Source organism: Saccopteryx leptura, chromosome 1 (genome assembly GCF_036850995.1).
Source record: "Saccopteryx leptura isolate mSacLep1 chromosome 1, mSacLep1_pri_phased_curated, whole genome shotgun sequence".
NCBI classification, from domain to species: Eukaryota; Metazoa; Chordata; class Mammalia; order Chiroptera; family Emballonuridae; genus Saccopteryx; species Saccopteryx leptura.
The window spans coordinates 55777818-55849906 of record NC_089503.1 but is presented as its reverse complement, the minus strand read 5'-3'; the positions used below and the strand labels follow the sequence as shown (position 1 = coordinate 55849906).

Below are 72089 nucleotides of genomic sequence, written 5' to 3'. Positions count from 1 at the left end.
TTTTCTTTAATATTTCACTTAATTATTATGCCATATTTCTCAGAAATTTGAATATAGTGGAAAGGTGGAAAAGCAGATGGGTGCTTCTCCTGCCTACAGTTATTTGTAGGATTTTAAATGTGCCTTGACTTCAAAAAGTTTGAGAACCACAGATGTAGTCTGTGAAAGGCTGTAGTGCTTACCCTCAGGTTGGCAGATTGCAAATTCTGGATTACTTTTCTGCTTGGGAGCAGCCATTCTATCGCTCATGTTTTCTGGAGAAGGGATGTTTTCCCCAGCCTGGGTTTTGCAGGAAAAGAAGGAGGGCAGATGTGTAACTGTAGCTGAGGGACTTTGGGAGCTCCGCTGAGGCTGATGGGGGCCTTTGATTCCAGGAAAAACCAGAGAAGATTTTCTGGGTTATGAAACTGAAGAATATGTCAGGGCTTTGGGAGCTCTGAATGAGAGGCAAGTGGTCTTCCCTGCCTCTTTGTTTGTTGGCTGGTGCGAGACTTTAATAAATGAAATGGAGTATGGTCAGTAGCCACCTCCGTTGTGGCCACTTACATGCAGGTTCCCATTAGATTCGGACAGACGGTAAAGAAACAGTGGAGCCAAAAACTGGTGGGCCATTCCTTTTTTCTAACCTCACAACCCGCCAGCGAGTAAACACACAGTGGAAAAACACTTCCTTTTCCATTCAGGGCTCCCAAAGCCACTGACTAATCTGGTTTTTCCTAGAATCAAAGGCCCCCCACCAGTCTGACACCTCTGGTTCCCCATCTGCACATTGTCTCCCTTCTCCTCTCTGCACAAACTGGCTTCTCGTTCAACATCCTGCCATCTTGGCTTCCTTCTTCTTCTTTTCCTTCTCCTCCTTCTAAAAAAATACCTGGGCCCACAAAGACCCCTCCTCCAGCACACACTAGCATAACAATGTCCCTTCTCAAGCAGGAAGGTAATTAGCAGTTTCACGTGGGCTGTGCCATTTTTTTTTTTTTGTATTTTTCCAAAGCTGGAAATGGGAAGGCAGTCAGACAGACTCTCGCATGCGCCCGACCGGGATCCACCCTGCATGCCCACCAGGGGGTGATGCTCTGCCCATCTGGGGCGTTGCTCTGCTGCAACCAGAGCCATTCTAGCGCCTGAGGCAGAGGCCACAGAGCCATCCTCAGTGCCTGGGCCAACTTTGCTCCAATGGAGCCTAGGCTGCAGGAGGGGAAGAGAGAGACAGAGAAGAAGGAGAGGGAGAGGGGTGGAGAAGCAGATGGGCGCTTCTCCTGTGTGCCCTGGCCAGGAATCGAACCTGGGACTCCCGCATGCTAGGCCGATGCTCTACCACTGAGCCAAGCGGCCAGGGCCAGCTATGCCATTTTTTTTTTTTTTTTGCACCAAAAGGTTTTATATAATTTTATTTTTTTAATGGGGTGACATCAATAAATCAGGATACATATATTCAAAGATAACAAGTCCAGGTTATCTTGTCGTTCAATTATGTTGCATACCCACCACCCAAAGTCAGATTGTCCTCTGTCACCTTCTATCTTGTTTTCTTTGTGCCCCTCCCCACCCCCTATCCCTCTCCCATTCCCCCCTCCCCCCCCGTAACCACCACACTCTTATAAATGTCTCTTAGTTTCACTATTATGTCCCACCTACGTATGGAATAATACAGTTCCTGGTTTTTTCCGATTCACTTATTTCGCTTCGTATCATGTTATCAAGATCCCACCATTTTGCTGTAAATGTTCCGATGTCATCATTTCTTATGGCTGAGTAGTATTCCATAGTGTATATGTGCCACATCTTCTTTATCCAGTCATGTATTGATGGGCTTTTTGGTTGTTTCCATGTCCTGGCCACTGTGAACAATGCTGCAATAAACATGGGGCTGCATGTGTCTTTACGTATCAATGTTTCTGAGTTTTTGGGATATATACCCAGTAGAGGGATTGCTGGGTCATAAGGTAGTTCTATTTTCAGTTTTTTGAGGAACCACCATACTTTCTTCCATAATGGTTGTACTACTTTACATTCCCACCAACAGTGGATGAGGGTTCCTTTTTCTCCACAGCCTCTCCAACATTTGCTGTTACCTGACTTGCTAATAACAGCTAATCGAACAGGTGTGAGGTGGTATCTCATTGCCGTTTTGATTTGCATTTCTCTAATAGCTAAAGAAGATGAGCATCTTTTCATATATCTGTTGGCCATTTGTATTTCTTCCTGGGAGAAGTGTCTATTCATATCCTCTTCCCATTTTTTTATTGGATTGTTTGTTTGTTTGTTGTTGAGTTTTATGAGTTCTTTGTATATTTTGGATATTAGGCCCTTATCTGAGCTGTCGTTTGAAAAAATCATTTCCCATTTAGTTGGCTTTCTGTTTATTTTGTTATCAGTTTCTCTTGCTGAGCAAAAACTTCTTAGTCTGATGTAGTCCCATTCATTAATTTTTGCCTTCACTTCTCTTGCCATTGGAGTCAAATTCATAAAATGCTCTTTAAAACCCAGGTCCCTGAGTTGAGTACCTATGTCTTCTTCTATGTACTTAATTGTTTCAGGTCTTATGTTTAGATCTTTGATCCATTTTGAGTTAATTTTTGTACAGGGGGAGAGACTGTAGTCCAGTTTCATTCTTTTGCATGTGGCTTTCCAGTTTTCCCAGCACCATTTATTGAAGAGGCTTTCTTTTCTCCATTGTGTGTTGTTGGCCCCTTTATCAAAAATTATTTGACTATATATATGTGGTTTTATTTCTGGACTTTCTATTCTGTTCCATTGGTCTGAGTGTCTATTTTTCTGCCAATACCATGCTGTTTTGATTGTCGTGGCCCTATAATAGAGTTTGAAGTCAGGTATTTTAATGCCCCCAGCTTCATTCTTTTTCTTTAGGATTGCTTTGGCTATTTGGGGTTTTTTATAGTTCCATATAAATCTGATGATTTTTTGCTCTATTTCTTTAAAAAATGTCATTGGAAGTTTGATGGGAATTGCATTAAATTTGTATATTGCTTTGGGTAATATAGCCATCTTGATTATATTTATTCTTCCTAGCCAAGAACAAGGTATATTCTTCCATCTCATTATATCTTTTTCGATTTCCCTTAACAATGGTTTATAGTTTTCATTATATAAGTCCTTTACATTCTTTGTTATGTTTATTCCTCAGTATTTTATTTTTTTTGTTGCAATCGTGAAGGGGATTGTTCTTTTGAGTTCCTTCTCAGTTGTTTCATTGTTGGCATATAGAAAGGCTATTGACTTCTGTATGTTAATTTTGTATCCTGCGACCTTACTGTATTGGCTTATTGTTTCTAGTAGTCTTTTTGTGGATTCTTTGGGGTTTTCGATGTATAGTATCATATCATCTGCAAAAAGTGATACCTTTACTTCTTCTTTTCCGATATGGATGCCTTTTATTTCTTTGTCTTGTCTGATTGCTCTGGCTAGAACTTCTAGTACCACATTAAACAAGAGTGGAGAGAGTGGACAACCCTGTCTTGTTCCTGATTTAAGGGGGAAAGCCTTCAGTTTAGTGCCATTTAATATGATGTTAGCTGATGGTTTATCATATATGGCCTTTATCATGTTGAGATATTTTCCTTCTATACCCATTTTGTTGAGAGTCTTAAACATAAAATTGTGTTGTATTTTATCGAAAGCCTTTTCTGCATCTATTGATAAGATCATGTGGTTTTTGTTCTTTGTTTTGTTGATATGGTGTATTACATTAACCGTTTTACGTATGTTGAACCATCCTTGAGATTCTGGGATGAATCCCACTTGATCATGATGTATTATTTTTTTAATATGTTGTATTCGATTTGCTAGTATTTTGTTTAGTATTTTAGCATCTGTATTCATTAGAGATATTGGTCTGTAGTTTTCTTTTTTTGTGCCATCCTTGCCTGGTTTTGGTATGAGGGTTATGTTGGCTTCGTAAAATGTGTTTGGAAGTATTGCTTCTTCTTCAATTTTTTGGAAGACTTTGAGTAGAATAGGAACCAAGTCTTCTTTGAATGTTTGATAAAATTCGCTGGTATAGCCGTCAGGGCCTGGACTTTTATTTTTGGGGAGGTTTTTAATGGTTTTTTCTATTTCTTCTCTACTAATAGGTCTGTTTAGGCTTTCTGCTTCTTCTTGACTCAGTCTAGGAAGGTTGTATTTTTCTAGGAATTTATCCATTTCTTCTAGGTTGTTGAATTTAGTGGCATAAAGTTTTTCATAGTATTCTACAATAATTCTTTGTATATCTATGGTGTCCGTGGTGATTTCTCCTCTTTCATTTTGGATTTTGTTTATATGAGTTCTTTCTCTTTTTTCCTTGGTAAGTCTTGCCAAGGGTTTGTCAATTTTGTTGATCTTTTCAAAGAACCAGCTCCTTGTTCTATTAATTTTTTCTATAGTTTTTCTGTTCTCTAATTCATTTATTTCTGCTCTGATTTTTATTATCTCCTTTCTTCGGCTGGTTTTGGGTTGTCTTTGTTCTTCTTTTTCTAGTTCCTTAAGGTGGGAAGTTAAGTGGTTCACTTGGGCTCTCTCTTGTTTGTTCATATATGCCTGAAGTGATATGAACTTCCCTCTTATCACTGCTTTTGCTGCATCCCATAGATTCTGATATGTCGTATTGTCATTTTCATTAGTCTGTATATATCTTTTGATCTCTGCACTTATTTCTTCTTTGACCCATTCATTTTTTAAAAGTATGTTGTTTAGTTTCCACATTTTTGTGGGATTTTTTTCCTCTTTTTTGCAGTTGAATTCTAGTTTCAAGGCTTTATGATCAGAAAATATGCTTGGTACAACTTCAATTTTTCTGAATTTGCTGATGTTGTTTTTGTGGCCCAACATATGGTCAATTCTTGAGAATGATCCATGTACACTGGAGAAAAATGTATACTCAGTCACTTTGGGATGAAATGTCCTGTAGATGTCTATCATATCCAGGTGCTCTAGTGTTTTGTTTAAGGCCACTATGTCTTTGTTGATTCTCTGTTTGGATGACCGATCTAGAGCCGTCAGCGGTGTATTGAGGTCTCCAAGTATGATTGTGTTTTTGTCAGTTTTTGTTTTAAGATCAATAAGTAGCTGTCTTATATATTTTGGTGTTCCTTGGTTTGGTGCATATATATTAAGAATTGTTATGTCTTCTTGATTCAGTGTCCCCTTAGCCATTATGAAATGGCCATTTTTGTCTCTGAGTACTTTTCCTGTCTTGTAGTCAGCATTATCCGATATGAGTATTGCTACACCTGCTTTTTTTTGGATGTTATTTGCTTGGAGTATTGTTTTCCAGCCTTTCACTTTGAATTTGTTTTTATCCTTGTTACTTAGATGAGTTTCCTGTAGGCAGCATACAGTTGGATTTTCTTTTTTAATCCATTCTGCTACTCTGTGCCTTTTTATTGGTGAGTTTAATCCGTTTACATTTAGTGTAATTATTGATACTTGTGGGTTCCCTATTGCCATTTTATATCTTGCTTTCTGTTAGTTTTGTGTCTTGTTTGATCCTTCTCTTTTGTTTTTCTATCTTTTGTTTTTATTTGGTTGTATTCCATACATCTTTCCACTGTTGCTATCTTTTTTATCTCATGTGCTTCTGTGGTGGTTTTTTCAATGGTGGTTACCTTTGAATAATGAAAAGGGTCCCTACCCTGTTCATTGTAGCGAACTATTTTGTGAGTACTTTTGCACTCCATTGTCCTTTGCTACTGTTAATCTCCACCTTCTCCCCCTCTTTCTTTTTGTTGTTGTCACAGTTTAAATTTGGTTTTATTGTGTTCTTCTTGGAGCTTTTACTTGTGGCTCTGTTTTTTTTTTGTTCTTTTATCTGATTGGAGAACCCCCTTTAGTAATTCCTGGAGTGGGGGTTTTCTGATGATAAATTCCCTCATCTTTTCTGTATCTGTGAATGTTTTTATTTCTCCTTCATATTTGAAGGATAGCTTTGATGGGTATAGTATTCGTGGCTGAAAGTTCCTCTCTTTCAGGACTTTAAATATTGGGGTCCATTCTCTTCTAGCTTGTAGAGTTTCTGCTGAGAAATCTGATGATAATCTAATGGGCCTTCCTTTATATGTTGTATTCTTCTTTTCCATGGCTGCCTTGAGAATTTTTTCTTTGCTGTTGGTTTGTGTCAATTTCATTATGATATGCCTTGGAGTAGGTTTGTTGGGGTTAAGAAAACTTGGAGTTCTGTTTGCTTCTTGAACTTGAGGCTTTAGTTCTTTCCACAGGCTTGGGAAGTTCTCATCTATTATTTGTTTGAGTATGTTCTCCATTCCATTTTCTCTCTCTTCTCCCTCTGATATACCTATTATTCTTATGTTATTCTTTTTGATGGAGTCAGATAATTCTTGTAGGGCTATCTCATTTTTTTTAATTTTTGAGTCTCTTTCTTCTTCTCTCTGTTGTGCCTCAAGTTGCTTGTCTTCTATTTCACTAATCCTCTCTTCTATCTGACCTGTTCTATTAGCTAAGCTTGTTACTTCGTTTTTCAGCTCGTGAATTGAGTTTTCATCTCTGTTTGATTTGTTTTTATAGTTTCAATTTCCTTGGACATATATTCTTTGTGTTCATTGAGTTGTTTTCTGAGCTCCCTAAATTGCCTTTCTGTGTTTTCTTGTATATCTCGGAGGATTTTTAGGATTTCTATCTTGAATTCTCTGTCATTTAGCTCCAAGGTTTCCAATATATTAAATTTTTTCTCCATAGATTTTTCCTCATCTAGCTGTGTTACCTCTCTTTCTTTTGTATCCATGATGTTCGATTTTCTCTTCCTTAATGGCATCTGAGGGTGGTTTTGTTGATAGTATTAATGAGATTTAATAAAGAATAAAAAGTTTAAAAAAATAATAAAAAAAAAATCGAAAAAAGTTGTTTTTTTTTTTTAAATTAATAATGTAATAAAGAAAAATAAAATAAAATAAAAATTTAAAAAAAAAAAAAAAAAAAAAAAAGGAAATTATTCCCCCCCTCCTTTTTTCCTCTCCTCTCCTCTCCCCTCTTTCTTGATAAAATCTTGTGGTGGACTGTGAATTATAACAAACAATGCCTGTGATGGAGGGCCTGAATTGGGGCAAAGTAATAAAGGGGCAAAAAAAAAAAAAAAAAAAAAAAAAAAAGAAAAAAGAAGAAAAAAAAAAAGAGCGTATGGACCCACAAAAAGCAAATAAGGAAAAAATTTGGGTCAAGAATAAAATGATTTGCTTTTAGGTGTTGGTTGTCTAAGAGTTATGATGAGAGGATTAAGAGGAAAACGGGGGGACAAATTAAAAAATTACTATTGTATTTAGTAGAACAAGAACTAGATAATATGGAGAGCCAGGGATGGGAGCACTGCTAGTGAGTTAAAAAGGTGAAGTAAAAACCCCCCAGAATGCCACAAACATAAGTTTGAGTCCCAGATAAGATAATTTGTTTGTTATTGAGGTTTGAGTGAGAGGAGATGTAAAGGAGAAAGGAAGAAACTAATATAGAGGGAGAAAAGAAAGAGAGAGAGAGAGAGAAAAAAGAGGGAACCACTAAAAGAAGAAAAAAGAAAGGAGAGAGAGAGAGAGAGTTAAGGGTTTTGGAGTGCAACCCTCATAGAGAGAAAGGAAGAGAAGAGAAAAGATAATGGGAGATGTAACACTTATGGGTAGTGTAGTTCAAGGAGAGGAGAGAGTAAGACCGGTAGAGAGTTAATCGGCCAAATTGGAGGAGGAAAAAAAAAGTATCAAGAATGAAGATAAGAGAAACAAACAAACAAATATAATAAAATGGGATAGGTTATAAAGTCTGCAGATTATTCTTGATTTTGAGAGGTTATCTTCTTGCTTTTTCTTTTCTCTTCCTCTTCCTGGTCGGTGACTCTGTACCCCGGGTTTTGCCCCTTTGCCACGCTCAGGTGGAGGTTTGCAGTTGATAAGTCTCTATGGCAATGTCATGTATTGTGCTTTAGTCTTGTTGGCAGTCTAGGCTATTAGCATTTATAGGCTCCAACAGTGAGAGAGTCCGTGTTTCTAGAGCCTTTCCCCTAGTCTTTCCTTCCTCAATTAGTAGCCTGATAATCCAGCTATGGGGTTGCTGCTGCCTCTGCCTGGATAGTAAGAGGCTCAAAGAGCTGGCAACTCCCCACTCTATTTCCACTCAGCACAGGGCTCTGGGTAAGGCTCAGTCAGTCAGAGCTGCTAGCATAATCAGGTAGGCTTTCTGGCCATTCAAAGACCTCTGGCTCTGCCACTCTGTCCGGTAACACAAGCGCGTGTCCACTTCCGGGGCGCTTGGAGGAAACGCTCACTCACTGGCTGCGCGCGCAGACCAGGATATCCAGCCAGCAGTCTCACGCTCTGAGTGAAACCCCCAACCGCAGGGAAAAGTTGCAGCGTTGGAATTGAGTCTCGCTCCGTCCCCGTGCGCGGCTTTTGCAAGGCGCTGGGGCGGCCCGAGATTCCGCTTTGGCCCACACAAAGGCCCCTGACTCTGCTCCTCTGTGCGATAACACGGGTGCGCACTGCCGAGGCACTCGGAGGAATCGCTCACTCCTTATCTGCGCGCGCAAACCCGGATATGAGGCCGGCCGCTTTCCCTCTGAGTGAAACACCCTCGGCACGGAAAATCTCCACCGTTGGAATTAGTTCTCACTCCCTCCCGTGCGTGGCTTTCCCAGGGCGCTGGGGCTGCCCAGAGACTCTGCCCTCGGCCCACAGAAAGGCCTCTGACCCTGCCTCTCCGTGAGGCAACACGGGCACTGACTCCCGGGGCCTAGGAAGAAATCTCTCGCCCACTAACTGCGCACCAGCCAGGAGACCAGGTAAAATGGCCGCGCCGCTTGTCTTTCTTTGTTTGGGTTTGGCGCGAGTGTTAGCTTGTATTGCCCGGGTTGCCACAGGATCAGATTTTCCTCGGCTTGGATCTCCGTGCCACAGCCTGGTTCGGCCGTTTGTTTCGCGGCCTGGATGTATTCACCCCCTTTGCCCGCCTCAGTTTCTATATTCACAGTTACCAGAGAAAGCCGCCCTGTTTAGGTTAGTGAGGGAGGCGGAGCATTTCTTACTCCCTAATTCCTTCGGGGTTTGGTTATATATTTAGCCAATTTTTCACTCAATCATACCTTTGGGTGTATTGCGAAGCATCTGGAAGCTCCAAGTATAGGTTTTTCTGTTCCTGGTTGAAGATCTTGTTGAGTTTTGGGGGAGATTTATCGGTATCGCTTCCTACCCCGCCATTACTCTGATGTCATCCTCTACCACCAGCTATGCCATTTTTAACAATAAAAGTGAGCAAACTCAAATAACACAAATTTTACAAACTCATTTGCCCAACAAATGGTCCACCATTTTTTGGCTCCACTCTTTATCATCTGCCTGAATCCAATGAAAACCTGTATGGCCATGATGGCTGCTGCATCTGGCCCTACAACTTGATTTTCACTGACTCCTTAAAGTTGAGAAACTTTTCCTTAATTGTCCTTGTTTTTCATGAAATTGTCTTATTTGCACAGGTACAATAAGAACCTCTCTTCTTATTTATTTATTTATTTATTTATTTATTTAATTTTTTTTTCTGAAGTGAGAAATGGGGAGGCAGAGACAGACTCCCACATGTTTCCTACAAAGATCCACCCGGCATGCCCACCAGGGGGCAATGCTTTGCTTATTTGGGCCTTTGCTCTGTTGCAACCAGAGCCATTCTAGCACCTGAGGTGGACGCCATGGAGCTATTCTCAGCACCCGGGCAACTTTTCTCCAATGGAGCCTTGGCTGCAGGAAAAGGAGAGAGACAGAGAGGAAGGAGAGGGGGAGGGGTGGAGAAGCAGATGGGTGCTTCTCCTGTGTGCCTTGGCTGGGAATCAAACCCAAGACTTCCACATGCTGGACTGATGCTCTACTGCTGCACCAACCAGCCAGGGCCTGAACCTCTCCTTTTTTTAACCAGGATATAATTTTAAAAATTAGTTATGCAAATGGGGCCTTTCCTGGAATGTCATACTTGTGAACATTGCTCATAAAATCAGGTGTAACTGGTCACTTCTAGAGAACAAAGGTTGACTTTATAGACTGCGTTGACAAAGCCCTCCCAGATAAACTAGCCTGTGAAGAGATTGAGAAACAATCTCCCCAGAATGTACCACTTTGACATGTGGACACTCTTGAACTATAGACTAACAAGGTCCCCAAAGATTCTGGAAGAGCTTATAACATCCTCTTTAGCTGCCTCAAATAATTTAGATAAAGTGACAAGCCCTGGGGCAGGAGAAGTGGAAGAGCATATGGGGAAATAAATGTCGATGGACAAGATCTTGACATGGTGGGTTGGGGATGGTGAGCACACAATATGGTGTACAGAGATGTGTTATAGAATTGGGCATCTGAAACCTGTATAATTATGTTAACCAGTGTCACCCCAATAAAATCAATTAATAAATTGAAAAATAAAGGGCCTTGTCCAGGAAGAAAATTATCACCAGAGATAATTGCAAAGGAAATGGACTAAGTGTGGTGGGCTGGGGGAAGCTAGGCAGGGTGTGAGATCAAAATTCTCTCTGTGTCCTGTTGCATGGTTCAGCAAACATTTGTTTACCAAACAATTGCTCTTCCCATCATCCTGTAAATTGTCTTCCTTTCTTTTAAAGCTAGACCTCTACCATCCTTTCTCCTTTAATTCAGGATTGCATACAAGCCTTGTCATTCTGCTCATGTTTATCTTAACTCAAGTACTGAGGTTCCTGAACCAAGGGTCCAGTCTGACTCCACTGGTATTATACCTGGTGCCATTTTTATTTTGCTGCTACCAACAGAACCAGCAGAATACTAGCTCAATCCAACATAGAGATGAATGTCACTTACATTGACCTCGAGCCTCATTATATGCTCATTATAATATATTAACTTTCTATTTTTTTTTAAATAATTTTATTTTTTTAATGGGGTGACATCAATAAATCAGGATACATATATTCAAAGATAACAAGTCCAGGTTATCTTGTCGTTCAATTATGTTGCATACCCACCACCCAAAGTCAGATTGTCCTCTGTCACCTTCTATCTTGTTTTCTTTGTGCCCCTCCCCCTCCCCCTTTCCCTCTCCCATTCCCCCCTCCCCCCCGTAACCACCACACTCTTATCAATGTCTCTTAGTTTCACTATTATGTCCCACCTACCTATGGAATAATACAGTTCCTGGTTTTTTCTGATTTACTTATTTCGCTTCGTATCATGTTATCAAGATCCCACCATTTTGCTGTAAATGTTCCGATGTCATCATTTCTTATGGCTGAGTAGTATTCCATAGTGTATATGTGCCACATCTTCTTTATCCAGTCATCTATTGATGGGCTTTTTGGTTGTTTCCATGTCCTGGCCACTGTGAACAATGCTGCAATAAACATGGGGCTGCATGTGTCTTTACGTATCAATGTTTCTGAGTTTTTGGGATATATACCCAGTAGAGGGATTGCTGGGTCATAAGGTAGTTCTATTTTCAGTTTTTTGAGGAACCACCATACTTTCTTCCATAATGGTTGTACTACTTTACATTCCCACCAACAGTGTATGAGGGTTCCTTTTTCTCCACAGCTTCTCCAACATTTGCAATTACCTGTCTTGCTAATAACAGCTAATCGAACAGATGTGAGGTGGTATCTCATTGCCGTTTTGATTTGCATTTCTCTAATAGCTAAAGAAGATGAGCATCTTTTCATATATCTGTTGGCCATTTGTATTTCTTCCTGGGAGAAGTGTCTGTTCATATCCTCTTCCCATTTTTTTATTGGATTGTTTGTTTGTTTGTTGTTGAGTTTTATGAGTTCTTTGTATATTTTGGATATTAGGCCCTTATCTGAGCTGTTGTTTGAAAATATCATTTCCCATTTAGTTGGCTTTCTGTTTATTTTGTTATCAGTTTCTCTTGCTGAGCAAAAACTTCTTAGTCTGATGTAGTCCCATTCATTAATTTTTGCCTTCACTTCTCTTGCCTGTGGAGTCAAATTCATAAAATGCTCTTTAAAACCCAGGTCCCTGAGTTGAGTACCTATGTCTTCTTCTATGTACTTAATTGTTTCAGGTCTTATGTTTAAATCTTTGATCCATTTTGAGTTAATTTTTGTACAGGGGGAGAGACTGTAGTCCAGTTTCATTCTTTTGCATGTGGCTTTCTAGTTTTCCCAGCACCATTTATTGAAGAGGCTTTCTTTTCTCCATTGTGTGTTGTTGGCCCCTTTATCAAAAATTATTTGACTATATATATGTGGTTTTATTTCTGGACTTTCTATTCTGTTCCATTGGTCTGAGTGTCTATTTTTCTGCCAATACCATGCTGTTTTGATTGTCGTGGCCCTATAATATAGTTTGAAGTCAGGTATTGAAATGCCCCCAGCTTCATTCTTTTTCTTTAGGATTGCTTTGGCTATTCAGGGTTTTTTATAGTTCCATATAAATCTGATGATTTTTTGCTCTATTTCTTTAAAAAACATCATTGGAAGTTTGATGGGAATTGCATTAAATTTGTATATTGCTTTGGGTAATATAGCCATCTTGATTATATTTATTCTTCCTAGCCAAGAACAAGGTATATTCTTCCATCTCATTATATCTTTTTCGATTTCCCTTAACAATGGTTTATAGTTTTCATTATATAAGTCCTTTACATTCTTTGTTATGTTTATTCCTCAGTATTTTATTTTTTTTGTTGCAATCGTGAAGGAGATTATTCTTTTGAGTTCCTTCTCAGTTGTTTCATTGTTGGCATATAGAAAGGCTATTGACTTCTGTATGTTAATTTTGTATCCTGCGACCTTACTGTATTGGCTTATTGTTTCTAGTAGTCTTTTTGTGGATTCTTTGGGGTTTTCGATGTATAGGAACATATCATCTGCAAAAAGTGATACCTTTACTTCTTCTTTTCCGATATGGATGCCTTTTATTTCTTTGTCTTGTCTGATTGCTCTGGCTAGAACCTCTAGTACCACATTAAATAAGAGTGGAGAGAGTGGACAACCCTGTCTTGTTCCTGATTTAAGGGGGAAAGCCTTCAGTTTAGTGCCATTTAATATGGTGTTAGCTGATGGTTTATCATATATGGCCTTTATCATGTTGAGATATTTTCCTTCTATACCCATTTTGTTGAGAGTCTTAAACATAAAATTGTGTTGTATTTTATCGAAAGCCTTTTCTGCGTCTATTGATAAGATCATGTGGTTTTTGTTCTTTGTTTTGTTGATATGGTGTATGACGTTAACCATTTTACGTATGTTGAACCATCCTTGAGATTCTGGGATGAATCCCACTTGATCATGATGTATTATTTTTTTAATATGTTGTTGTATTCGATTTGCTAGTATTTTGTTTAGTATTTTAGCATCTGTATTCATTAGAGATATTGGTCTGTAGTTTTCTTTTTTTGTGCCATCCTTGCCTGGTTTTGGTATGAGGGTTATGTTGGCCTCATAAAATGTGTTTGGAAGTATTGCTTCATCTTCAATTTTTTGGAAGACTTTGAGTAGAATAGGAACCAAGTCTTCTTTGAATGTTTGATAAAATTCGCTGGTATAGCCGTCAGGGCCTGGACTTTTATTTTTGGGGAGGTTTTTAATGGTTTTTCCTATTTCTTCTCTACTGATAGGTCTGTTTAGGCTTTCTGCTTCTTCTTGACTCAGTCTAGGAAGGTTGTATTTTTCTAGGAATTTATCCATTTCTTCTAGGTTGTTGAATTTAGTGGCATAAAGTTTTTCATAGTATTCTACAATAACTCTTTGTATATCTACAGTGTCCGTGGTGATTTCTCCTCTTTCATTTTGGATTTTGTTTATATGAGTTCTTTCTCTTTTTTCCTTGGTAAGTCTTGCCAAGGGTTTGTCAATTTTGTTGATCTTTTCAAAGAACCAGCTCCTTGTTCTATTAATTTTTTCTATAGTTTTTCTGTTCTCTAATTCATTTATATCTGCTCTGACTTTTATTATCTCCTTTCTTCGGCTGGTTTTGGGTTATCTTTGTTCTTCTTTTTCTAGTTCCTTAAGGTGGGAAGTTAAGTGGTTCACTTGGGCTCTCTCTTGTTTGTTCATATATGCCTGAAGTGATATGAACTTCCCTCTTATCACTGCTTTTGCTGCATCCCATAGATTCTGATATGTCGTATTGTCATTTTCATTAGTCTGTATATATCTTTTGATCTCTGCACTTATTTCTTCTTTGACCCATTCATTTTTTAAAAGTATGTTGTTTAGTTTCCACATTTTTGTGGGATTTTTTTCCTCTTTTTTGCAATTGAATTCTAGTTACAAGGCTTTATGATCAGAAAATATGCTTGGTACAACTTCAATTTTTCTGAATTTGCTGATGTTGTTTTTGTGGCCCAACATATGGTCAATTCTTGAGAATGATCCATGTACACTGGAGAAAAATGTATACTCAGTCACTTTGGGATGAAATGTCCTGTAGATGTCTATCATATCCAGGTGCTCTAGTGTTTTGTTTAAGGCCACTATGTCTTTGTTGATTCTCTGTTTGGATGACCGATCTAGAGCCGTCAGCGGTGTATTGAGGTCTCCAAGTATGATTGTGTTTTTGTCAGTTTTTGTTTTAAGATCAATAAGTAGCTGTCTTATATATTTTGGTGTTCCTTGGTTTGGTGCATATATATTAAGAATTGTTATGTCTTCTTGATTCAGTGTCCCCTTAGCCATTATGAAATGGCCATTTTTGTCTCTGAGTACTTTTTCTTTCTTGTAGTCAGCAGTATCCGATATGAGTATTGCTACACCTGCTTTTTTTTGGATGTTATTTGCTTGGAGTATTGTTTTCCAGCCTTTCACTTTGAATTTGTTTTTATCCTTGTTACTTAGATGAGTTTCCTGTAGGCAGCATACAGTTGGATTTTCTTTTTTAATCCATTCTGCTACTCTGTGCCTTTTTATTGGTGAGTTTAATCCGTTTACATTTAGTGTAATTATTGATACTTGTGAGTTCCCTATTGCCATTTTATATCTTGCTTTCTGTTAGTTTTGTGTCTTGTTTGATCCTTCTCTTTCATTTTCTATCTTTTGTTTTTATTTGGTTGTATTCCATACATCTTTCCTCTGTTGCTATCTTTTTTATCTCATGTGCTTCTGTGGTGGTTTTTTCAATGGTGGTTACCTTTGAGTAATGAAAAGGGTCCCTACCCTGTTCATTGTAGCGAACTATTTTGTGAGTACTTTTGTACTCCATCGTCCTTTGCTACTGTTAATCTCCATATTCTCCCCCTCTTTCTTTTTGTTGTTGTCACAGTTTAAATTTGGTTTCATTGTGTTCTTCTTGGAGCTTTTACTTGTGGCTCTGTTTTTTTTTTTTTGTTCTTTGTATCTGATTGGAGAACCCCCTTTAGTAATTCCTGGAGTGGGGGTTTTCTGGTGTTAAATTCTCTCATCTTTTCTGTATCTGTGAATGTTTTTATTTCTCCTTCATATTTGAAGGATAGCTTTGATGGGTAAAGTATTCGTGGCTGAAAGTTCCTCTCTTTCAGGACTTTAAATATTGGGGTCCACTCTCTTCTAGCTTGTAGAGTTTCTGCTGAGAAATCTGATGATAATCTAATGGGCCTTCCTTTATATGTTGTATTCTTCTTTTCCCTGGCTGCCTTGAGAATTTTTTCTTTGCTGTTGGTTTGTGTCAATTTCATTATGATATGCCTTGGAGTAGGTTTGTTGGGGTTAAGAAAACTCGGAGTTCTGTTTGCTTCTTGAACTTGAGGCTTTAGTTCTTTCCACAGGCTTGGGAAGTTCTCATCTATTATTTGTTTGAGTATATTCTCCATTCCATTTTCTCTCTCTTCTCCCTCTGATATACCTATTATTCTTATGTTATTCTTTTTGATGGAGTCAGATAATTCTTGTAGGGCTATCTCATTTTTTTAAATTTTTGAGTCTTTTTCTTCTTCTCTCTGTTGTGCCTCAAGTTGCTTGTCTTCTATTTCACTAATCCTCTCTTCTATCTGACCTGTTCTATTAGCTAAGCTTGTTACTTCATTTTTCAGCTCGTGAATTGAGTTTTTCATCTCTGTTTGATTTGTTTTTATAGTTTCAATTTCCTTGGACATATATTCTTTGTGTTCATTGAATAAAATGATTTGCTTTTAGTTGTTGGTTGTCTAAGAGTTATGATGAGAGGAATAAGAGGAAAACGGAAAAATGGGGGGACAAATTAAAAAACTACTATTGTATTTAGTGGAACAAGAACTAGATAAAATGGAGAGCCAGGGATGGGAGCACTGCTAGTGAGTTAAAAAGGTGAAGTAAAAATCCCCCAAAATGCCACAAACATAAGTTTGAGTCCCAGATAAGATAATTTGTTTGTTATTGAGGTTTGAATTAGAGGAGATGTAAAGGAGAAAGGAAGAAACTAATATAGAGGGAGAAAAGAAAGAGAGAGAGAAATAAAGAGGGAACCACTAAAAGAAGAAAAGAGAAAGGAGAGAGAGAGAGAGAGAGAGAGAGAGTTAAGGGTTTTGGAGTGCAACCCTCATAGAGAGAAAGGAAGAGAGGAGAAAAGATAATGGGAGATGTAACACTTATGGGTTGTGTAGTTCAAGGAGAGGAGAGAGTAAGACCGGCAGAGAGTTAATCGGCCAAATTGGAAGAGGAAAAAAAGTATCAAGAATGAAGATAAGAGAAACAAACGAACAAATATAATAAAATGGGATAGGTTATAAAGTCTGCAGATTATTCTTGATTTTGAGAGGTTATCTTCTTGCTTTTTCTTTTCTCTCCCTCTTCCTGGTCGGTGACTCTGTACCCCGGGTTCTGCCCCTTTGGCACGCTCAGGTAGAGGTTTGCAGTTGATAAGTCTCTATGGCAATGTCATGTATTGTGCTTTAGTCTCATTGGCAGTCGAGGCTCATTAGCATTTATAGGCTCCGACAGTGAGAGAGTCCGTGTTCCTGGAGCCTTTCTCCTAGTCTTTCCTTCCTCAATTAGTAGCCTGATAATCCAGCTATGGGGTTGCTGCTGCCTCTGCCTGGATAGTAAGAGGCTCAAAGAGCTGGCAACTCCCCACTCTATTTCCACTCAGCACAGGGCTCTGGGTAAGGCTCAGTCAGTCAGAGCTGCTAGCATAATCAGGCGGGCTTTCTGCCCACTCAAAGACCTCTGGCTCTGTCTGCCACTCTGTCCGGTAACACAGGGGGGCGCCCACTTCCGGGGCGCTTGGAGGAAACTCTCACTCACTGGCTGCGCGCGCAGACCAGGATATCCGGCCAGCAGTCTCACGCTCTGAGTGAAACCCCCAACCTCAGGGAAAACTTGCAGTGTTGGAATTGAGTCTCGCTCTGTCCCCGTGCGCGGCTTTTGCAAGGCGCTGGGGCGGCCCGAGATTCCGCTTTGGCCCACACAAAGGCCCCTGACTCTGCCCCTCTGTGCGATAACACGGGCGCGCACTGCCGAGGCACTCGGAGGAATCTCTCATTCACTATCTGCGCGCGCAAACCAGGATATGAGGCCGGCCGCGTTTCCTTCTGAGTGAAACACCCTCCAGCATGGAAAATCTCCACCGTTGGAATTAGTTCTCACTCCCTCCCATGCGTGGCTTTCCCAGGGCGCTGGGGCTGCCCGGAGACTCTGCCCTCAGCCCACAGAAAGGCCTCTGACCCTGCCTCTCCGTGGGGCAACACGGGCACCCACTCTCGGGGCCTAGGAAGAAATCTCTCGCCCACTAACTGCGCACACGCTGACCAGGAGACCGGGTAAAATGGCCGCCCCGCTTGTCTTTCTTTGTTTGGGTTTGGCGCGAGTGTTAGCTTGTATTGCCCGGGTTGCCACAGGATCAGATTTTCCTCGGCTTGGATCTCCATGCCACAGCCTGGTTCCGCCATTTGTGCCGCGGCCTGGATCTATTCACCCCCTTTGCCCGCCTCAGTTTCTATATTCACAGTTACCAGAGAAAGCCGCCCTGTTTAGGTTAGTGAGGAAGGCGGAGCATTTCTTACTCCCTATTTCCTTCGGGGTTTGGTTATATATTTAGCCAATTTTTCACTCAACCATACCTTTGGGTGTATTGCGAAGCATCTGGAGGCTCCAAGTATAGGTTTTTCTGTTTCTGGTTGAAGATCTTGTTGAGTTTTGGGGGAGATTTATCGGTATCGCTTCCTACCCCGCCATTACTCTGATGTCATCTCCACATTAACTTTCTAAATGACATACCCTGAGCTTCTGTTATTGGAAATAAAAAATCCTAAAAGGTCACAAATGGCCAACAGAGATTTTCCAAGAAGACTTTACCCCTTTCCTAGAAAAATTCTGAATATTTCTTCTCCTTATTGAATACCCTCCCCTCAGTTAATGAGCTTCAATAAAATGAATAAATCCTACTAGGGTGGGGCTGCTCTGCCTGTGGAGTAGCCTTCTCTTTGTCTCAATGCCTCACTAATAAATTCTCTTCCACTTTAAACTCTATGCTGGTTTTATTTGGAATTCTTTCCTGCACAAAGTGTAGAACCCACAGTGGGTCACAGACCTTTGGGTCCCCAAAGCCTTGGATTGCCTGCATTAGTATGAGAGTTCACATCTGTGGCAGGCTAGGATCCTGATATGTTCTGGGGAGTTTGAGGAAATAAAATATTGCCCAAATGTGTAGATAGCTGAAGGAGCAATTCGGTGGAGACAATTTCTTGGTGATAGCTAGCCTATATTTGTATATAATAGCAGCTTTTAGTCCTCCAATTTGAGATTCTGTATGGAAATATTTAGCACTGCAAACTTAAGGAATCTTGTCTGGTAAATTAACATTCTTTCTGCATCTGGGTAAATAATGAGGTGAAATCTAATGAAGGAAGTTCTTTTTTTTTGGTGACCAAGAATAAGCTTCTTTGAAATTATATTTATTAAAATGGAGGAGACTAGAGGGGAAAGTGTGTGCTTCAGTGGGAAACTGCACTGTTTAGAACTTAGAAATTATCTGATTCTGATTATGTGGGGACTTTATGTTTTTGAGCTATTTTCTATCTCTGTAAGTTGTAGATACTAATAGCTGTTAAAAAACAAAAATTCAACTAAGTACATTTAAGCCTCTAATGGGCTTTATTGAATGATTCTTAAATTGGGCAGTGTCTCTTCCAGTAAATAGGGAGGTGCCCTTAGAAGTTATATAAAATGGAAGTGTTTTATAGGCAGGAGGATGTGGCAAAGAAGTCAACAGCAAAGAAAGCATTATTTCAGGCTAGATCATCTTCTTTTTGAGGAAGGGAATGGCAGAGATTTATGCAGATTACCTCACTAATGCTAATTAGGAAATTTCAGATTGACTGGTTAAAGATCACATATCTGGGAGGGGTTGAAGTTACAATTAAGTTTGCTGTTTTGAGGGCAAAAAACTCCATGTTAATTTTTTTTAAATATAGCAATCAAAGTAATTCATGTTGGTAGACATACTAATAAATTCTATTTGGTGGACTGTCAATTGGCCTGTTTCCTTCAAGGTGGAAGCCATATTTGTACTCATTTGCAAATTAATGTCAACATTCCTATCTATAAATGTATCTTTTATATGAACTCTCCTTTGAACTGATTATATCATTTCCCCACTCTTTCATTAAAAGTGAGTTAAACAAGGTCTTTAATAAATGTTCATTTTATGTCTTTGTGAGAATTGTAAAGTCACCTTTTTTGAAAACTAGTCTTTATCAGGGTTTACATTTTTGCATGGGAGAGACAATACATTACATACAGTATAATGAGTTAGATGTCTATTTTAAAACTTAAAAGACAAGAAACTTTCCACCCTGTATCATTTAGAAAGTGATATTTTAATGCCCAAGAAGGAAGTATTAAGATATAAAATTAATGAATAAATTAAATTGTTTTTATTTTTTAAAATTGCATGTATGCATATTTATTTGTTTTATTGGTTTTGTGTGTGTGTCATTGCCCATCTTAATTTCCTGAGAACACAAGCTAAAAACAATGTGTTGAAGGGGATATATTTAAAAAAGAGGCAATCCTCTGTCACTTTTAATCACTATCCAGTTGTAATATAAATGTATGCGATTAATTCTTGAATGACATAATTCTTGAATGGACACATTACTTTAAGCATGATAAAAATGGCAAGCATATGTTGTGTTCATAATGCTTGTAAAGCAAGCTGCATAAAACTGAAACCTTAGAATACATGTTATGTTTATATAAGACTCCTAATCCTAAATCATAATCCAACAAATTTGCAAGGTTGATTCTTTATTCTTAATAAACATTTGACAGATGATATTTTAAAGTAATTAATATATGTGTTATTCTTTATTGATTCATCCTGCTTGTTCTGTGTCATTAACTAATTAGGTTTTCATTAAGGTTAAGCATTTCTGTCAGGTGTGTTTCTGACACAGTTTCCCTAAAACCAGATTTCTTATTTGCTGGCTCTTCACACAGTACACAATGGGGTTCATCAATGGAGGTACTAGGAGGAAAATATCAGCCATGAGAATCTTAGCGATTGGGAAACTGTGTTTGGCAAACCGGTAGATGACAGCTAGGGAGATAATAGGAACATAGAAGATGAGTACAGCACAGATATGGGAGACACATGTATTGAGGGCCTTGAACCTTTTCTTCTGTGATGCTATGCTCAGTACTGCTTTCAGTATTAGCACGTAGGACATGAAAATAAATGTTAAGTCTAGGATGGCTGTGAGAGCCACAAATAAGCCATAGATGACATTGACCTTGTTGTCAGAGCAGGCCAGCTTCATGACATCCTGATGTAGGCAGTAGGAATGGGAAAGGAGGTTTTTCTTACAGTACCTTAGATGTTTTAATGTAAATGGGAAAGGGAGGATCAACAAAACATTTTTGAGAGAAAAAACAAACCCGATTTTGGAGACTCTGGCACTGGTCAGAATGGAGGTATATCTCAGAGGACTGTAAATGGCAATAAAGCGATCAAAAGACATGATGAGAAGTACTGATGATTCCATAGCTGAGAATCCATGAATAAAAAACTCTTGAGCAATACAGGCATCTGGGGAAATTCCTGGAGCATTGAACAAGAATACCTTTAGCATGGTAGGCAGAGAGGAGAGGGACAACCCAAGGTCTGAGACAGCCAACATGGAGAGAAAATAGTACATGGGTTCATGCAGACAAGTCTGTGTTTTTACAAAAAATAGGATTGTACAGTTCCCCAGGATGGCAACAAGGTATATGAAGCAAATGGGGATGGAGATCCAAATGTTGGCAGGCTCTATCCCTGGGATGCCAATCAGAAAGAAGGTAGATATTTCAGAGGTGTTGAAGATACACATGCCAGATATATGAGGGAAGCAAGATGAGAGGCTCAGAAAAGGCTTCCTGCAGTGCTCCCAACAGAGTGGTTCAAACGCCTGACTATCTTATTGTAATCATTGAGGTCTGATGAATCCAAGTGATATACAGACACGTAATTTTTACACACAAATCTAAATGGAAAAAAAAACAGGTGGAGAAGTAGACATCAATATCCTGTTAAAAACAAAAACAGAAAGAAAGAAAAATAAATTGTTATCAAAATGGAATCTTGATTTGGATTACAACAAATATAAATTACAACAGATATGATTATAGTAGATATAGATTATAATAGTAAGTGCCTGTTTTCCAATTCAAGAACTTAAGACTTTTGTTTTTAATATGTAAATACTAAAATCTATGAACTATTAAGAATTGTTTAAAATTTTAATGAATTTACATAACATTCACAGGCAAGTAATATATTTTATACAATGCCCTCTAATGTAAACATGGGTTTTATTTTCTTTCTTCAAGTCTTTTTTTATGTCTCTCAAAAATATCTGGTCAATTTTTCCATAGAGGATTTTATGTCTTTTGTAAAATTTATTCTTAGAATTCTTATGACTTCATTGCTATTATTTATAGGATCATTAATTTTCTATTATTTTTCTTAATGATTACTAGTCATATAGGGAAATACTACAGATCTTTGTTGCAAATTCTGTTATCAGTCCATGCTGGTCATTCTCTTTTTTATTCTCCAGCCCTACTACAGATTCTTAAATGATTCTGAATCCTGTTTTGTCCCCTTAAACCTGTACACACCTCCATAAAGAAATCCTTCAATAAACATTCAATTGACTTTTCATGTATGTCTATCTCTTGCTGGCTGGCACATGGTCTTTCACCCCTTTTAGTTAAGAGTTTTTTCTCATATGCCTGACCAGATGGTGGCACAGTGGATAGAGTGTTGGCCTGGGATGCAGAGGATCCAGGTTGGAAACCCCAAGGTCTCTCTGGCTTGAGGGCAGGCTCATCCAGCTTGAGCATGGGGTTGCCAGCTTGAGCGTGGGATCATAGACATGACTACATGGTCACTGGTTTGAGTCCAAGGTCATTGGCTTAAGCAAGGGGTCACTTACTCTGCTGGAGCCCCCTGGTTGAGGCACATATGAGAAAGCAATGAATGAACAACTAAGGTGCCTCAAGGAAAAATTGATGCTTCTCATATCTCTCTCCCTTTCTATCCGTCTGTCCCTCTCTCTCTCTCAAAAAAAAATATTTTTTTCTTCCTGTTTTAGTCTTTTAGGATGTTCTTTTTATCATTGATATAATGCAGTTCAATATGTAGTACACAGATGGAGATTTATAATTAACTTATTTTGTTTGGAGCTTAGCAATTGCAACCTGAAAATTTACATATTTGAATATACTCTGCCATTATAACTTTCAACATTGTCCATTCAGCAATATATCTAGCTAAAAAATGTTGAAATTTTTCATTCTAAATTTCTAGTTAGATTGCTTCATGTTTTTAAACTCTTTATTTTTTATTGGTATTTGGTATATTTTTAGTACTACTTTCTTATTTAATAATCCTCTTTTCATTCATGTCTGGTCTCAAATATATTCCAGCTATTCAGTTTTATTTCAATTCTTCCTTTTCAAAATAAGTTTATTTTAATAACTGTCAATTTCCATTTATATGTAACAGTCCTCCCATATTTTTTCATTCATTTTTTGTTATTATTTTTTGCATTTATTTTTGAGGGTCTTAAGCATGTCTACTTAAAATTTATTTTATGTTGCTTTACTCTTTTTTCTCATGAGCGTTTATTCATACTAAAAGTGTAGTTTCTTTCTTAGTGTTAGCCTTTTTATTGTTTTAGAATTTTACTTATATTCTTGCCTTGAGTGGAAATTTCTTTGCTTGATGATTTATTTTGTTTATGCCCCATGATTAGATGTGGTAGTTGGCTCTTTCTCACTTCCTGAAGTTTGTCAATTATATCAAGTTTTTACAATAGTTAATGTGATCTTGTTTCAAAAAAAAATTTAGTATAGTTTTGCTATTTTCCTCCCTAGGTATTTCAAGCTTTTTAGAAAGAGCAGACTTGACCTGTGACAATAGCTGTCTGTGCTCTTCATGTAGGTTAACAGCTTCATGTCTCACATAGGGTACCTTAGATTGGTCCCTTGTCAAACATGGAAAACTATTATGCTGAGTCCCACACAGATGCTGAACTGCCAATTACCAATATGGCTCCAGACCAAGAGCCAAGTGGATTTGTGGATTCAACTTCAACACACAATTATGTATTTTTGGACACTGCATCTCATAATAACCATATCTATCTATCCACTATGTGTTTTCTATTGATAGTTGTTTTCCTATTTTAAGAACAATGTCAATATCTTTTTTATAATTTTTATGTTACTGTATCTATTATTGCTGCATGTAAGTGGGGAGTGAAAATTGATATATCTGATTTTGTTCACTATACTATACTGAATAAAATTCTCCATCAAAAATTAAATACAATTTAAAAACTATAATCATGTAGGTGCCTATTTTCCAATTCAAGAATTTGAGACTTTTGCTTTTAATATAAAAATGTAATATTTATGATGTAAATATTAAGATTATATTTGAGCTTATAATCAGAAAAATATTGATTTTGTTGAGAATTATTAAATCTTGTGCTCTTTGTAAAATAATGAGTTTACTAATTTATTCAATAATATACTAGAACTGATTGCAGGTTTCATCATCAATCCTTGTCATGAAGGATTTGATAATCTCACTGAGATCTGAAATATTTAAGCACTTTCTTAGTTCTAATATTCTTACCTTGACTTCCTTCTTTGATCATTATGTTGTTATGATTCTGTTGTCATGCCAAAATCTTAAAAGCTTCTGTTCCCTTTCTTCTTATTTATTTTCTGTAATTTTTCTCTCATGCAATCTCAAATTGTAATCACCACTGTTCACCACCCTCAATTGTTTCTGTGTTGTTGCTGTTGCTTCCTGAATTTTTGCTGTCTTCTGAATGGATTTTTTAGGTTTAACCTCACCTTCAAATTCCTATACCTATTTTCTTCTGTGCAAACTATTTCTGGATTGACTGCAAACATTATAGTGACAATGATCCCCTTAAAAATAGGATGTCAAGAAGACAGACAGAAAGAAAGGAATTCAGAGGAAGCTCTAAATGATATAACAAGTTTTATGCATTAAAAAGAGAAAAAAAAGCAAAAATATCTAACTGGTATTTAAATATTTTTCACTTTATATGTAAGACCCTCATACAAATTCATAGAAGGCAATGTATTAGTGTTACTGTGACCAAAACCACTGAGGGTATTAGTGTTACTGTGACCAAAACCACTGTGATAACTGTCTACCTAAACACCAATCCTGTTGTGTCACATGATGCAACTATCAATTGAGAGCTATCTATTAGACCTAGTGTCTTCCAATTCCCTATATGTGCTTCTAATGCTAATCTGAAAGAAGTGAGATAAATGTTCAATGAAAAACTGAAACTGAAGTTTTATTCCCACAGGAATTGTGCAAGAGTTTTGTTTGTTTGGTCTGTGTAACTGTACAGTTAAATAGGGTTATTGGAAGCCATTCCCTCAAGGACAGATGGCATTAAAATATGTTTAATGTTAAATTTATTGAGCCAAGTGAGATGTTTGAAGAGAATGTTGCTTTTGCTGTCTAGGGTCCTTCTTCAACCAGGCCTGTCTGTTGAACTTACCTAGTTCAGGCTTTATTTCATTAGCCCTGTTTATCAATGTCTACTCCATGTTGTAATAATATAAGGTTATAGTAATTAAATATATAGAAATATAAAAATATGGAAGATATATAAAAGTAATTAAAAGGATATTAAAAATAATTATTAAAATTAAGTAAAATTATGCCAATTGGATAGGAATTAATATAGTGGCTTAGTGCCATAACTCTGTAATATGATAAACAGACTCTGACTTACAAGCAGAGCCCAGTTAGTATGTGTGTGAAGTTATACATAGATAAGAAGTGGCTTGGTGTTATTTACATTAACTTTGTAAATTAATGAAAAGAAGAACATCTTAAAAAGTGGTTTAATGTAAGCATTTCGGTAGATTGACATAAAGGGGGTTCCCTGTGAGGAACTCCCAAAAAAGGTGGTTTGAGGTGATAATCCTGTAGATTGACACCTATTAGAAGGTGTTGTCCAGAAAGGGTACTAAAGCTGAGAGGCCCCCTGCTGCAATAGTCACCCAAACTCCAACGTTGATGTGGACTGTCTCCACGCTGCTCTGCGCTCTGACCAAAGCCAGCTGAGAGGAGCATGCTGGGGCCCCCTTAAGCTGTACCCAAGGCACCCCAAAAGGATTTGTGAGTAATAAATTGCCCATGTTATTATTGCAACTAATTTGTGTGTCGGTCGGGTCTTTCCTCTGGTGGCATTTAACAGTAGCATCCTCATAGCTGCCTCAAGAGTAGTCTCGAAAAGGCTGCCAGCCCTGCTAATAAGCAGAAGTGTCCCACTGTATGGGGAAGTCGAATCAGGGACGCCTGGTCAACATAGAGCTTGGGCTCTACTGGAACACTCCCTCACCCCAAGAAGTTCCTCCTTACGTATATGGAAACTCTGCTACTCCAATTTTACCTCCAGATGTTACCTAGTAAACATTCTCCCAAACTTAATAGGTTGCCAATAATTTCATAATATTTTTGATATATAATAATGTCTTTAATGGTTTCAAATCTTTTAATCAATTTAAACATTTTGAGAAATGAGTTATAAATCCCTCCATAATAAATCTTATCAATTACTTACAAGAAAAATGGAGCAACAAGAAAATTTATAAACAGCACATTATTTACTCTTCATTATCAACCTGTACTTTTCCTGAACTAACCCCCACCCCCAAATTCTTTTGTTAGAAACTGCAATACCTTTCTGGAAAACCTATTTTATTTTTTGTTTGAAGTGTGACCTTTTTAAGAGTCTAGAGGAAAACAGAACACTGAACACAAAATTTTACACTTTGTTGTGTTATTTCAGAAGTACTTACTGACAACCAATGCCAAAAACATAACAAATGCTGTTTAAAGAACATATACAGAATGTCTTAAAGAATAAAGGTCACTATTTATATGGAGATTATTTAATAAAATTGTTTATCTTGTTCTTTATGTTAAAAGTAGAGTGATATTTAATGTAGTCAGAATGATGTTCTCAGGACTGTTTCTGGTCTTGAGTATATTCTGAGATTGAAGTAAGTATTAAACAGTAAAATCATAACAGATTCATCAAAGCTAAGTTTTTGATTAATGAGATGCACAGTTAGAACATGAGGATTTTCCAGTACTTACCAAAAAGATGGCCACTGCATTTATAATTCAGTTCAAAAAAGAGATGAAATCAAGTAGAAGCTACCCCTAGTCCCAGTTGCTACATACAAAGGTTGATACTGATGGTCTGATTCTAGTCTTTTTACTCTGATGCCTTTTTAGTGTAACAAGAGCCTTTGGGAAGACAACTAAGAAAGCTGTGCCCAGAGGGACTAAAAAGCTCACAGGTATTTCCTTAAATGATTTCAGCTAAATTCCCATTATGCATCTAAATTAGCCACTTATAGTTAATAGCTGTGAGGCCTCCTTTGTTCCAGCAAGCTGAATTAGTTGATCTTTCAACTGAAATTTCAGGCACTTGTATGTGCTCTTCTGGGGTAGTTGTCACATTTTTATTTTTCTGGGTCTCAATGATTTTGCCACTATACTTTGGTTTTCAGATTTACTTTTGCTATTTGATGATAAGTGTAATTTATTCTTTATAAAATAAATGACGTTAATCTTCTTTTTATGTTTAAGAGTAGTTACCAGTTTGTTGGTATGCTTTCCATATGAAAGAATGTAACACTTGATTGTGCTGTGCTTTGCAACTCATTTTTCCTTTTGTGGCACTTATATTTGTCTTTGTTAATGATGGTGCCACAGGTTGGGTTTCCTTTAAATTAAACACTACCTCAATCACAGACATGGAAGTCACAAATTTCTGTAGCTTTGAACCTACTTTTTATCTTGCTGCCAGGACAGTTACTCAGATAGTGTTGGGAAACAATCCACACTTTCCTGGGAAAAGTCTTGGGCACAAGCCAAATTTTTCCCAGACATCAGATGCTATGGGCATGTGGAAAAGGGTAAAGTGGAAGGCAAGATGTGTTCTTATTTTTCCTAGTTCCTGATTTTTTTCCCTAGAATATAAAGTCTTTATTTCTTGAAGAAGCAGAAAATGCATCAATGATTTTTTTCTCTTTTTCTTTTCTTTTTATTAGATTTATGCTATTTTCTTATTAAAATTAGTGGGGTGACATTGGTTAATTAAATTGTATAGGTTTCAAATGTACAGTTTCATAAAACATCATCTGAATATTGTGTTGTATGCCCACTAGCCAAAGCAAAATCTTCTTCTATCACTATATATTTGACCCCCCTCTTTACCTTTTGCTACCCGCAGTCTCCATTTCCTCTGGTAACTACCATACTGTCATCTGTGTCTATAAGTTTTCATTTGTTTTTCTTGTTTGTTCATTTGTTGCTTTCAGTTTTATATCTCACACATGAGTGAAATAAGATGGTTCTTAACTTTTTCTGTATTACTTAGTATTTGACTTTGCATTGAAATGCAGAAATACTATAGGCTTGATCATAGAATGAGTTTTGCAAGATTTGCAGATGAGTAAGTGAAAAGAATTCTGTAAAGGCCATAAATGTTCCCTAATGTCTAGATTCCGGAAAGCTCTCAGAATAGTGCCTTAACAACCTCTGTAAAAGGACAAGATAACCAAGAACATTCTTTTGCTTTTTGTAAAATGCTTTGCTGAGCACTCTTTCCCTAGATTGTTCCAATGATAACTGAAAGCCTGTTTCATTTCTGTAAAACTGCTTCGGCTAGGTGTTCACCCTCTCCCCTGGCTTCTTTTTGCCTTTAAAAGCAAACTCCTGAGTTCATTCAGGGCCAAATGATTTGGTAACTATAGGCCCCATGTGGCCACTGGCATTTAAATTAAAGACTCCTTAATTTGGCTACTTAATTGTGTGGCAAAATGTTTGTTTCCTCGCTGTCCAATTATAACATTTTGGAGGCCCCAGAGAGATTGTGTCCTCTGAACACATTTGGCTTCTGCCACCCATGGACAACTGGCCTCCTCTGCTTAACTGCCAGGAATGGAAACCCAGCAGGAGAGGCACCACCTGAGACATTCCAGGGCCCCGCTGGTCTTTTCTGTCTGGCTGAAAGTCAGCTATGGACAATCAGCATGCCCATCCACCCATTTGAAGTCATCTGACAGAGGTGAGTAGAGCAAATTTGCAATCTGCTCAATTTGTAACTTGCTTGTGGCTAGCTGTCTTTCACCTATTGTGATCGAGGATTGGACGCAATCACACTCACACTAATGGGCTCTTCAGGGCCAAGACATTGGTGGAAAGTGAGTGTGCTCTCAAGGAAGACACCAGTGGGGACTGAGTTAAGTCTTGTCTTGGACTTCCCAGGACACATCTGTTTGTGCTGTCTGTTCTTGCCAAGATCTTATTATTTGCTTTTGCTTTGTTATTCTGTCATTATACTGAAAACCCCTGAGTGAATGGTGTGTGAATGAGGAGCTCTGTTGCCTGCATCTGAGTTTCCAGTTTGTGGCTCCATGGTGAATAACCAAGGAGCCCAAGTGGGCCCCAGCCTGTGGTTCTTTGATGATCTTCATATGGCTTAGGGTGGTATCAGACACTCTCTGATCCAAGTCAGGGCTTTATACCAACCCACCAATGCTAAAGAGTTGCTTAAGTTCCTGCAAGGGTCACAGCCTGGTGAGCACCTGAGTGGCTTCTCATGGGGCACCCCTTTCCCCTGTATGTCAAACTTTGTGTGAAAGCTCTCTGTCCTTTGGTTCTCCAGGGGTTAACCCAATGGGGGACATTTTAGAGAGTTGGCACAAACCTCGGTTCTTGATCCCTTTTGTGATCTTGGGAAGCTCATTTGTGCTAATATTGTTTGTAACAATAGGGGAAGGGCAAAGTAAGAGCCAAACTTCCCTTGATTGTATGCTTAAGAATTTCAAAATTGGATTCTCTAATAATTATAGTGTAGAATTAAGCAGGGGGAAACTTCAAACTCTTTGTGAATTAGAGTAGCCCTCCTTTAGTAGCCAACACAGGGCACATTAGATGCTAGAGATGTCAGAGCTTTATAGAGTATAATAGCTAAGCCCCAGGGTCTCCCAGACCAGTTTCCCTACATAGATCAGTGGAGGGCCCTGGTAGAAAATCCCCCTCCCTGGAGAAAGGCTGTGCCATCAGGGACAGTCATCATGTTTTACTAGCAACAGCCCCAAAATCAAGAAAGAAGATCCCTGTCTCACAGATTGTTGAGGAGGAGTCTGAATGACCTCCTCCATACCCTTCTTCTTCATCAGCTCCACCCACATCGGAGCCTAGAACCACTGTCAAGGCAAACTAGGAGGCAAGAAAAGAGAAAGGAAGCAGAATTCCTCTTACTGTTGAGAGAAGCCCCACCAGCGAGGGAAGGGAAAGGGAAGAGGCCTTTCTTGTGTATGTCCCTTTCTCATCTGGTGACTTGTATAATTAGAAGGCTCAGAATCTTCCTTTCTCAGAGAAGCCTCAGGCCTTAACAGGACTATTAGAATCTGTATTGTACCCACATTGCCTCACTTGGGACAATTGTCAGCAGCTCCTAGTTACCTTGTTCACTGCCAAAGAAAGGGAAAGAATCAAAACTGAGGTGAGAAAAGCTGCAACGTTAGGAATGAATGGGTTTGAGGAGGATAACTGAGACCACCTAGAGAAGGTGTTCCTCGTTAGCTGGGCTAAATGGGACCTTAACACCACCGCGGGATGGGAAGCTTTGAACATTTTTCACCAGTTTCTGTTAGTTGGGATCAGGGAAGCTGCTATGAAACCCATGGATTTGTCTAAAGTGTCAGAAGTTGATCAAGATCCTCAGGAGACTCATGTGGCTTTCTTGGAAAGACTGCAGGAAGCCTACAAGGTCTAGAGGTATATAGAAAGAGGCTTCAGAAAATGCTAGGACAGTTAGCTTTCATGTCACAGTCTGCTCCAGATATTAGGAGGAAGCTACAAAAATTAAAAGACTTCCCAGGGATAGTAATTCCCCAACTGTTAGAGATAGCTCAGAAAGTTTACAATAATAAAGACACCTTAGAGAAGAAACAAACTGAGAAAATGACTAAGGTAGTTGTAGCTGTTTTAGAACATCAGAATAAAAAGAAAGGGAAGCTAAAAAGGGAATAACTTTCCATACTAAGAGACTATTAGAAGCTAGTATTCTTGTTCCTTGTCAATCCCCATGGAATACCCCTTTACTGACTGTTCAGAAGCCAGGCACCAGAGACTATCGTCGAGTCCAGGACTTATGGGAAGTAAATAAGCATGTTATTCCCCTAGCCCCTGTAAGTCAGACATTTTTGCCTTCTAGTAAAGTGACCCAGAAGCAGGCATCTCGGGACAACTAACCTGGACCAGATTATCACAGAGTTTCAAGAATTCACCGACCCTTGTTGACAAGGCACTATCAAGACCTACTTGCCTTCCACCAGTAACATCCAGAATACATGCTTCAGAAACAGAGGTAAGCTGCTGGACAGCCACTAAGGGTCTTTTACATACACTGCAGACTCTGGGGTACTAAGTATCAGCTAAAAAGGCACAACTCTGCACTTCTAAGATAACCAATCTAGGCTACCACATAGAGGTGGAGAAGTGTACTCTCTCCTCCAGCTGTATAGAAGCAATCTTCAGATCGCAACCCCCACCACCAAGAGACAATTTCGAGAATTTCTCGGAACAATTAGATACTGCAGGTTGTGGATCTGTAGGTTTGCAGAGATAGCGAAGCCTTTGTACTCTTGCATGATAGGAATCCAAGAACTAATTTGGACAGATAAGGAACAAGAGGCTTTTGAAACCTTCAAAAAGGCCCTCACTAAGGTTCCTGCTCTGACTCTGCCTGACATTACAAAACTTTTCCAGCCATTTGTTCATAAGAGCAAAGGCATCATGAAAGGGGTCTTAAACCCAGATGCTAGGGCCATGGCGCAGGCCTGTTAGTTACCTCTCCAAGAGGTAAGATCCTGTTGCATCTGGATGGCCAAACTGTTTCAGAGCCATAGCAGCCATTGCCATACTAGTAAGAAAGGCAAATAAATTGACTATAGGGCAAGAACTGTTCTTAACAGCCTCCATGCAGGAGAGACTTTGTTTAAGGGGACTCCAGGAAGGTAGATGTCTAAAGCTGGAATCACACAGTATCAAGCCCTGCTCATCGATCAGCCTTGCATCAAGTTTGTTTAGATGCAAGCCATCAACTCAGCAAGCCTGATTCCTGACGAGGATCCTAGCATCCCCTTGCATGATTGCTCTGAGGTAGTACACAATGTTCAAACTTCAAGGCTGGACCTCACTAATAAACCCCTAGCTGAGGTAAAAGAACAGCTATCTATTCACAGATAGTAGCAGTTTTGTCTTAGACAGGGTTTGACATGCAGGAGAAGCTGTAGTGACTCTTGATAAGATCATCTGGGCCCAAGCCTTGCCCCACAGGACCTTGGCTCAGCAGGCAGAACTTATCACTCTCACCTAGGTGTTAAGGTGGATCAAAGGAAAGAAGATCAACATTTATACTGACAGTAGGTATGCTTTTGCTACCTACTGCTTATGTTCATGTAGCAATCTATAAAGAGAGAGGATTTCTGACATCTGCTAGACATTAAAAAGAAAAAAGAAATTTTAGCCTTACTGGAAGACATTTGGTTACTAGAGACTACAGCCCTTATTCATTGCCCAGGGCACCAGAAAAGAAACTCACTAGAGGCAAGAGGAAATCAGGCCACTGATCAAGCAGCAAAAGAAGTAACCCTAAAACCAGTAAGACCTTTAGAAATTTTAGTGACTTTACCAGAATGCTTGTTGCCAGAGTCTCCTTTTTATAACCAACTAGAAGAAGATTTTGCTAATAAGAAAGAAATGTATAAAATTAAAGGAGGATAGCTAGAACGGACAGATAAGAGACTTTTCTTACCTGAAGCCCTAGGCAGAGAGATTATCAGCCAGCTACATTGAGCTACCCATCTAGGCCAAACTAAGCTAATAGAATTATTTAAGAAAAATTACTATCTTCCAGGCTTAGAATCTATTATGGAAAACATAGTGTCCAAGTGTTTAGTCTGTACTCAAGTAAACACTAAGCAAAGCAGAGAAGTTGTAAAAGGAAATTGGAAAAGAGGAGCTTTCCCAGGAGAACATGAGGAGATAGATTTTACTAAAGTAAAACCACCAGCACAGGGATATAAGAACCTATTAGTTTTTATTGACACCTTTTCAGGATAGGTAGAAGCTTTTCCTACTAGAAATGAAACCACAGTAATAGTTGTTAAGAAATTGCTATATGAAATTATTCCCAGATTTAGCTTGCCCATTTTTTTTTTTCTGAAGCTGGAAACCGGGAGAAACAGACTCCCGCATGCGCCCGACCGGGATCCACCTGGCACATCGCCAAGGGGCGACGCTCTGCCCACCAGGGGGCGATGCTCTGCCCCTCCGGGGCGTCGCTCTGCCGTGACCAGAGCCACTCTAGCGCCTGGGGCAGAGGCCAAGGAGCCATCCCCAGCACGCTCCAATGGAGCCTCGGCTGCGGGAGGGGAAGAGAGAGACAGAGAGGAAGGAGGGGGGGGGGTAGAGAAGCAAATGGGCGCCTCTCCTATGTGCCCTGGCCAGGAATCGAACCCGGGTCCCCCGCACACCAGGCCGATGCTCTACCGCTGAGCCAACCGGCCAGGGCCTTTAGCTTGCCCATTAATATTAGATCTAATAATGGGCTTGCATTGGTATCCAAGATCTCACAGCTAGTAGAAAAGCACTTAATATTAATTAGAAATTACATTGTGCTTATAGACCTCAGAGTTCAGGACAGGTCAAAAGAATGAACCAAACTCTGAAAGAAGTCTTAACTAAATTCATTTTAGAAATGGGTGAAAACTGGGCCAACTTACTCCCCCTAGTTCTACAGAAAGCTAAATATACCCCCTACCAAGAAGGATTTACCCTGTATGAAATTGTATTAGGCAGGGCAACACCCCTTCTCCCTAAGCTCCCTTAGCAACCCCCCTCATAAATGATGCAGATGGATCCCAGCCACCCCTGTAAGTTGACCCTGAAAAAGACGACATGCCCTACTCAAGCCACAAACCAGAAGCTGGCTCGTGTACTTGCGACAGAAGCCTGAGGAACCTCACTGTGGGACTCCTTAAAATTGAACTTTGGGAAGGGAGGGAAACTAAGGTCAAAGAAAAGCCAGACCAAGTCATCTTAAGGTTTAATACATGTGCTGCTATGAGTCATATAGAAAAGAGTGTAGGTCCCTTTGCTAGGATAGAAGCTACAAGATAAATAAAAAATATATTTATGCTCATAACTACCCCTGTACAGTAACCTGTAAATGTTAGTCATGTGTCCAATAGGCTACTTAGGTGAAGGACAGCCCCCAAAAAAGTACATTTTGAAAGAAAATTGCTTATTGCTAGCTTGGTTGTCACTAAAAGTTAAGGTTTTTAGAAATTAAGAGTTCTGACTAATTAGAAAGGAATTGCATAGTTTTAATAATGAAAAGTATAAGGTATAGAGATAATTTTGAAAAAAAAGGGGAGAAATTAAGTTGTTATTAAAAGCTAGTTATTTCTGAATAGATAAGAAAGTTTATAAAAGTTGAGGCTTTATATAAGTTGCAGAAGGTTTATGCAGGTTGTAGGAGGTTTGTATAAAGAAAAAAAAACAGGTTTAAAGAACAGAATGAGCCTCTATTATATATTCTAGTATATGTTATGCCTCACATTTATTTGTGTAGAGGAAATAGTTTTACAAAATTGAAAAGGCTTACACTTACTTTCCCTTCAACAAGGTAGCTTGTATGTAGCATTAAGAGAAACTTGTTGCTTCTATGCTAATAATTCTAAAATAATTAATAAAAATTTATCTGTGTTCAAGAAAAACATAGAAAAAAGATGAAAAAAATTGAACAGTTGGAAAACTGGTATCAGAAAATGTTTAATTAATCACTTTGGCTAACAACCCTATTGTCTGTGGCAATTGGTCCTCTTACTTTAATATTGTCTTGTCTAATATTAGAAACCTGTTTCATCAATTTTATAGCAAGGTTTGCTCAAGAAAGTGTAAACTCTATTAAAATAATGACAACCAGAGGGCAATATACAATTATCCAAGACAATAGCAATGAAACTAAACCAAGGATTTGATTAAAAATTAAGTAAAACTAGTAGGGAATGAAATGTAGAAACACCATATCCCTGACCATAGATTGAGTTTTGCAAGATTTGCAGATGAGTAAATGAAACGAGTTCTGTAAAGGCCATAAATGTTCCCTAATGTCTATATTCCAGAAAGCCCTCAGAATACTGCCTTAACAACCTCTATAAAAGGCTAAGATAACCAAGCACATTCTTTTGCTTTTTGTAAAATGCTTCACTGAGCACTCTCTCCCTAGATTTTTCCAATGATACCTGAAAGCCTGTTTCGCTTCTGAAAAACTGCTTTGGCTAGGTGTTCACCCTCTCCCTTGGCTTCTTTTTGCCTTTAAAAGCAAACCCCTGAGTTCATTCAGGGCTGATTTGGTAACTACAGTCCCCATGCAGTCACTGGTATTTGAATTAAAGACTCCTTGATTTGGCTACTTAATTGTGTGGCAAAATGTTTGTTTCCTCACTGTCCATCTATAACAGCATGATAGTCTCAAGATCAATCCATGTTTTCACAAATGGCAGTATTTCATCTTATAGCTGAATACTTTTCTAATATATATATACACAACAGCTAGTATCCAGTCTCAAAACTTTCTGGTTGAATTTACAGATTCTACACTCCCTACAGTTTCAACAACCCTTATTTCACAATGGCTCAAAAGTATGATTTTTACACCAACAGCATTGATATTACCTAGAAGCTTTTAGAAATTCAAAATGTTAGGCCTATATAAGACCTATTGAATTGGAATTGCTACCAGAATTAACCAGGTTTGGGACAGGTCATTGCAATCAAAGTGATGAACTGGACTGAGTGTATAAAAGTGTCTTTGCCTGATCAGATGGTGGCGCAGTAAATAGAGCATCAGACTGCAACACGTAGAACCCACGTTCAAAAATCTGAGGTCTCAGGCTTGAGCATGGGCTCATTCAGCTTCAGTGGGGCTGACTAGCTTGAGCGTGGGGTCGCTGTCTTGAGCATGGGATCAATGAACAACTAAGAAGACTAAGGAGCTGCAACAAAGTATTGATGCTTCTCATCTCTCTCCCTTTTGTCTGTCTGTCCCTATTTGTCCTTCTCTCTGACTCTCTCTCTGTTTCTGTCACAAAAAAGAGTATCTTTAATTTGGAAATACTGGTATTCTGAGAAGGCAGGGGAGTCCTGTTCATGAAGCTGCCTTAACATTCTCCTAGTCCTAGCAGTTTTTATAGGGTTCAGGTAAAAAAGTAAAAAAAAAAGTAAAAAGTCCATGCAGTAAGTCACATAACAATGTGCAGGAGGTGGAGGCTTCGCTGTAAAACATCTCTTCTTCAAGTTCTTTTTATGTAGCACAGGCCTAATCAGCATTGTCTATCTGGCATCCTTAGTAAATCTTCCAGACAGCCAGGGTCAGATGTTTCCTGGGAACAGCTGGGACCTGGCACCTCTGGGACCATCTGCCTTTGTGAATTATCTGTGAAAAGACTCTCTGTTTTCTTACAATACAAAGTAAAGATTTGAGATTGGTGAACTGAGTTTCTAATTAATACATAGGCTCTAACATTTCACAGTAATTCCTGTGGCTAGGCTTTCACAAACAACTATTGTGATTTAAACTCCCCTAATTGTCAGGTTCCTCCCCAATGTAAGCTTTTCCTGACATTCTTGGGAAGGTAAACTTTCATTACATTTCAAATTAAAGGCCAGGGAGCCATTAAGAGGGAGTATCAGGCAGATTAATAAAATGACCAACTTTTTTTACAATGAAAAGGAGGACAAAAATAAATTGAAGAAAACAATATTGTAAATTTAAAAAAACCCATTTTATTCATTGCAACAATAATACACTATATTATAAATTCATAATAAAAAACATTTGTAATATTTTATATTGTAATTATACTTACATGCCTATTAATTTTTAATAATAATTGTAAGAAAAATTACTCATTTAGATACAAATATGTCACATCACACACAATGGATCAACTCTGCATCAATCAAATACGGACATTTACAGATTAGTCTTCCAATATCAAAAAGGAGAACATGTAGGAAGACACTTTTTAAGGGAGGATGGAACTTACAAAAGAAGGACTGTCCTCCTTAAAGGAGGATGATTGGTCACCTTAATAAGTGTTTTCTATCTCTTACATATCTCTTATTCATTACAACTAAAAGCTACTACTACCAAAGCCAAATTTCTAACTTATGGGCTCCCCTATCAGAATCTGTATTTTTAACAATAAAGTTGATTTGTATGTATGTTACATTTTGAGAAACACTGCTGTATTTTAAAGACATATTTTTCCTTCTCTGTGGCTGAATCATTAATAAGTCACTTATTTACTTTCTTAATATCAATGTAAAAAAGAAAAACTTTCAAACCTGTAAGAATTTTTATGAGCTCATTTGAGCTAAATTGCTGACAATTTGCAGGAAAGCAAAGTCTCAATGGATTGAAAAAGTGCTCCAGAAAATGGCAGTTTCACCACCTATTTTAAACATTAGAATCAAAGGGAAATACGTAAGGGGGTTACCGTTATCCCTCACCATATCATGGTTCACTTTTTATGGTTTCACTGTATTGTGGATTTTTAGACTGTATATATCTAATTTTGTCTTGCAGATTTTTAGCTATATCATGGGATTTTGTGGTATATAGGTATTTTTACATATTTATTAGAAAATGTTTAAGATCTTAGGAAGTGTTTATGAGAGTGTGGGAAAGGTTAATAGCAGAATGGAAAAAGGTTTATGAGTATGGGGAGGGTTTATAAAGCCTTAAAATATATATAAATAATAAAATAAGTAAAAGGTCACTACTTCGTGGATTTTCACCTATCGTAGGTTGCCATTTATGAGCTGGGTCATTCTCCAGGCCTGTAGCATTCCACGAGTCAAAAATTCATAATGTTCCTCAGATATACTGTATATTTTATTCCATAAAATGCACCTGACCATAAGATGCACCTAGAGTTTTAAGGGGGAAAATAAGAAAATAATATTTTGAACCAAATGGTGTGTTAAAATATTTAATAAAATATACCACAATATTTCAACGATGTAAACTCAACAGCAGTATTAACAACCATTATTAACAAATGAGAAGAGACTGATGTTCAAATAAATACTCTTCTAGTTGTCTGAGAACCCCAGGAACTCATCATTGCTAGTGTCAGAATTTAAGAAGCTCAGTTGCTCACAATCACTGGTATCACTTTCTTCACTATTTTCATATATGATACCATCTTCAGTGCCATCTAAGGCATTGCTAATGCCACATTTTTTGAATGACCATACCGTGGTTTCATTCTTTACTGATTGCCATGATGTTTTTACCCATTCACAAACTTGAGTGATAGTGGGTCTCTTCATTCATCTAGTTGGTGTCAGATCATGATTACCAGCTGCCATTCACTTGTTCCACTCTTCTCACATAAAGACTTAAAATGGTTTGTTGATGGAAACATTGAGAAGTTGTAACTGGCTGGTAAGACCTCCAGGAATTACAGTTAGATAAGTCTTCACTTCTTTAAAGTTTGTGTTTTTTTTTTGTGTGTGTGTGTGTGTGTGGTTTTGCTAATAAGTGCTCTAAACTGGTCAAGCACTAATAGGGCAGCAAGTGACATCAGCACTTCACACAGAGCTCAGCAACTGCAGCACAGTCCTCCACCATGCAGCACGCTTCTCATGTCTGCCCTCGAAGATGCTAGATGAATGTGCTCACACAACATTGCCCACCTTCCCTCCTGCACTGCATGCAACTGTAGAAACCAGAATCAGGAGATCACTAAGCAGATGCCGGGGTTCCGCACACCGCCATGTTGGGTATGATTACACTTCTGCTGGCGCTCATTCTACATATGTTTACCATGTTTACTGGCACAGTGCCCTGCAGCAGCTAAAAAAAATGAACATTCACTCCATAAGACACACGGCATTTCCCCCACCACTTTTGGGGGATAAAAGTGCATCTTATGGAGCAAAAAAATACGGTATGTATCAGAACCTTAGAACCTTACATCTTGATGTTGATGATGTCCAAAGTATCCAGCAGCTGTATGATCTGTGCCCACTAAAATGGAGGGGATCTGGGCAGAAAAATTCACTTTAAGTTTACTAATTTTTTTGCCCCCATTAAGACAAAGATGTTCATCTGGAATGCTCTGACGCTGGCACAGAAGAATCATTTAACTTGGCATTTTAATGATTTCATAACAGAACCAAAGAACTCAAGGCACTAACACAGCCTTGGAGACTACTTGAATTATCCTCTTGTTAGGTCACTAAAGGAGGGGCGCACAAGCCTGGTGATTTTTTAAGTTTATTTATGCATCTGTGATCAGATGGGATAAGATCCTAGTAGCATCAGCAGCAGCAAGAGGATGAAAAGCCTCAGTCAATATAGGACTGAGTTTGGGCATATTTCTTGCAGCAGGGGGAAAACTTCTATCACATGTGGTGGTTTAACCTGTGGGGAGGTAGAGTGATGGTAAGTAAAAAATGTTCAGATAAATGATGGGGGATGACTAACTGTCAGGATGCCCCAGAGTTGGGGGTGGGATGGTAAGATATCAATCAGAATTGCTCAGGTGGAGGGTCATAGGAACTACCTTGGGTCATGTAAACCTCTCCCTGACTAGATGAGGTTATTGGTAAAGGACTCTTAACCTTAACCTAACACCCCTAAAGAGTGGAACCTAGTCAGGGTCACTGAGTTGAAACTCAGAACACTTCTGGGTGAAAATAAAGATGGTTTCTAAGAGTAAAATTTTGGTTCTTACTATTTAGTATGTCTCAGTGTTTGGTATGCTCAGTCATGGTGATGAAATGAAAAAGAAGTGTGTAGCAAAGTGGCAAAATCTATTACAGATGACCATAGAATGCTTGAAATAGATGAAAAGATAAGAAAAAAGATTAGGGATGAAGCTTTTTAATACTACATGAGTAGAGTTTGAGGAATGTTATTTATGTTGTATTGAAGACTACAGCAGTAGAGATCAGCTGTCAGGATAGTGGCTTACGCACTCATTAGCTCTGGGACTTTGGACAAGTTACACTGGAAAACAAATTTTTTTTTTTCTTTTTGTATTTTTCTGAAGCTGGAAATGGGGAGGCAGTCAGACAGACTCCCGCATGTGCCCGACCGGGATCCACCCGGCACGCCCACCAGGGGGTGATGCTCTGCCCATCTGGGGCGTCACTCTGTTGCAACCAGAGCCATTCTAGCGCCTGAGGCAGAGGCCACAGAGCCATCCTCAGCGCCTGGGCCATCTTTACTCCAATGGAGACTTGGCTGCGGGAGGGGAAAAGAGAGACAGAAAGGAAGGAGAGGGGGAGGGGTAGAGAAGCAGATGGGTGCTTCTCCTGTGTGCCCTGGCCAGGGATTGAACCCGGGACTCCTGCATGCCAGGCCGACGCTTTACCACTGAGCCAACCGGCCAGGGCCGAGAACAAAATTTTTGTTGCATCCACAAAAACACTTGTTCTTACCTAATTCAAGTGTGCTGATCTCAAATCTGACATTAGTTTTTCCTCTTTAAGCTATAGTTTTTTTTTGCAATTCAAGATTTTAGGTTTTCATCATATTGTAAAATTTTCAACATTTAGTTTAACATAATCAAGTAGAATGTTTTCTTGGGCATCATCTTTGTGAAAATATAATAACTTATATAACGCAGTAAATACACTAATACACTAAAAATATGATTGCATTAGAATTTGTCTACAGTTTCAAAATAGAACATAATAAAACACTTATTTTAATCATAAAATTTCTGCAAAACTTATTTAAATTCTATTCAGGCAAAAATTTGTGTTTGCAGCTCTTGCTTTTGTGTACTTGAGGACAATCTCATTTGATGCTCCAGCAGTAGTCTGCTCATCACTAACAGCTCCAAGATTTTCAGGAAACTTATCAAGGTGACTGTTCAGGAAGTGAATCTTAATGCTCATATTACGTCCAATGTCACAGAAAGCCAATAGCATCCTTTGAACCAGAAGTTCACAGTTTTCTGCTTTTTTGTTGCCACGGCCATGCTGCTCTCTCCTCCTTATTCATTTTCCTGGAAAATTCTTAGTCAAGTATGAGGGTTCGAATTTGAGGTCCATTGAATACACCTACTTTTATCTTCTTGAAAGACAAGGCAGGAAAAGCAGAAATAATGTTGAAAGCATTCACTTTCTCTATTCAAAGCCTGAACAAATGAACAAACTGCTTCATTAAGCCAAGTTTGATGTGAAGTGGGGGAAAAATTATCCTGTCTCAAGTAACTACAGGTTCATTCACAATATTTTGCATCCCTACTTCCAGAGCTTCACATTTCAGCCACTCCTTCTGTGTCCAGTGTTTCTCCCGAGCTCAGCTGTCCTACAAACACAGAAAGCAAGGATATTTTGTGAAACCTATCTGTTTTCCTAACAGGAAATTTACCATTTTAAGATCCACACAAATGATCCAGTTATGCTCCTCATACTTCAGAAAGTCGAGGACAATTTTTATGTCATTATAATCTCACAGATGAGTTGAATAACCAATTGAAACTGCTGCATAAGCATTACCATTGTGTAGGAGAACACATTTCAGACTCCATTTAGAGCTGTCAAGAAATAGCCGCCATTCTGTTGGACTGTATGTGATAACCCCTTGCTGGCTGAGAAGACTGCTGATATCATGACAGTAAACTAAGTGTTTGTCTTCGGAAAAAAAGTCCACAAAAATTTGTTCACACTTCCTGAAATGGGATACTTTAACTGACTGGTGAAGTACATTCCTTTCTTGAAGCCTGGAGGCTAATAACTCGGCTGCTTTCTTTGATAGGCCCAAATCTCTTACTAAGTCATTCAATTCGGGTTGGCTTAACTGCTGAAGAGTTAATGACTGCTTGGCATCAGAAGAATACCCTTCAGATTCTACAACCATTTCCTCATTCATCTTATCAAAATATATTTGATCACCATGTTCACTTTCTTCATCCTTAGAAGAAATAAAACCATAGAAAACTGGAACCGGGAGTGTCTCAGAGTGTGGGATAGGTTGTATTGCTGAAGGAATATTAGAATATGCGATCATATGCTGTTTTTTCTTGCCGATGCCCTTTGTATGAATCAGAAAGAAATAACAGCCACAGCTGTGGTCCTTAGGTTCACGCCAAACCATAGAAATACCAAAAGGCATTCCTTTGCGTTTTCCTTTTGTCCAGTCACAAGCATTTCCTCACAATTATGACACACAATATGAGGAGCCCAATTCTTGTCTTGATTGCCAAGGGGAACTTGAAAATAGGCAATATATGTATGTATCACAAATGATGAAATACTGCACCTTTGATGTTGAAGTGTGTAACGGCCACATGTATAACAGAAGGTGTCAGGACTGTTTTTACATTTACGCCTACTCAAAGAAGCCATGATTAAATCTTAAAACAAAATAAGAGGGTGTTTTTATCAGATAATTTTTTTACAATTAAAAACAACTACAATTATGTAAAAGTGATGTTTGTGAAACATTAATTGCCTTGTGGTTATGTTCAATCCAAGAATCATTGCCCTTTAATTACAATTTAAAAACCAGTGCATGCCATTAACTGTAACAAAAATAAATTAAAATTGCATAAAAACTGGAGCATATACCCAAAAACGGATTTCAGATTTTGAATCAGCAATACAGCAGTATATAGAAACAGTTCTAAAACCTTATGCAACAGCAAATGAAAAAATAAAATACTGTTCCCCAGTGTTCTTTAACCTCTGTGACTCAGTTTAACATTTGTTAAACAATTTTAATAACTTTATCTACTGTCATGGTGCTAAGTGATATAATAAATGTAAACCTCTTTAATTACTGCTTGACAATGTTTAGGTATTATTAATATTGTAGTTGAAATATTAGATAAAAATATGTTCTATTAAGGTTATATCCTCCCGCCTACAAGTAGAGAAAGAAATCTTGGGTGGAAAGAATGAGATGATTAGGACAGCAGTATGTAAGCAGACACACAATAAAAGCCATAAGGAGGGAGTAGAAAGTGTTACACTGAAGGACTATCCCCCTCACTTGGCCAGATATTAGTATTTATCTTTCTATTTTAGAATCAAGACAATGGGAAAAAAATTCTGACACAGTGAGTTATTAGGCCTCACACAATATCCCTTGGTAATAAGAAGTCTGAAATGAGGAAATTGAGTTTTGTGTGGCCAGCTGAATCAACATTTGTCCAGGGAAGTGAGGCTAGTACATTACATATATTATTTCAAAAACAGGTTAAGAAAGATTGTACTGACAAAGGTATAATAAAAGGGAAAGAGCAAGTCATATAAAAAGAAAACTTGATAAAGAAATTATTTTAATATTAGTGTTTCATTATAAGAGAGAATATAGTTAATATATATATTCAGAGAAACTCATATATATATATATATATATATATATATATATATTCTAGAAAGCCCGGCGGTCATACAAAATGACTGCTGTTCTAGATATTACAAATTGTAATTAAAATGATTTGTGCAAAGGTGTCTGCTAATTCAAACTGAATTACCCAGGGCAGGCGGCTAGGACGCCCCTTTGCTTACTGCCCCACGGGGTTTCCCCCTTCTACTTGCTTAATTGCTTAAAGTAGAATGCAATGAAGGAAACCACTGGCAGTACATTTCTTAAGAGCCACTGCTAGCTCAATAAATAAAGGTGATTTAAATAATAAAATGTTAATTCACAGGTCAAAGATCTCTTTGTACACAACATTTCTTGTGTAGATCTTTCCATCATTTTTAAGCTCGCCTTGCAGAGGACCATCGATTATTTTTAATTTTACTTCCATTCTTTCACGAACTCTTGAACAGGCAACATAAAGTTGACCGTGTCCAAATGCAGGCTGAGGTAAAAAAATGCCAACATGCTTAAGCGTTTGGCCCTGAGACTTATTGATGGTCATAGCAAAGACAAGTTTTACAGGAAATTGTCCACGTCTCAATTGAAACAGCAACCCTGTTTGAGATGGAGCCAAATCAATTCTTGGAATGACATGTATTTCACCTTTAGAGGAGCCAGTCAAAGACTTATCTATTATGACATTATTTTTCAATTGGAGAACCTCTAGTCTTGTACCATTGCAAAGACCCCTTCTGGTGTTAAGATTTCTTAACAGCATAATAATTGCTCCAATCTTTAACCTCAATTTGTGAGGTGGCATGCCAGAAGGCGGGACTATTTGAATGCCGTGGCAACTTCACCCCATTGGCTAGTACAGTTACACAAGCAACCAATAAGCTATCGGCGACAGACACTTAAGCCGCATATAATAAAGATATATTGAAAATACAGAGTATCTTGGAGTGATTTCTGAAAAACTCCAGTTACTGTGCATAAAAAATAATTTTTAGTTTGTAAGAGCAACTGGAAGAAAGGAGAAAAGAAAGGAGACAGTAAGATTAGTGAGAATCCTTTGAGTTGTGAGACATGCCATGACCAGGGTCCCTGTAGTTTGCCTCATTTTCAGAAAGCCTTTTCCCTGCAGCCACACCCTTCTCAGGATGTCCATTCGGTGAATGGGTGAAGCTGCGAAGTGAATGCATGCCATTCTTACTAGATACAGGAAAAGTCTTTTGAGCAATGCAGCAGAGAGGCTCAGTGTATTGGACAAGACTGTTCAGCTTTTCTCCTTGCCCAGTGCTGCTCTCTCTCTCTTTTTCTCACAAGTGTTAATTCCTAATAAATACTGAGGTCATATAAGAAATTTAATATTGTAACTTGTGACCCAACATTTGGATTTCTGCAGGTTGGGTTCTGCAGCTGTTTGCAAGGCACAACATTGCCCTTTTAAAACTGCCTGCAGAGCCAGCAGCCCTTCTGTGCTGATTATACTGTTTGATAAATCATACTCCTTGCATTGCTGATGAATAATACTCCATAACTATAGTTGTCTAATAGGCCTATTTTTCTTATAGGCCTAACCCTGAAACTAGAACATTGATAAATACTTAATTGCATATTACCCATTGTTCTCAGCTCACAACCTCACTTGCTTGACCACTGAGCCAGCCAGCCATTTAAAGCCCAGTTGTCCCCACCAGTCAGAAAATGAATGAAAGTGGAGCAGTGCGGCGGCGTTCTGGCCATCTCCTCCTTCCCCGGCAGAAGGAAGTGGGTGCTCAGAAGTGGGCTGACACTCTGGGTCACTTTCTCTCTCCTTTCATGGGCCATCATGTTTTTGATTGGAGTTTTAATGTTCTCCCAGCACTTCTTCAGCTATCTGAAATCTTGGCTACAGTCATATTCATGGGTAAGCACTTGCCAGCTATTGCTTAAGGCAGGGGTCCCCAAACTACGGCCCGTGGGCCACATGCGGCCCCCTGAGGCCATTTATCCGGCCCCCGCCACACTTCTGGAAGGGGCACCTCTTTCATTGGTGGTCAGTGAGAGGAGCATAGTTCCCATTGAAATATTGGTCAGTTTGTTGATTTAAATTTACTTGTTCTTTATTTTAAATATTGTATTTGTTCCCGTTTTGTTTTTTTACTTTAAAATAAGATATGTGCAGTGTGCATAAGAATTTGTTCATAGTTTTTTTTATAGTCCGGCCCTCCAACGGTCTGAGGGACAGTGAACTGGCCCCCTGTGTAAAAAGTTTGGGGACCCCTGGCTTAAGGGCAATAGTTTAGGCCCCTCACCTTTCTTACATTCCAGTACATTCATGTACTTTCTTACTTAAGCAAGCAGGATGCTCTTTTCCAATTCTGAGAAATACAATTGGCAGGTTTTATAATTTCATTGTTTTTCATTTTCCACTCTCTTTCTCCTGGCCCTTAGCCATCCTGAAGCAGTGGTGCACCCAGCATATTCTAAGTGCCTGTAGTAATGTTCATTCCATCCACAGGTGAAAAAAATGGAAAGTGAGGATGCCAACAAGAAGTAATATGGAAATATCTTAAACAACAGTTTTATTGTTTTTTTGTCAGTTATTATTTAATATTTCTTTTCATTAATATTTTAAAACTTTCCTATAATATCATCTAGGTTTGTGTACCTTTTTTTTCTTATTTAAGTATTAAATGCATGAAATAATAAGCTACCTTTAAGTATATCTTTTTTGTGTACTTAAAACAGTCATTAGGGTAGAGAACCGGTTGTAAAATTGTATGAATCCCACCACTGCTTTAAATTACCACTCTTATGTTTTATATTTACCAATTAAGAGATACTTCATAAAACTGCAGGCCCCACCTGCTCTCTATAAAAGCAGAACCCCAGGTCTCCCTCTCCACGTACCGCGGGGCCTATATGTGGTCCCTGGTGTGCCGTGTAATTTTAGTAATAAACCTTTTTCCCCTCCAAAGTTTCCTGGTAGTTATTGCTGAAGGCATCTTGGGATCATAATAAGAATCAAGAGGGGCAGTCCAGTCACACCACTGGTTATAGACAGGCTGGCACATAATATCAATAAACATAATAAAAGCTATAAGGATTGTAAATAAGAAAGAAAAAAGCTAGCATTACTTATGGAGGTGTAATTGATGCAAATCAAGTCCAAAAGATTATACAGACTACTTATTGGAAATAAAAGTAACTTTTTCAGAAGACCAAATATAAATTGATTTTGTATTTATATATTGATATTAGTACCAAAGACTTAGAAAAAGATAATTTCTAAGTTCTATTCACATTAGTATACATTAATATCAACCACATAAAAATAATTCTAATTTCAGCTGTATAATATCTTGTAACAGTAAAGTAAAAAACAATATTGAGGAAAAAAAAGACCTTTATTAAGTGAGGTCTGTGTTCTTAGACTGTAAAATCTAGCAATCTAAAAATTTCAGTTTTTCCAAGACTGATCTATAGATTCAATTGCATTCTCAATAAAAGTCTCAATATATATCTTGATGGAAAATAACAAGTTGCTTCTAAAGTTTATAAATAAGTGCAAAATAGTGGGTAATCAAGATATAAGCTAAGATAAAGAATGTATTGGGAAACCATGCTCCATACTAAGTGTTGTGGAACTAGCTAAGTATGGAAATTTGAACCTTGTTATCACTTAATAAATGGTTATTAAACACATAGGTAATGAGCAACTTTGTTCGTGGAGAAGTGGTAAAGACCTTATAATAGAAGAGCCTAGCATCATACAATACATAAGTACCATAGCTCTATATGAATGCCCTAATAAAGCTGAAATTTTAGTATCTCTCTGGGTTGAAGTAGTGATCATGAATTTACTCTCATATGCTCATTTAAGAAAACTATTACATTTGAAAGAAAAGACTGGGAGTGGTGGATAGAAGTAGGGACGCATTTTCACAATTTCCAAAATTATAATCACATGTTCTTGGCACAGCTGTGGTTAAGGGTTGTTTACATTAATTACACATCTGGGGATCCAGTAGATGGTGACACCAATCACAAGTCTTCTACCACAGGGGAAACCAGGCGTACTTATAAGGACAGTGGAAGGATTTAGGTCTTATTATTCACGGAATCAAACATTCTCAAGAACTCAGACCCACCAAGAATCAAAATTGTAGCATCCGTAATATAAATTTGACTTTCAGATAGAGATTGAACTCTTTTCAGGTGAGAAACAAAGCAAAGAGAGCAAGAACTAAAAGCACAGAAATGCAAAGAAAAATTAGAAGAAGGAGGCAATGAAAGGACTGGAAAAGAAATAAAGAATTACACAGTGAAAAGACACAAATTTAGGAAAAACAATATAGAAAGAAATGGCAGCCGAGCAGAATATGAGGATAAGGATGTTAAAAAGTAAATTAATTGGAGCGAGAGGAAGAGAAAGGAAAAAAAATTAAAAAGAAAAAGAAAGGGAAAATTAGAAAGAGAATACAACTTTACTTTCAGTGAAGGAAAACTTAGGCAGAGAAAGAGAAAATAAAACTGGATCATTTGGGAAACAGACTATGAGTAACATGATTAAGCATTCATACTGATGAAATTGGTATATGTGTAAATTTCAGGTAGGTGTTAATTTTTTAATTGTAAATAAATGGTAGGTAGATTTTAGCATAGTTTGTGTTAATATACAAGGGCTAAAGAGAGTAAAATCATTAAAACAATGTACAGTTTATGCAGGAGGGAAAATGGGTGTCATCTTTTTTAGAGGTAAACAATTTTGAAATGTCTGAAATATCATATTCTACTCTAATCTTTCTTAATAATTTTAAGATAACTGATCAGTGGCAGATGGTCAATGCAAATCCACCTAATTCTTGTTGGTGATGAACAGATTTGTGTGGTGCACATTTTTGTTCCAGGATTTGGTGCTACTGGAAAATGTTTCTTGCATGAGAACCAGAAGAGGTACCTCCTTTCTTCCTTGAGGTGTGAGGTTAGAGGATAGATGTGTTGTATTCTGATTGCAATGTTTATGCTCACAAGGGATAACTTTGAAGGATAAAAAAGATAATAGAAACTATTCCGCACTGTTTGCCAGGGTCACCATGGTTGTCTGGAATACCAGTGTTACTGCGGAGCCCATTTTTGTGCTGAAGGGTTTTCCTGGACTGGAGTATGCTCATTCTTGGCTCTCAATTCTATTCTGCCTTGTGTTCTTGGGAGCATTTATTGGTAATGTTACCATTCTCTCTGTCATTTGGTTTGAGTCCTCACTCCACCAGCCCATGTATTTTTTCCTTTCCATCTTGGCACTAAATGACATAGGTATGTCCCTGTCTACATTTCCCACTATATTTTCTGTGCTATGGTTGAATACTCGGAAGATCCAGGCAAGTGACTGCTATGCTCAGCTCTTCTTCATCCATACATTCACATTTCTGGAATCCTCAGTGCTGTTGGCCATGGCCTTTGACCGTTTTGTTGCTATCTGCCGTCCACTGCACTACACCACCATCCTCACCAACAGTGTAATAAGCAAGATTGGTTTGGCCTGCTTGGTAAGAAGCATGGGAGTTGTACTGCCTACACCTTTGTTACTGAGGCAATATCACTACTGCCATGTCAATGTTCTCTCTCATCCCTTCTGTTTGCACCAAGATGTTCTGAAATTATCCTGTTCAGATGCCCGGATCAATAGTATTTATGGACTGTGTATAGTTATTGCCACATTGGGCATGGACTCAGTCTTTATTCTTCTTTCTTACATCCTGATTCTGAATGCTGTGCTGAGAATTGCAGTTCATGAAGAGCGGCTGAAAGCACTCAACACATGTGTATCTCACATCTGTGTTGTGCTCATCTTTTTTGTGCCAGTTATTGGAGTTTCAATTGCCCATCGCTTTGGGAAGCATCTGTCTCCCATAGTCCACATCCTCATGGCTAACATCTACCTGCTCCTTCCTCCAGTGCTTAACCCTATTGTGTACAGTGTGAGGACAAAACAGATTCGTCGAGGAATTCTCCGCAAGTTTGGGCTAAAGAGGAGGTTTTAAGTAACTCTATCTTGCCCTTTTTCCACTGAAAAATCTTGTGGCAACTATTGGAGTAAATGAGAAGTAAAATATTTGGGACTTCTCTGTTTAAATTTCTAATTCTTTCACTTCTTAGATATGTTAACTTGTTTATCACCAATCTTTAGAATTTTCAGAGCCAAATTGTGATTAGCATGAACTTTTTCTATCCCCTAATAACTATGAGAGTTAAAATAAACAATGTATGTAGAATAGATTGTTTTTGAAAGCTGTAAAATTTGTTAACATTACTAAATTATTTTAATGATAATAATAGAAATAATTGTCTTTATAAAAGGTAACTATGTTTATATAATTTCTAATATTTATGATCTAAAACCCAGAAATCAATCTTTCTCTCTCTTTTTGTAATGCTTGCCCATATTTTGTTTTACTTGCCAAAGTATTATAACTATTTATAAAAATATTTCTGATTTTCTGGAGCAAGTTTGGAACTTGAGTTCCTGGCAGAATTTTGAATTGCTACTGTGGCTGTTGGCTATAAACTAAGTCTTCATCTCATCACTGAGCAGTGTTGTCCTGTCTCCCAGTGCTACTGTTGCCTTATCTGCTCTTTTAACTGACCGTCAAATACTGAGGCAGAAACACAGGAGATGCTCAAGAAAGCCCAACAGTGCAGGTATAAATGTCTGGGAAGTAGTGCAGGTTTCCTGGTCAGTACTAAAGCACAGGATTTCATGGCTTAATCTGTGAGTGGGTTGGGAGTTGTGCACAATAACCTACCCCATCTTTCAATAATATTTCCTCCTCTTGTTCTACATGCCTGTGTGGATCTTTAATACTGTAGATAACACATTTCTTTTTTCTCTTTCATTAAGATGACAACATGTGCAATTTTATTGGTGATATTTAATTATTTCATAGATATTTACTTTCCTCTTAGCTGTATTACAAACTTTTTGAGAATAGGGTCATGGCTGCTACACTAACATAAAACTATAGGGCTGGTCTCCCCCAGCTATCGTGAGTACTCATAAAATGGTTGTATGTGTAACTCTTATTGTCTATTTACTCATCTAGTGAAACGAGGCTGAAAACCATTAAATACCGATTGTGGTAATTATCACTTTTAATACTGTGGGTATCTATATACTGGAATTCATGGGTTTTAATGTTAAAATTTTAATGTTTAATAGTAGAGATACATATGCATAAAGATTAACAAAATTAATAGATGCTAACCTTAAAATAGGTAAGTAGAACAATATTTTTATTATTACATAGTAGTCAATATTAATTTAAGATTTGGGGATCAGGAATTGAAGTAGTTGACATTTTGGTTGTGCATTGTGGGTCAAATTCATTGTTACCAGCTGGACAAATTGGGGAAGAAATTGGTGTGCTGAAGCTGGCTTGTATTGGCTTACAAAAGCCAACTGTATATATTTTGTTTCAACTCCATAGTTTGTAACATCACATTAGAATTTGAAATTGGTTATGATGAGAGTATTTAGACAACAGAAATTAGTAAACACTAAATTCCAGGACTTAAATTTTTTTTTTTCTCCTAAATTGGTTGTTAATCATTTATCAGCACACCACTGGACAAGGTATTCCAGGAAAAGGAGATAGCATGAGGATACAAAGTGTAGAAAGAACATGTGTTGTTAACATTCTCCAATCTCCAGGAGAAACTTAAGGCTTGCCCAAACTATCTCGTGTTACCTCAGAAGAGAAAGGACTCTGAGGTGCATTGATGGACATAGACAAGCACTGCCTATGTCACAGTTTAGTACAGAACTTGTGAAAAAGGTTAAGAAGTACAAATTGGTACTTACAAAATAGTCATAGGCATGTCAAGTACAGCATAGGAAATATAGTCAATAATATTTTAATAACTATGTATGGTTCCAGATGGGTACTGGAAATATCAGGGGGAGTATGTTATAAAGATTATGATTGTCTAACCACTGTGCTATACACCTGAAACTAATACAAAATAATAGTAAACATAAACGGTAATTGAAAAATAAAATTTAGAGATTTTTTCAAAAAGAATAAAGAACTTGCAGCCTAGGCTGTTGCAATATTATTATCTGGTTATGGCATACACATTATGCTTACCTCATAAAAATCATTAAGAAGTAATCTTTTAAAAAATATTTTCTAGAAATACATGTGTAGGGTTTCTGTTATTCTTTAGTTAAATGTTTAAAATGATTTATTAAAGATGCTATCTGGGCCTGGACTTTTCTCTCTATAAACTTTAAATTAATGTTTTCAAGAAAGACATAAATTACTGAAATCTGCAGAACACTAATTTTTTTTACAGCTCAAGATGTAATATTCCTAATTTAGGAAAAAGACCAAAATCCAATCCTACAAAAAAATATGCAAAATATAGAGAGGTCACAGAAAAAGAAATAAAAATGATCTTTAAACATATGAAATGATGTTCACTTCACTCAGAAGAATAGATACATAATTAATTTAGTATGGTACTGAGATTCTATTTCTCAGTTATCAGATTGTCAAAAACTGAGAAGTCTGGTAACATACTCTGTTACCAACACTAGAATGGAAATGGTCATTCTTATATATTTTTGAATTTTAGGAAGAGAACCTCTAGAGAAGAAAATTTGTCAATATTTAACAAAATTATGCGTGTTTACTCCTTGATCCATCATTTCCACTTCTAAGACTCTATTCCAAAGATAAACTGCAGAAACAAATTATATTGTACAAGTTTGTTTTAAAAATGATGAGTCATTCATTGTCTTTTCAAAAAAAATTTTTTTTATTTATAGATTTCAGATAGAGAGGAAGGGAGAGAAAGAGAGAGAGAGAGAGAGAGAGAGAGAGAGAGACAGGAACATCAATCGATTCCAGTATGTGTTATGACCAGGATCCAACTGGCAACTTCTGTGCTCAGGTTGACACTCTATCAACTGAGTATATAGCTAGGGCAGGTTGTCTCTTAAATATTAGTTATATTATTCTTTTTTCTCTTTTATTTCCACCATATGTGAGAACTTTCTAATATGTCTCACATGGTAATTATTCTCTGCTCCATTTATCTGGTTTTTTGTTGTTGTTTTTTTAGAGAGATGGAGGGACAGACAAGGATAGACAGACAGAAAAGGAGAGAGATGAGAAGCATCAATTCTTCATTGTGGCACCTTAGTTGTTCATTGATTGCTTTCTCATATGTGTTTTTACCAGGGAGGGTGTGCTCCAGAAAGATGAGTGACCCCTTGCTCAAGCCAGCAACCTTGGACTCAAGCCAGTGACCTTGGGCTTCAAGCTAGTGACCATGAAGTCATGTCTTTGATTCTATGCTCAAGCTGGCAACCTTGTGCTCAAGCTGGTGAGCCTGTACTCTAGCCAGCGACCTCTGGGCTTTGAACCTGGGTCCTTAGCATTCCAGGCCAACACTCTATCCACTGTGCCACTGCCTGGTCAGGGCCATTTGTCTGTCTGTTGGTTTTGGTTTTTTTTTATGTTTTTTAGGTGTCCCACTTTAGATATTAGCACAAGGTTACAAGGTTATTTTAGTGTAGCCTTGTCCTTGTTCAAGTAAATGCCTTGAGGAAAAGTGCTATGATTTCTATTTCCTTGCTGCACTGAAGACTGTGCCCATATTATGTATCAATCCATATACTGATTTAAAAAAATGCACTTTAACAACTAATAAGATGAGTTACAAAAAATTCAGAGTTTAGGTTATAGAATTCAAATAATTTCTGCTGATCAAATAACCAGTGTTCATTATCTTATATATCTTAAGCCATGCCACCTTCCTGTCAACTTTCCTATACCTTCCACATAAACTCTGAATTGGGCTGAATGATGAACTTGTGGTCTTGCAAAGATACCATGTTAAGAAAATGAGATTTTTCCAGATTTCCCACCACACACACTGACCTTATTCTAATTCTGCTCATAATATTAATTAGTAATGAGGTAATTTTAAGTATGGAAGAATACATTTAAATTGTTTTCTGTAGTAAAAAAACCTCATTTTGAAATGAGGTGTTGTCCTATTTGCTTCCCTATCAGTTCAGTCAACAAAGTCTCTTTTTATTTAAAAGAAAAAGAAATGTGACTATGGGTTTCTATGGTTAAGATTTGTGAAAAATAATGAGATTTTAGAGAATGATGTTATCTTAGAAAACAAAGTACAAAATTAGTATTTGATCTTTGAGAGAGAATGAATATAGCAATTAATCATTTAAAATAAGTCTTATTGCAATAGATGAAGGTAGAAAGAAAATAAAAATATCATTAGACAGATTATCAATTGGTTGTCTTGTTCATAATTTGCCTGGGTTATTTCATCTTTTCAGAAAAAAATATTCTTATTACTATTTCTTGACAAATAAGACATTAGGAGAGCAGAATTCCCCAAACCAAATTCATTTGATACAATGTATATTTTAGAATGTCAATGTATTAAATTAATATGTGAAATGCAACTTTCCTCAACTAGATGCATATTTTTCATTGATGGAGAATTTGCTTTCTGAAAATAAGTATACATGGAAATCCAAATCATGGTTAAAAAGCTGTCTGACACCATATATATGATCCCCTTTACCCTTTAGTACCCCACCCCCTCTCCTCTGTAACCACCATACTGTTATCTATATCTATGAGGATTTGTTTGTTTGTTTTTTTTAGTGAGAGATAAAGAGAGAGAGAAAGAAAGAGGGTGACAGACAGAGACAGACAGGAAAGGAGATGAGAAACATTAATTCATAGTTGTTCATTGATTACTTTATCATATGTGCCTTGTCCAGAGAGCTCCAGCCAAGCCAGTGACCCCTTGCTCAAGCCAGTGACCTTAGACATCAAGCCAGCAACCTTTGGGCTCAAGCCAGTGACCATGGGGTCATGTCTATGATCCCACACTCTTGCTGGTGATCCTGAGTTCAAGCTGGTGAGCTAACGCTCAAGCTGGTGAGCCTGTGCTCAAGCTGGCAACCTTGGGGTTTCAAACCTGGGTGCTCAGTGTCCCAGGCCAACATTCTACACAATGTGCCACTGCCTGTCAGGCAAGTGTTTTGTTGTTGGTGTTTGTTTATTACTTTCAGTTTTTTTCTCACACGTAAGTGAAATCATATGGTTCTTTTTCTGTCTGACTTATTTTGTTTAGCATGATGGTCTCAAGATCCATCCATGTTGTTACAAATGCCAGCATTGTTTTTTTTATTATGGCCAAGTAGTATTCCATTATATGTGTGTGTGTGTGTGTGTGTGTGTGTGTGTGTATGTGTGAATATATATATGGTCTACCCGAAAGTTCTGTCCATTTCTATCACAAGTTTTGACACGTAAGCACATGTTTATTTGGCGCATGTGTGCCTCTCTATATTTATCACTTAATGTATACATACTGACGTAGTAAATTAACTAAATCAAGGTTGATTCACGTTAGTCTTATGTGTGAAGCGATAGTGTACCCATGGCTACTGATAAAGTTCATTTACGCCACTGTAATTTTTACGAATTTCAACAAGGAAGAAATGGTACAGAAGCATGTCTGTCGCATCTACCATATTCCCCGGACTTAGCACCCTCCGACTATCACTTGTTTTTGTCCTTACAAAATTTTTTGAAGGGCAAAAAATTCAAAAATGAAGAAGATATCAAACAAGCACTGGTTCAATTTTTCACATCAAAACATAAAATATTTTTCAAAAATGGGATATACAAATTGCCCTCATGCTGGCAAGAAATCATTAATAATAATGGCAATTATATTATTTAATAAAATTTATTGACAGTAAGAAAAATTTGTATTTTGTTTTATTCCAAAAACAGACAGAATATATGTAATATATGGGGTCTACCCCATAATATGTAATATATGGGTAGACCCCATATATATATATATATACCACATCATTATCTAATCATATATTGAAAGACAATTCAGTTGTTTCCATGTCTTGGCCACCATGAATAATGCTGCATGTAAGAACTGTACACTTGAAACTTGTCATGGCAACAATGAACTGCTTGGAGACCAGATTTTGGAGGAGCTAAATGGAGGCAACAGCCCCAGTCCCCCGGTTGAAGGACTGCAGTCCCGTCCCCAGCCTTACTCATATACTTATTAGCCAGTACAAATAATTCAAGGAAGCAGACAACAGTAGTTTTCAGGGGGATGAAGTAAAGGGCCAGGAACATGCTGACTTCTTAATCTCTCTTCTGAGAGTTTAAACAATTCTGTTTTGTTGAATCTTATCCTGCTGTTTTACTGTTTCAAGCAGAGGGTCAGAGAGATCCTGGACTCTTGTCCACTCAGGGCCGTTGTCCTGAGACCCCTCTTTACCTCTGATAGTTTACCCTAACTCTGCAAGTCTTCACAGCATATCCTACATATCTCCCCCCTCTTTTTTTTAGTAAAGATTAGCAGAGAGTAAGAAAGTTAGGTGGTTGCAGTGGAAGGTGAAGGACAAGGATAGAGAGAAACAGGTTTTTAGGGGTTATAGGCATGTCTGTATTTTGCAAAAGTTCTTCAGCACACCTGGTTAGATGTTTCAAATTCCCAGGTGATGTCAGGTGCTCCCTGAGTGCTTGGGGGGAATTTAGGTGTCCTCCTATTTTTTGAGTTCATATCCGGAGGTGGATTTACTATCAGCTTCTGGATCTCTGGAACTGAGTTGTTTTCTAGAGGCTGGTGCCAACTCATGATAAGGCTTCACATTACTCACTGGTATTCAAAGAGGACCTGTTGATGACAAAATTACAATATATCCTAGCCCCCTGGTTAGCAATTTGATTGGATTCTGCCACTCAGGGACAGCTAATATATTCCGGTACAACAAGAGAGGCTTAGTCTGTTGCTTGGCTGGCAAAACATGCCTCTGGCTACAGTAAGTCCAGATGAGAAAATGTTCAAAAATTTAAGATTAAAAAAGAGGCTTATACAGTTGTTCTTGTGGGGTGTGTCTCTCCTCCTGACTTTCCCTTTTTTGTTTATGTAGTTGGGCTTAAGAATGCTATTGGCTTCTTGTTTGGGAGAATACCTGTAAGTTTGGGTGAATTTCTCAAGCTCCTGAGGCCCCTAAGAATGTCTTGGTGTTCCTTTTTATTTTCCTTTCAGGACAATCCTTTTTCTAAAGTCCTTCCTTTTGTGTCCTTATCTCATTTTTGTTTACTTTCTCAGTCACTACTCTTTTTTTTTTTTTTTTCTGCACAAACCTTCTATAACCTGCATAAACCTTCTGGAACTTACACAAACCTTCTTTATCATTCAGAAATAACTGGCTTTTAGAACAACTTACTTTTTCCATTTTCTTTCAAAAGTACCTCTGTACCCATGCCTTTTATCATTAAAACCATACAATTTCTTTCTAATTAATCACAATTCTTAACCTCAAAAAAACCTTAACTTTTAGTGAGGTCTAAGTCAGTAATAAGCAATTTTAGATTAATATTTTTCTGAACATATTTCATGACCTTTAGAAAAAGGTCTTTCACTGACAAACAAACATATTTTAGAAGACATAATAGAGATAACAGGAAACTTTTGTAAACCTATAGAAAACAAACATTTTTTAAAGAACTTTAAGACATTAATTGAATTATTTAAATAAACTAGTTTCTCTTTTTTTTCTTTCTAAAATTACCGTCAGTTTTTGTTTGTTTGTTTTCAAAGAGCCAGATTAATATTATCCTAGTTACAGTGTTAAATCTAGTTTTAATTTGGCCTGGTAATTTGCATAAACACAACAAGAATAGAAATTGATCATATTGGCTTTTTATAATCTGCTTTGCTGGAACCTTATAAGGAATTTCCAGATTGAATTTTAATTAACCTTTAGGGTACACACAAAAGCCAAGCTACATAGTTGTAATCTTTTTGAAAATGTTCTTCTTTCTCACAGTTGTAACAGGTTTGTGGCCTTGATCACAGACTGTCTCCCTTTCCCAACCCCCTGGTCCTTCCTAAAAGCCTTGTTCTAGGACACTTCCCAGAACCTTCCCAGTGTGGGGAGAGTTGCTTAAGGGGAGGTTAGGGTTGGTTAAAGGGAATTTGAGTTTTTAAAGGGGCTCTGGATTTAAGAGTCCTAACCCAAACCTAACATTCCATCCTTTTGTTGTTTAAGGAAAACGGCTGAAGGTCTCTTCTTCTGTAGCTACTTCCTTCCAATGAAGGTCGGTGAAATATCTAAGGGTAGGGGTTGGTCTGAGATTTGGGCTAGGTGGTGAGAACAGTTTTTACAAGCTCTTTCCAATCCCAAGGGGTAATTTCATATCCTATCCTCATTGCTTCAACCATCTCTTTGGTAAAAGTGCTTTCCCAATCTTCTAAGTCTGAATTTCCCTCCTTTGGATTCCAAGGGCATTGTTATCAGATTGTGAGCAAGAGGGCAGTTAAATTCTGATCTGACACCCTGCTGCTCTGAGGAATCCTTGTAGCTGTAATTTGTGACTCTGCTGCTCAGAGGAAAGGGAAATCCCCTGGCCTGATGCTTAAAAATGACCTGGCCACAAGCATTCTGGGCTTTTCCCCTGCTGCTTGTGTTCCTTACCAAACAGGGTGAATAAACATCCTTTTCTTTTGCCTGGTTTTGGCAGGTCATTTCTTCTGGTTCCTTATGTGGGGAACCACTTGTCATGGTGATTGATAGTGAACCACTATGAGACCAGATGAAATGCTCCGAGGGGTCAAGGGGCTGAGGGGAGGCAACAATCCTGGTCAGCAGACTGAAGGACTGAGGCCCTGTTTCCAGACTTACTCAGATATTTTTTGGCCAAAACAAATAACTCAAGGAAAAGACAGATGAAGTTTTCAGGGAATGAATAAAAAAAAGTGAACATGCTGACTTGTAATCTCTCTTCTGAGAGCCGAAACATTTTCTGTTGCTGAACCTTATGCTGCTGTTTTGTTGTTTCCAGCATGGGGTCAGAAATGTCCTGGACTCTCATCCACCCAGGGCCTTTGCCTTGAGACACCTCTCTGCCTCTAACTGTTTACCCTAATTCAGCAAGTCTTCATAGCATATTCCTACAGAAACCTATATAATCTTATTAACCAATGTTAATGGCAATAAATATAATTAAAGTAATATGCATTTACTTTTGCATTAAAAAAAGGCCATCTGATACTCATGAGATCAAATCCAGAGAAATTAGTCTTATGATCTAATTATTTAATGTCTATGAAATTTGATGTACCCATTGAAAATACTTGACAGTCTTTAAAACCAGTTTCAGATCAGGGCATGCAATACAGGATCACAGACATGGTAGACTGACAGAATACTAGAAATAACTAATTTAATAAGAAATCTATATCAAAGGATCAGGGAATCAATTTTAGATTATCTGTTACTAAGTACTTAATATATCCTAAATGCAGTGCATATATTAAATCATGCACATTTAAAAAACATAGGAGACCAATAAAATTATTGTGAGCGTATTTTATACATAAGTAAACAGAAGCAAAAAGGCTGAGTGAAAATATTCTCTATGTAGTCAATAAGTGCTGGAACTGGAATTCAAAGATAAGGCCCTCTGGATCTACGGGTCATGCTCTTTACTGTCTTGGTTATAGGCTCCATGTTCTATGCCTTCATATCTGAGACTTTAACACAGAATTTTGAGTTTCAGTGTAGGTTTTTTCCTCACCTCCACTCCCTTCTCTATCACTTCCTAAACCCTCTGTCCCCTCCCCTCAGTTTAAAACAAGGTTTCTCAACCTTGGCACTATTAACATTTGGACTGGATGATTCTTTGTTGTGATACCTGTGTGTTTGTTGTTAAGATGTTTATGAGCATCCCTACTATCTAAAAACTAGAGGTCTTTGTATTTCCCCAGTTGTGACAACTGAAAATGTCCCCATACATGGTCAAATATCTTCTGTTAGAAAAAAATTTCTTTTTGTTGAAAATTACTGCCTTAAATCAAGGATTCTCTCAACTCCCATTTCCCAAATGGAGTTCTGCTGAACACAAATTTCAGAAGTTAACAAATACTTCCTGGATAAAATATGTCTAGAAAAGTCTGAAACATTAATGCACAATATAGATATTTACACACAGTAATATTACAATGTCCAGTTTATCCCAAACATAATTGACCAAGGCTCACATTGTATGTTTGGTCATTAATTCTATTTGAAGAGTGGCCTATTGTACATTTTAGAAAAATCTAATATAGGCAGTATAAAGAATGAACATTTGTGAGTAACTGCTATGTCTGGTAATTCAGAGCACAGACTTTTCCTTGTACATCACTCTGAATCCATTAGTTTTCTCCATCAGATGACCTTAGGGATGCTTCTATCTTGCTGCCACATTTTGATTCCTGGCTTGAGAATTTGGCATAATTATCTCCTTCTCTGAGCAAGAAGAAAAGCTCCAATGACAATGTCATCATTACCACCCCCCCTTGCCCAGAGGTATATTAAGGAAAATGATGATCCCAAGAGAATAGACTAATTCAGAGGCAGCACTGAGTTTAGAGTAGTTAAAGCACAGAGTGCAGTGCTAATGAAACACATTGCTGGATACAGTCAATGATGCTGAACCCAAACATTTCCTATCTCATTTCTGCAGTTGTTGAAGGCAAAATAGATACTTCAATTAGGAAATATATGCTTTCTTGAGGAACTATCTGCCTTATTATCTACTTTTTAAATTATTATTCTCTTCCATCCATCTTCAGTGACTCTCTTTATCTACAGGAAGTCCCTAGACCTGGCTGTCTATACCTGAGGGCTCAGGTATACCTGAAGGAGGGCTTCTGTGGTGAGAAAAACAGGTAGAGATTGGTACCTATTTGAAGAATCCAGGAAATAGGAGACTGACCGAGTAAAATTACTGTTTTGAGGTAAGTCACAGGTACAGATTGCCATTCCCCCAAGAAGCTGGACTATCACCTTCAAAGTTGACTCCAAAGGGCTTTGGGTTGGAATGCTGTTAAAATTCATCTCCAGGTATAGATACTATAAATGATGAGTTCATTCACTAAAATCTCTGGTCTCTCAAAACATTGCTAGCTGATCTTAACTGAAAATTTATAATGTTAAAAATGATAATTATGATAATATTTTTGATGATTTGAGCACTTCCTTTACTTCACTCTCATACATATTATACACACTTGGCAATATTATGAGCCAGAAAAGGAAATTAGGCAAAATAATTTTCAAGATAAATTCTGAGGGTAACATTTTTACAAGTGATAGCTTGTGCACCCCAGGTCACACCTGCCTTTAGATCACTGTTGTATATGTCTGATAAGTTTAAAGATTGTTGCTACTTCAGCTTTACCTATTAAGATTTTATTTTACGTAAGCCCAAAGTATCTCCTGGGTCTCAGACTTTGTGCCAAGAATTTTAGACACATTTTCTTGAATCTCATAAGGTACTGTGGTTCCCAGTTTTTCACGTTCCAAGAAGTTTAGTAAATCTGTTGAAAATGATAGAAGTAATGAGTGACAATTGTCATCAGGCTTTCTCTCACTCTACAGAGGAGGCCACTGAGAGCTGGGTGCCCATGTAAGAGAGACGACTTAGGAATATCCTAAATCAAAGACTTTTCTACAAAGAAGTTGGTGAGAGTTTTCTAAGAGAGGAGACCTGGCATCCCTGGGCAGGGTGGAGTCTCTGCACACAGCGAAAGATTTGAAGGAGGCGGTCAAAGGAGCAGAAAAGAATTGTGTGCAAGTGCCAGAGTGATGACAGTTGTTGTTCAGTGACTTTAAAAGGGCCACAGAGAAGTTTGGGATATAAAGAGCTAGGATAGTGAGAGAGGCATATAAAGACCAGTATGCGTGATATGCTATAATTAGTATTGTATATAAGATAAAAATACATAAAGAAACTCCTCTCTTCATTGTATCTGCTTCTAAAAAGGCAGAAAAATGGTGAAGAAGTTTCTGTGACCCCTGGAGGAGAGTTGGGAATTAATTATCTGTCAGAGGAAACCATATAACATAAGTAAATGAATGGATAGATGAATTTTGAAAATAATAACTGGCATCAAATATACTAACTGAAAAATTTTTATTGATATTTGTTGCCCAGAGTAACTGGAATTGCATGGCCATCATGCTGCTAAGTAATTGAAGTCTCTAGGATTCCCACTATAACGCCACATCTTCTTCAGTCCTTAGTAAACTCTGCCTTTTCCCTACGACACATTCCATCCACTTGGTCCCTGAGCACTAAAGCTGTTACACTTTTCTTATAACATGCCATGTGTTTTTTCTTATTGTTCTTTTAATTTTTTTCCCCTCTGAATATTTTTCTTCCTCTTCCTGCTATATCAAGCATCCTTCCAAATTCTCTGAGTAAGAGTAATTTCCCTTTTGATAACCTTTTATGAAACCAAAAATACTACTATCTCCTTGACACAGGTTTCAAATTTATCCTAACCAAAATTAATTCATCTTATCCCTTAGTTTCACCAACATTTTTTTTGTGTGTGTCAATTAATGACACCAAAATCTACCATATAACTTAACTTATTCTGGGTTTCTTTTTTTTTCTCTTCTTAGCATATGATCATTGGTCAATTTTTTATTTTTTTATCTCTACAAACTTCTATCTATTTATACTTTATCATAGCTGCTGTTACATTTCACTTTTATCCATTTTTTTTTACTACAGTAGCCTTCTAAATGACTTCCTTGCCTTTTGTCAACATTTAAGACCATTCTTAACATTTGTTCTAATTTAATAATGATGCAGTGTAAATTTAGTCCAATGGTTTATTTTTTGAAAAAAAATGGCACTGTGTATTTTCTAAGTCCAAACTCTTTACATTTATGCACAATTTCCTTCTGATATTTCAGTCCATTTAAATTCAATCTTTTCTCCAATAACCATCTGAAAAGCACCTTACCCTATAGCTTTGCTCAATTATATTCACTTATACTTGTTATGCTAACACCTTTTTTGGATTTACGTGGATGACAATCAGCATGGAAAGTCTAACACAGGCCTTTATTCCCATCTAACTCATATTTGCCATTCAAGAACCTAATTCAGAAATGAACTTCAATAAATTTTCCTTGACTTCCTTGGGTCAAGAGAGTATTCTCTTTATTTTATAGGAAGTGGTATTAAACTAACACTTTGTTTTAATTTTAACTCTCTCTACTCATTAGAGTGTAAGTAGTCGAAGACATGTTTTATATATTTCTCTATATTTTAGAACTACCCAATTTCCTTTGATAAAATATGTGCTCAATAAATGTGCAATGAAGACATTTTTATTTAATTGGTAAAATAATAAATGCAAATAATAATTTTTATATAATGAGCAGAAGAGTGATTAAAAACAGTAACCACAGTGCTGCATGCATTAGAACTTTTGCAATATTGACTTTCACCTTAATTGATTTATTTTCTTATTTCCCTACCTAGACTGAAGTTATCTCCATCTGTACAATGTCTGTCTTCAATAACTCTGGTCTATACCCTCGCTTCCTTCTGACAGGCCTCTCTGGCTTTGAAAGCAGATACAGCTTGATTTCCCTCCCCATCTTCTTTGTTTATGTTACCTCAGTGGCAGGGAATATTACTGTCCTATTTATCATCAGAACTGAACCTTCTCTCCACCAACCAATGTACTACTTTCTATCAATGTTGGCACTTACTGACCTGGGTCTATCCATTACAACCTTGCCTACCATGTTCAGTGTCTTCTGGTTCCATGCCAGGGAGATCTCCTTCAATGCTTGTCTGGTCCAGATGTATTTCATTCATGTTTTCTCAATTATTGAATCAGGTGTGCTGTTAGCCATGGCCTTTGACCGCTTTTTAGCCATCCGAGAGCCTCTGCATTATGCAGCCGTTCTAACTAATAGTATAATCATTGGGATTGGGTTGGCAATTGCTGGAAGGGCTTTGGCTCTGGTCTTCCCGGTTTCCTTCCTCCTCAAGAGGCTCCAATATCATGCTGTCAATATTCTCTCCTATCCCTTCTGCCTGCACCAGGACCTCATAAAGACAACTGTATCCAGTCATCGGGTCAGCAGTATCTATGGTCTCATGGTGGTCATCAGCTCCATGGGACTTGATTCAGTGCTCCTCCTGCTCTCCTATATCTTCATCCTTGGCACAGTGTTGAGTATAGCCTCCAAAACAGAGAGTGTGAAAGCCCTCAATACTTGCATCTCCCACATCTGTGCTGTACTCACCTTCTACACACCAATGATTGGGCTATCTATGATCCGTCGCTATGGGGGCAATGCTTCTCCAATTGTCCATGTGCTCATGGCTAATGTCTACTTGCTGGTTCCACCCCTTATGAATCCCATTGTTTACACTGTCAAAACCAAGCAAATCCGTGACAGAATTTTCAAGAAGTTCAAACAGCAGAAAGTTTAGATAAAAGAGACTCTAAAACACAACTTTTCTCTCCTTCCCCTTTATATTTATATGAGTACTTCATACTGATATAGAATTTTAAATGTAAATATTCCTGATAATATTTTGCCCTTAAGAAACTACCATATTTCCCCATGTATAAGATGCTCCCATGTATAAGACACACCTTAATTTTGAGGCCCAAAATTTGGAGAAAAAATGTATTACACAAAGTTATTGAACTCAATTTTTATCCATCATAAAATTCATATAACTCCTCATTTGCATGAAAAAGTGGGAAATGCAAGTAAAAAAAACTACAAACACTGTATAAGATGCACCCAGTATTTAGACCCCAAATTTTTTGAAAAAGGGTGTGTCTTATACAAGGGGAAATATGGTAGACATGAACCTCAATAATAGTAAATTCTATATTTTAGGTATAGAGAATAAAGACATGGTTTATTTTATATTCATATTGACATACTAAAGAATATGGTCACTAAATCACATTAGTTCTTCTTAGAAGAACTCTGATTTTCCTTTTAATAACCAGCAATTAGTATTTGTAAAATTAAGAACCATCAAATCAACTTTCTAGTGCAGGTATACCTTGTAAGTGTTCTCAATTTCTAAAGAAGTTTAGATAGATTTCAAGATGACTCTAATATAGACTTTGTAGTCAAGAGCAACAATATTTCCCCCACAAAATTGACCTTAACATGAAAATATTTTTATGCATTATAAAAAGCCATCTATTCAGGAGGAAAGACTTCTATAGAGATAAAGTGATGAAGTTCAGCACACTTTTAGAAGAACAAAAGGAAGACAACTTGGCCTAAATAAGTCAACTGATTTGGATGGCTCACAAATGATCTATAAATCATGATATTTCTGTGTTTGGAATTTACAGAAAAATCTTTGTATTCTTAGTAGGTAGACAGTTCTGAGACCCAGATTTTACTCATTTTGATCTGCTTTTAATCTGTGAGTCATTGAAAGAGAAATGTTAAATATCATAACAGATGTGTCTATTTCTCCTGGTTATGCTACCTGCTTTCCCCCAGGTATTTTGATGTTTTGTTGTTAAGGATGTAGATATTAAGATTTGTTATGTCTTCTTGGGAATCACTTCATCAAAATGTAATGCTTTTCTTTATCTTTGATAATTGTTTTCATTTTAAAGTGTCCTTTTTGAAATTAATATAGCTTGTCTAGCTTTCTTTTGATTAATGTTATCATGGTATATATTTTTCCTTTTCTTTACTTAAAAAATAAGTATTTTTAAGGTCTTAGTTTGTTAAGTACCATTTTATTTTTAAAACATTTTAGGCCCTGGCTGGTGGCTCAGGGCATCTGCCAAGTGATGGTGGCACACAGGAGAAGCCACCATTTGATTCACAGCCACTCCTTCTCCCCTTTCTAGCCCTCTTCTACTTCTGCAGCGAGTGGCTTAATAGGTATGAGTGTGGCCCTGAGAGCTGAGGAGAGCTCTGTTGAAGCTATCCTCAGAGTGATAAAAATAGTTTGGTACCTGAGCATTGGCCCTAGATGGTGTTACTGGGTGGATCCCAGTCTGGCCGCATGCGGAGTCTGCCTCACTATTTTCCTTCCTCTCACCTAAAAAAATAAAAACAATAATAAAATAAAATTTAACAGCTTTCCAGGATATAACTTACATACCATAGAATAACCTTTTAAAATATATATATCAATATTTTTAAGTGTAGTAACAGATATGTATAACTGTTAGTTAATTTTTATCATCTAAAAAAAAAATCATAGTCCTTAGCTGTCACCTCCACCCATATCCTTCACCTAGTCCTAAAAAAACACTAATCAATTTTTTTTTTGCTGAATAGATTTTCTTAATTTCAACTTTTGTATGAATGCAATAATAAAATATATAATATTTGTGGCTGAATTTTTCAATTTAGTATTAGATGTAGCATGTATCTTTAGTCCTTTTATGTTTAAGTAATATTTTATTTTATGATGTTATTAAAATGGTTTAAAGATGTCCTTTGTGTATTGACCTGTACATTTTCCCAGCATATATTTCAGAGCAAGTATGTCCTTTGGCTTACACCCACTGTCACCAGATTGAAATTCTTACATATCCAATTGCTTTAAATACATCCCAAATAAATGCAGTTGTAACCATATAAAGACTGTCTGATTTGTATACCTCACAAAACTACACCCAACTTCTCCTAGCTATAGATAAGACAAACCCTAAGATTATATTTAGAAGACTCCGAAATAGTGCTGCCCTTCAGGGGCTCTGACCCAGAGACTTCCTTTTATGTTACTGCAAGATGTTATTAGGAAACATATGCCCCCTATCCCTTGATCCAGCAGTTCCAATGTCTTTTTCTTTTGGGTTGATGGCCCTGACCACTACCCTTGGAAAGTCTCCTGCTATGTGGTACTTTCCCTAACCTACAACCTGTCCAATGGCTGCTCAAGAAAACTCCTTGTGTGCTACTGCCATCTCATGGTGAAGCCTTTTCGTTGATCGCTCTCCACATTCATTGAGACACTAATATGAATCAGTGTAGAATAGCTGGAATCCCAAGATTTCCACTGACCAAATGACTAAACAAATGGTTAAACAAATATACATTTAAGCAAATTAATTGAATCCATTACAAGAAGGCTCAGATATTAGAAATCTGATCCTCAAAAAATTATGTGAGAAACAGGATTGATAAGAAATTTCAGCAACTTGGCAACATTTGAACAAAAGTAGGGATTTAAGAATGACAGTGTAGTAATAGAGATTAAATATAAGAATATGCTGCATATATTCAGTAAATACGTAAATGTTCAGTTCATTAATTAATCAATAAGCAACAACATTCTGAGATGAATGTGTTGGGAGTTAGACTTAGAGTCATACTTGCAACTATGTTTTCCACCTCTTCTCTTGTTTTTATCTCTCTACTCAATTTATCCACCAGCTCTATACACATATTACATCAGCTTCAGTAGCACAACCCCCTCTTTATGATTACAGAATATTTTAATAGAGTTCTTTTTCTTTTTTGCAAGAGAGACACAGAAAGGGAGAGACAGACAGGAACAGACAGATAGGAAGGGAGAGAGGTGAGAAACATCAACTCCTTGTTGCAGCACTTTAGTTATTTATTGATTGCTTTCTCATACGTGCCTTGACCAAGAGGTGGGGTGGGCTCCCACTGAGCCAGTGAGCCCTGGCTCAAATCAGCAACCTTGCACTCAAGCCAGTGACCATTGGGCTCAAGCCAGAGACCATGGAGTCATATCTACAATCCCATGCTCAAACCAGCAACCCCACACTCAAGCTGGTGAGCCCATGCTCAAGCCAAATGAGCTTGTGCTCAAGCCAGCAACCTCAGGGTTTTGAACTTGGGTTCTCAGCATTCTAGGTCAATGCTTTATCCACTGTGCTACTGACTGGTCAGGCTGTATTTAATTTTTTTAAGTGTTCATTTTGAAATAAACAACCATAGCTCTAATTAAGTCAGGCAAGATCAGCTGACATTGAAGTGTGCTGAAAGATTAAGTGCATGCTTTCAACCATGCAGAATGAGCATCTCCTTCCTAAACACCTGATGTATGTGTATTTGTTTGTAAATTTCTTCAGCAATTTAAATAAACCACTAAAAATGTCCCTGTACTCCAGTATTGCAAAGTATATTTGGAGATATGAGCCTCATGGTATAAGACTATTGAAATTAAATGCAAAAATAATTGATGAAAAATTATTTCATTTATCTGTATTTTCAAGCTTTTGTAATAAATTAGGAAATCTCATCAACTGATTTGCATATTGGGTCATCTGTCCCTTCATCAATATTTGTTTAGCATCTTTTATTTACCAATATTGTAGCCCTAACCAACAGTATTATTTATCGTCAATATTTGGTATTGCCCTGGCTGGTTGGCTCAGTGGTAGAGTGTCAGCCTGCTGTGTGGAAGTCCTGGGTTTGATTCCTGGTCAGGGCACACAGGAGAGGCGCCCACCTGCTTCTCCACCCTTCCCCTCCCATTCTCTCTATCTCTTCCTCTCTTGCAGACAAGGCTCCACTGGAGAAAAGTTGGCCCAGGCCCTGAGGATGGCTCCATGGCCTGTGCCTCAGGTGCTAGAATGGTTCCAGTTGCAATGAGGAAACAGCCCAGATGGTAGAGCATCACCCACTATTGGGCTTGCTGGGTGGATCCCAGTCCAGGTGCATGTGAGGGAGTCTGTCTCTTTGCCTCCCTGCTTCTCACTTCAGAAAAATACACACACACAATAAAATATTCTCTATTAACATGTAAGTACCTGAATAGAGGATTATATATTTTATTTTTTTCAGTGCCCATCATTGTGTCTGGAACATACTACCTATTTATTTTATGTTTATTAAAAGCATGTCAATCTTGAAGTTTAGCCAATTTTGAAATTATGAAAAAGAAGTATGCTAGAAAAAAGAAAAGAATCAATTATATGATATCTGGAAAACCTATTAATATAGAGCTCACTTGTTCTACTAATTAATTATGTAGACAGAAATTAAAATAAATGTTAGCAAAAATATGTCTCCAAATACATATAAAATAGAGAAAGCTCATTTATATAACTAGTCAGGCTCTCACTAAAGATTTTCTAACTAAATTCAGAATTACTTTATATAAACACTAGTATTACAATTAACATTGAACTCTGCAAATCAAAATTCTTCTATTAGTAAAATAGACCCTTCTTAATCACATGTGGCATAAAACTAAGTAATATTATTTTAAGGAACAAAAAACATTTTTGGTTAGGGTATTACAAAGGCTCATAGGTTTGATGTCAGAGTTGTAAGAGCAAGGAGACCTGTAGCATTCTAAAACTCTTTAAGAGAACCACAGCGTCCCCAACAGCCACTCTCTTTACCTCTCTCTGCTTCCATCAGTATATTTGGTGAAGAACATCGTCACAAGAGGAAGAAATGAGAGCAGGGAGGGCACTGCTAAAATTTCAACCTGAGGAAAGAGTGAACTTCACTCTCAACTCCACTCAGTGGTATAGGGAAAGGACCGCATAGTGCACCTTACTTAACATCCTTAAACCAGAACCGATGCTGATACCCACAGATAAAAAGTTAATGTGATTAGAAAAATTGGGTCATGTGTCAATCTGGATGGCATTGCCAGAGTCATTGTGACTTGAGGAAATAGAAGTTTCTCTTTCTAGAAGTTTTAAAGAAGAGGTATTTGGCAGAAATAAACAAAACAAAATTCAATAAATGTAAACAAAACAAAACCAGCATTTGTGTACAAAAACTTGAAAGATAGCAGAATGACATCTCCAAACTTTTCAGTGAGAAGTAATAGTGTTCAGAATATCATTTAATAGTAACAATTAATAAATAATACATAAAAATATTAACATGGTAACCAGTAGAAATTTTATTTGGAGTGCTTAGAAAGTGAAGACATCTTTGTATTTCAGCAAGGATTAGGAATCAACAATAGTGATTTTAAATATTCGATGGAAATATTGTCACCTTTAGAATGCTATGATTAAACAAATTATTAAAGTATAGTTGGCATATGATGTTATATTAGTTTCAGATGTACAATATAGTAAGTAATTTGACATTTATATATCTTATGATGTAATAATCACCACACTAAATGTAAAAACCTATTTTTTTTTAAAAGAACACAAGTCAGATTGGATTAGGATCCCAATTTACTCCACTATGACCTATTTTTAACTTAATTATATCTGCAATGACCTTATTTCCAAATAAGGTCACATTCTGAGGTACTGGGTAGTTCTATAATATCTGACTTATGGGGGGGGGAATTAAACTGATTACAGACTATAAACTCTAAAATTAACCATAGTTGAGGACAAAGTAATTTTTAGTTATAGAAAGGTTCTGAAACTGTACCTCCCACTCATCCTATCCTTAGAACTTACAAAGGGCGTGTTCCAGGAAAGCTAGAGAGTTATATGTGAAATGGGGAGATATGAGGTACGGGAACAGTGAATCCAAAACGAGAGACTAAATCCGGGCTATTGCCATCTGGGCACATGGAAAGCAACCAGTTCAGATCAGAGTTGAGGAATTGGGGCTACCGAGAGGGAGGTCTTCCAGAAAAGAAAAAGGTAATTAAATCTATATCTATTGGAATACTTCATATTGTAGATTTCTGAAAAAAAAAAAATCCAAACTGTCTTGGTCATTAAAGGGAATTTATTGGCTCTTGCAACAATAAAGATGTGGGTCTGGTTTCACATAAGAGTTGTTCAGATAACTATATTTTGTTAATGGGGACCACATTTGTTTCAATACATGCTCTTGAGAATCTGGGTCTCATCTTGTTCTTCTTAAACTAAGTTTCTTTTATGGATCCAAGATATCTTTTAGCAGCTCTCAAGATTAGATGCACCCATGTTCACACTTACAGAGGAAGAAATGTGCCTTTTGCATGTTTTAAGATGATCTCTGATTTTGTGTAAAGGCTTGATTTGACCCAAGAAAATATTATAGTGTATATATAAAGAAAAATAAAAATTGTAAATTTACCAGAGGAGACAGCTTTACTGTTTATATGGAGTGACGGAGAATACTGGCAATATCAGATGAAAGATATTACTTCTCATACTTTGTAGTCAATGTTTTCTTTCTTAAGTCAGATGCTATCTTAAATAGGATTCCAGAACCTCAGTGAAGAAGTTAATACTGTGTAATAAAATGTTCTAATTCTTTCAAGCTAAAAAATTCCTTTCTAATAAAATCCACAAGATATATACATAGTTGACTCTACAATTAGAAAAGATATTTAATATCATTAGAGATTTCAGAAGAAAAATGTCTGTAGAATGGGTAAAATGTAAGTGATTTTTCAGTCTTTTTTGCATGAATAATACCTATAGAGATGTTCTTGTGAGTAAAAACCTGTAATAATAATTTTAATAACAAAAACAATAATAATAAAATTGACCACTTAATATATACAGTAAATTATTTTAAATACCTCAGAAACATTTAATTTATGTTTCAAAACTTTTCAATGAGGGAGGCACTATTTTGATTCCTATTTTATAGTGAAGAAAATTGAGGAAAAGAAATGGTATGGAAGTCACCCAAAGTCACTTAACTAGTAATGTGGCAGAGCCAGGATTTGAACTCCAGTATTCTGAATGTATGACTGAAATTTATACTTTCATCAATAAAGCTTTTGGAATTTGTATACATAAAATTGTGGTGGTGGTGGTGGTAGAGAATTCACATAGAGAAAACAGTGTGAAAAAAAAGATCATTGATCTCTGTCCTTTGTGTTAATTAGAGAAACTCAAAGAAACTAGATAAGGCTAGAAAACACTGTTTAAAAAAAGGAATAGTAACATTTAAAACCAAAAAAAGGCCTCCCATCCTAGTTAAGGTATTTGAAATTAAATTGTCTAGTTTCTTCTATGTGTAGGTCAGTAACCTATAGACTTGGACTACATATTCACTAACATGGAGGTATATATCTTTTTTCACATGTGTTGAGTATAAATGACAATAATTGTATTTTTTCCCCACTTTTTATTTTTATTTACATATTTTGGGTTGCTTCTTTATGTCTTGGGATTTTCTGTTTCTGGAATAGAATTTAGAAGTTTGTGAGCAGTCTCTGAGGACTCAATCCCAGAGCTCTGTGTAAAATTGGGATGCATTCTAAAAAGGTCCTTAGGTGCCAGAAGTCTCATATAAACATGTCCTCCACTCACTACTCAAAAAGAGAAGTACATGCTGTGAGTTTGGAGCTTTGTGTAAGTGTCAATTGCTATGAAAGAGGCAAATCGGCTGTTGATTTGTGGTGAATTTGTGGGAGTAAATAGAAAGAAACTTAGGCAGCGTAGGATGAGAACTGGACCATCGGGACAACCAGGCAGGAAAAAAATATTCATATGTTTTTAAAAGTAAGTAGGATTATCTTTCAAATATCTCAGAAAGATCCAATGCATTTAATATTATCCAGTCAATTGCATTGTATGAAATAAATCAATTTATGGCAGCAGGAAGGAACAAAGCTAGTGGAGACCTACTGTTGACAGTAGGCTCTTAATGTTGTTCCAAAATAAGCAACATGAACTCAGTAATCTTGATCTTGGCTATCATCTTTCTGCTAGGCATTTTTTTTTAATTGGCAAGGGTATCTGTGTTTATAGAACACAAATAAGAGTCAGTACACCTGGCAGCACTGGCTGTCTCTCTGTTGTACTGAGCTCAGAAAAGATAGTTTAAAAATTATTTTTTACTTTGGTATATTTTCTATATTGAAGAAGAAAAGATAATTAAAAATGATTTAAAAAAGCAAAGCTATACAGTACTGAAGATATCATGAAGGATTTTTATGCTTTAATTACAACTGTCATGCCACATACCTAGGGTAAGTTTCTCCCATTCTGAGTGGCTTGATTCAATTCTGTAGCATTTTGAAGTCATTGTTTGAGTGCCTTCTCCATCCCTTTTATATAATTCTCAAATAGACTCTTCTCTATTGAGACACTGCCATACCATAGAGTTACAAAACATACCTTCTCTAGTACTAAAACCATCTGAGGCTCTCAGGGTTTTCCACCCAGATTTCCAGTGTCTTGACCTGGTGGCAGTAGTTAACCATGTAAGGTTGTGCTCCACAGTAATGACAAAAGTAACACAGATAAAATTAACAGATGCTCTGAGAATACCCTATATAATGTGGATACTGAGCAAAAGTGGGCAAATGGCAGTGGACTACTCTTCTTCCCCCTTTCCCAGTGGATCCTCTGTGCAGTTCCTGCTCCTGTCCAAGCATCTCAAGGTAGCAATCCTTGTTCTAAGAACACATGACTGT

The 72089-nt window shown here is 37.4% G+C and overlaps 3 protein-coding genes across 3 annotated transcripts; 2 read left to right on the top strand and 1 right to left on the bottom strand.

Moving 5' to 3' along the window:
• Positions 1 to 20289: 20289 nt before the first annotated feature.
• LOC136388846 (olfactory receptor 51A7-like) lies at positions 20290 to 21225 on the bottom strand. The gene has a single exon (XM_066360655.1). The coding sequence runs from the start codon at positions 21223 to 21225 to the stop codon at positions 20290 to 20292; it is 936 nt and encodes a 311-aa protein (XP_066216752.1).
• A 25840-nt stretch (positions 21226 to 47065) lies between these two features.
• On the top strand, positions 47066 to 48923 carry LOC136388845 (olfactory receptor 51L1-like). The gene is made up of 2 exons (XM_066360653.1): positions 47066 to 47097; positions 47969 to 48923. Exon 2 carries the CDS (start codon positions 47976 to 47978, stop codon positions 48921 to 48923), a length of 948 nt encoding a protein of 315 aa, XP_066216750.1. The 5' UTR covers positions 47066 to 47097; positions 47969 to 47975.
• Positions 48924 to 62318: 13395 nt separating this feature from the next.
• LOC136388844 (olfactory receptor 51G2-like) lies at positions 62319 to 63684 on the top strand. Its single transcript, XM_066360652.1, has one exon. It carries the CDS (start codon positions 62319 to 62321, stop codon positions 63258 to 63260), a length of 942 nt encoding a protein of 313 aa, XP_066216749.1. The 3' UTR covers positions 63261 to 63684.
• The last annotated feature ends 8405 nt before the right edge of the window (positions 63685 to 72089 follow it).

Bases quoted from the DNA above. Each gene is read 5' to 3' on its own strand.
- LOC136388846 (XM_066360655.1), bottom strand. From the start codon at position 21,225: ATGTGTATCTTCAACACCTCTGAAATATCTACCTTCTTTCTGATTGGC.
- LOC136388845 (XM_066360653.1), top strand. From the start codon at position 47,976: ATGGTTGTCTGGAATACCAGTGTTACTGCGGAGCCCATTTTTGTGCTG.
- LOC136388844 (XM_066360652.1), top strand. From the start codon at position 62,319: ATGTCTGTCTTCAATAACTCTGGTCTATACCCTCGCTTCCTTCTGACA.